Source organism: Salmo salar, chromosome 09, assembly GCF_965601325.2.
Source record: "Salmo salar chromosome 09, fSalSal1, whole genome shotgun sequence".
NCBI lineage: Eukaryota > Metazoa > Chordata > Actinopteri > Salmoniformes > Salmonidae > Salmo > Salmo salar.
The window spans coordinates 85,857,016-85,929,104 of record NC_138299.1 but is presented as its reverse complement, the minus strand read 5'-3'; positions in this window follow the sequence as shown (position 1 = coordinate 85,929,104).

The window sequence follows — 72,089 nt, the reverse complement described above, 5'->3', positions numbered from 1 at the left end:
GAGTTTCTCTCATGAACTCTAACACATTTCTTTCATTTAAAAGGTGACTGGTTGCTTCACCACTGACCGGTATTGGACCATAAATATAATATTTGCCACAGCTTCTACTTGTGGGTGACTCAGTATCTGGAGAAGTCCCAAGAACAACAGTAGACTGAATTTAAGTAACAGTTTATGAGATTTCCAAATACATTTTCAGTAAATTATAAAACATAAAGAGCTGACGAGAAAATGCACTCTCTGACATGAAAAATATGGCGACCCCTCTCCCTTCCATTAACATTACCCTTCAGGAGTATTTAAGTCGAGGCCTGTTGGTAGCCGGCCATGAATCAACACTAAGATTTCTACAAGGTTGGTGGTGAGCTCCCAAGATTGATGCCTGGCCTGGCTGTCTTTGTCAGAACAGAGGAGTGAAAGGAGTAGTTCCACCTCTTAATATACCTGTTGCCATGGAGTTTAATACAGTTTAAGTGAATACAACGCTTCAATTTGCTCCCTACGACCGTTACATTTTTCATGGAGTCTATCAATATAATGCAGGTGCTCCGTTTTAAATGAAACAGCCAAACCTGGTTTAATGCATCAGAGCGTGAGAAGGAACATTGGACATATTAATCAGGAAGATCCACATTATTAAAAAGACTGATAGTTTGAAGATACCAATATTATTACAGGAGAGACGGCTTTCTTATAAAACAAAACTATAATTAGTCCATCAAAAGAGACATTATTAGGAGAATCACCCTTTGAAATGGTCAGATATGCGGCTTTTGTGCTCCATATTTCTCTGACAAGGTAATTGGGAAATAATTTGCAATGGACAATGATTAAGTAAAGCCTTTCAAGAAACCCTCTAACCATAAGAGTCCCCACTCAGGAGTTAGCTAGGGTTTCTAAATGAGAAGAGGTATTGAAGTGTTTAAAATACACTAGATATTAAGACTCATTGGAGCTCTGCCACCTCACTCTCAAAGGTGGAACATCACAACTCCTCAACAGTTTCCTTTTTCAATTCTGTTGTCTAGCAGGAATCAGATCGTCCATTTTAATAACCGACAATGTCATCTATTTTTTGTTCATTCATTGGTTAGTGTGCTTTAAGGTGTAAAGATGACTTGCTTGGCAAATCTTCCACTAGGAAATGTGTGTCTTTATCATGAAAACACAGCACAGCGCTGGTTGTGGCAATTTTGCTTTACTATGCAAATGCTTCTTCGATAAAGGCCATGGCTTTGTATGCCATTCATTTGACATTACAGGCACTTCCAAAATCTATTACTGAGAGACAACGTGCAAGAGTGATCCCTGTATTATTGGGTATGGGTTGGGAACAAAGTAAATCTTTGCGGTGGCTGATTGGTTGCGCTTCTCAGATTGGCTGTCAGATCTTTAAGATCAATCCCCAATTATCTTCAGACCCTGAAGTTATTAATGGTTTCATCTCGCATGGTCAGATTCTCGTGGACAGATGAAACAGCGATAATCTGTCAAGGCCAAGTATAATAATGTGATTATGAGCAGCATTAGTTCCTGGTTTGGGATTTTTGTCGTTGATTATTTGGACGAATCAGGATTGGGGAAAGGCGGTGCTTAAACTGGTGCGGTGATTTTCAAGCCTGTGTGCAGATGTTAAATGGTTTTCACTAGATTCCACAGCTACAACGCCAAAATTGTCTGTATCGTAAAAATGTATGAAAAGAAAAATGTATGTTTTGGCCATGATAAACACAGGTGAAATTAGCGGAATGGGTTTAGCCGAGTTTTCAGTTTTCGAGGGAGGAGTCTTTGCTTCCTTTTGCACAAAGGTAAAAGAAGTCAAACAGGAAATGACAAACTTTTGCAAGATAATTGTACTTCTGGGTAACCGAGATTTAGGTTGTGGTCAAAGCGTCTTTCATATAATGTGAAAACTCAGCAACTACACAACTACAGCCAACCCATTGAGTAGGGTGGCTGGTGGCAGCACTGGAATGGATAGAGATTAGAGTTTGACACAGAGGGGAAGTGACATCATCTGAAGCTATTGACCCTCTCTGAAGTATTTATTGTTTGGGAATTGGTTTTTCTCCCACAGGGGGATGGCTTGACACCTATCAATGATCTCTCTCCACACGTGTAACCTAATGACCAGTGCTTGACTTGGACTGAAATAGGTGGCGATACTCATTTTGAGTGCCGGTACTGTTTATATTTAGGTGCAGGAGCTCCACAATAGTTTTGAACTAATATTCTATAAGAGGAACAGTCAGTAGAAAATGTGAGGTGTGCAGTATACTTTTGATAATGGCCATTAGGGCTCTGGTCAAATGTAGTGCACTACAGATGTAGGATCTTAATTTACGTCAATTTGCTATCGAAGGAAAATAATCCTGCAGCAACAGGAAATGTGAATTATTATTTGGTTTTTGTAGGGGTTGATCAGTTTTCTGTAAGGGACAATCAAGTCTTAAATGTCAAACTGGAAATTACAAACTTCAGAGGTATTTTTAAATCTCAAATACACCAGAAGTTTAATATTTCCTGCATTGCAGGAAAGTTCTCCTGCCAACAGGGTGATTAAATTAAGATCCTACATCTGTATCCTTATCTTATCGGAATTTCTTTTCACACATTTCATAACTTATTTTTCATTTTATTTGCATGTATGTGTGTGTAGAATTCTGTGGGTCTTTTTTTGATGCAGATACTTAGCCAGAATCTTCTGACTGCCAAGTCAGTTCTCTAGGTGATGTTGTGAGAATCCTTCCAACGTTACGCATATCAGACAGACATGATTCTAGATCAGGTTGCCAGGGAACAGAACAATACAATCTGTGAATAAGCTGAGCACAAGACCATTCACTGGACTGTAAATATGCACCAGTGTTGTGTCGTTGCGTTCTCTCTCTCTCTCTCTCTCTCTCTCTAACAGAGGACTTTGAATAAAAACATGTCTGATGCATTTTGGGGCTGGTTGTACTACATCCTCTCTACATCTCTTCATAAGGAGACATTTTGTTTGAAAGCAGGATTTTTGTAAATGTGCAGCACATAATTCATAACCCACAAGCCTACAAGCTGGAATATGCCTCTATACTGTTCATATCCATAGCCAGCTCATGATAACTGTAATGTTTAAGAATAGTTTAACAGTTTTGAACATCAGATCTCCACGGCGTTTGATACAGTGGATCTTGAGATTCTGTTAATCGAACTAAGAGCCATGGGCTTTAACAACGTAACAGTAAAATGGGCTAGCTCTTATCTGCAAGAAAGAAAACATGTGGATGGGACCTTGTCTAAACCCAAAACCCTGAACTGCAGGGTACCTCAAGGGAGCATACTGGGTCCAATTTTCTTTCTGTTAAATATATAGTACTGTGCAAAAGTTTTAGGCAGGTGTGAAAAAATGCTGTAAAGTAAGAACGCTTTCAAAAATAGACATGTTAATTGATTATATTTATCAATTAACAAAATGCAAAGTGAGGGAACAGAAGAAAAATCTAAATCAAATCCATATTTGGTGTGACCACCCTTTGCCTTCAAAACAGCATAAATTCTTGTCGGCACACTTGCACAAAGTCAGGGATTTTGTAGGCATATAGTCAGGTGTATGATTAAACAATTATACCAAACAGGTGCTAATGATCATCAATGCAATATGTAGATTGAAACACAATCATTAACTGAAACAGAAACTGCTGTGTAGGAGGAATAAAACTGGGCGAGGAACAGCTAAACTCAGCTAACAAGGTGAGGTTGCTGAAGACAGTTTACTATCAAAAGTCATACACCACGGCAAGACTGAGCACAGCAACAGGACACACTGCATCAGCAAGGTCTCTCCTAGGTACAAATTTCAAGGCAGACAGGGGTTTCCAGATGTGCTGTCTAAGCTCTTTTGAAGAAGCACAAAGAAACAGGCGATGTTGAGGACCGTAGACGCAGTGGTCGGCCAAGGAAACTTACTACAGCAGATGAAAGACACATCATGCTTACTTCCCTTCACAAACGGAAGATGTCCAGCAGTGCCATCAGCTCAGAGATGTTGGCAGAAAACAGTGGGACACTGGTACACCCATCTACTGTACGGAGAAGTCTGGTCAGAAGTGGCCTTCATGGAAGACTTGCGGACAAAAAGCCATACCTCCTACATGGAAACAAGGCCAAGCAACTCAACTATGCACGAAAACACAGGAACTGGGGTGCAGAAAAATGGCAGCAGGTGCTCTGGACTGATGAGTCAAATATTTGGCTGATGCAGAAGGCAGTTTGTTTGCCGAAGGGCTGGAGAGCGGTACACGAATGAGTGTCTGCCGTCAACGGTGAAGCATGGAGGTTCCTTGCAAGTTTGGGGCTGCATTTCTGAAAATGGAGTTGAAGATTCGGTCAGAATGAATGGTCTCCTCAATGCTGAGTAGTACAGGCAGATACTTATCCATCATGCATTACCATCAGGGAGGCATCTGATTGGCCCCAAATTTATTCTGCAGCATGACAACGACCCCAAACATACAGCGAATGTCATTAAGAACTATCTTCAGCATAAAGAAGAACAAGGAGTCCTGGAAGTGATGGTATGGCCCCCACAGAGCCCTGATCTCAACATCATCATGTCTGTCTGGGATTACATGAAGAGAGAGAAGCACCTGAGGCTGTCTAAATCCACAGAAGAACTGCGATTAGTTCTCCAAGATGTTTGGGCCAATCTATCTGCCGAGTTCCTTCAAACTGTGTGCAAGTGTACCTAGAAGAATTTATGCTGTTTTGAAGGCAAATATTGATTTTATGTTGATTTTTCTTCTGTTCACTCACTTTGCATTTTGTTAATTGATACATCTAATCTAATTAACATGTCTATTTTTGAAAGCATTCTTACTTTACAGCATTTTGTCACACCTGCCTAAAACGTTTGCACAGTGTACTGTAAATGATATGAAATCTGCCTGTACATGTGACCTTTTCCTCTATGCCGAAGATTTTGCACAGTTGGCACCCCACAAAGACAAAAATGTGGTTGAGAAAGCCCTCAGTGCTGAACTTCTGAACGTCAGTAAATGGCTATATGACAATAAGCTGTCACTTCACCTGGGAAAAACAGAGTCCATTTGTTCGGGCCCAAAGTGAAACTGAAGAAATCCGCTGATTTTAAGGTGGTAGTAGGTGACTTAGTAATCACAGAAAAAGACTGTTAATTATCTTGGATGTGTGCTAGATAACATCTGACAGGGAGAGCATGGCATTAAAAGTTATCTCCAAATTGGACCATAAAATTAGGTTTCTGGCAAGAACCTCCAAGTATCTGGATAAGAATGCAGTGGTAGCATTGGCAGGGGATTTAGTTCAGTGCCACTTTGACTATATTTGCTCTTCCTGGTACAATAGTGCCCCCAAGATCATAAAAAATAAACAGCAGACATCTTGGAACAAATTATTCAGGACTATTCTTAAAATTCCTGCACATACTCATCTTGACCATTCCTACTTTGATAGCCTCAGATGGCTCAAAGTGGAGGAGAGAGTCTCTCAGATTACATCGTGTCTTGTTCATAAGCTTGTCCACAGTATGGTCCCCAAGGACCTATGTAACTACTTTAACTTGGTCCGGGATAACCATAACTATTCCACTAGAAGGAGTAAAACTGACACTGTTCCTTTTAGATTTAATAGTGGTATGGGGAAAGAAGCATTTTTGTCCTCAGATGCCATTCTTTGGAATAGTCTTCCAAAGAATTGGAAACTTATACCTTCAATGGGTACTTTCAAGTTCTCACCCCCAAAATGGCTAAATAGTAGCATGTTTCAAAAGTGAGTCGTAAGATTATAGTTCGTGGCTGAGAAGGAAATGCTCGGGATAGCATATGGTCTGCCTTTTTGGTGCCAATTGTGTATCATATTATGATTGTCTTGTATATATTAGGGATTAACTGTTTTAAATATTAAGGGTATGTGAGACAAGGGAGATGTACATGTCCATAGTTGTTTATTAGGAAATGGAACTGTACTATTTGGCTCATTTTATGAAACAAACAACAATTTTGTCTGTCATTGTCTGTTGCCACTACAATTGCCCCTAACCTTGCTGCATCCTCCTTACAAAAGGACCACAATGGAATAAGTGTTTTCCTTGATGATTTTCTTAAATTGTATGTGGAGGCATCACCGGCTGGATCACCGTTATGTAGGATTTAAAAAATAGTCTAATAAATGTAATCATTCAATCAACGAAACCAGTCACATCAGTACAACGGAGAAACAAAAGAAAAACAGAAATAGACGATAGGCCTCTCTGCCTGCTTCTCTGTGTTTGAAAGCTAATATGAGTCAGGTTGAATGAAGTGGAATGCTAGAGGGCCATGGTAAATCCGAAAGCAGTTGTAAATAACCGAGCGCAGGGGAGGGACAGGGGAACAAGTCATTACCATTAAAAATGCAGCCCTGGCAGAGAGCTTACTATACACATGAATGGATGAGTGTGAATACCAATTGTAAGACAGAAAGACAGGGCTCTGGAGTGCGGGGCCACATGTTGGCAATAAACCTGGTGTGTGGCAGAGTGTCAGACGTCAAGCAGAGTGCTGGAGTATGTTCAGTCATACACACATACACACACGTGTGCATTTACAGTGCATTCGGAAAGTATTCGGACCCCTTGACATTTCCCACATTTTTTTACGTTACAGCCTTATATTAAAATTGATTAAATATGTTTTTCCTCATCAATCTACACACAATACCCCATAACGACAAAGCAAAAACAGGTTTTTAGACATTTATGCAGAAAACACAGAAATACCTTATTTACAGACCCTTTGCTATGAGACTCGAAATTTAGCTCAGGTGAATCCTGTTTCCATTGATCATCCTTGAGATGTTTCTACAACTTGATTGGAGTCCACCTGTGGTAAATTCAATTGATTGGACATGATTTGGAAAATCTCACACCTGTCTATATAAGGTCACACAGTTGACAGCGTATTTCAGAGCAAAAACCAAATCAATGAGGTTGAAGGAATTGTCTGTGTCGAGACACAGATCTGGGGAAGGGTACCAAACAATTTATGCAGTATTGAAGGTCCCCAAGAACACAGTGGCCTCCATCATTCTTAAATGGAAGAAGTTTGGAACCACCAAGACACTTCCTAGAGCTTAGCAATGCGGGAGAAGGGCCTTGGTCAGGGAGGTGACCAAGAACCTGATGGTCACTCCGATAGAGCTCCAGAGTTCCTCTGTGGAGATGGGAAAACCTTCCAGAAGGACAACCATCTCTGCAGCACCACCAATCAGGCCTTTATGGTAGAGTGCCCAGACGGAAGCCACTCCTCAGTAAAAGGCACATAACAACCCGCTTGGAGTTTGCCAAAAGGCACCTAAAGACTCTCAGACCATGAGAAACAAGATTCTCTGGTCTGATGAAACCAAGATTGAACTCTTTGGCCTTAATGCCAAGCGTCACATTTGGAGGAAACCTGGCACCATCCCCAAGGTGAAGCATGGTGGTGGCAGCATCATGCTGTGGGGATGTTTTTCATCGGCCGGGACTGGGAGACTAGTCAGGATCAAGGGAAATATGAACGGAGCAAAGTACAGAGAGATCCTTGATGAAAACTTGCTCCAGAGCTCTCAGGACTGGGGCAAAGTTTCACCTTCCAACAGGACAACAACCCTAAGCACACAGCCAAGACAGTGCAGGAGTGTCTTTGGGACAAGTCTTTGAATATCCTTGAGTGGCCCAGCCAGAGCCCGGATTTGAACCCGATGGAACATCTCTGGAGAGACCTGAAAATAGCTGTGCAGCGACGCTCCCCATCCAAGCTGACAGATCTTGAGAGGACCTTCAGAGAAGAATGAGAGAAACTCACCAAATACAGGTGTGCCAAGCTTGTAGCGTCATAACCAAGAAGACTTCAAAAAACACCATGAAACAAACAGTGTAATTTTAGTTTACGTAAACGTGACAAGATGAGAATTCCACATGAGGCAAATGGACTAATCTGTTTTGTCCAATCATAAGCATCCATGGCTTTGCATCATATTCAACGCAATCCTCTCATATGCAGAATTAACGTCTTTCAGTTGCGTGGTCTGATTGAGCCGATTTGCCCGGCTCTCACACACAGCTCCCAGGCGGTCACATCAGTCACTCGTCAATCTTTTGAACTGATGGGAAGCCAGGACACATCAATTGTAACTAACTTAAACTAGAAATAATAGTGTTTACCCTCACTAACTTTCCTCTAGGCTATTTTTGCTTTGATCACATTTTCCCATGTACTCTGTTATCTGTGTTGCCGCTCTCACTGTCTACAAATGCAAGTTCGGTTGTTTTTTCCAGATTGGAAATATTTATGCTATTTGCTGAATATAAGGAGTACTGTAGTATTGCTGGAATTATTGGAAAGTTCGGATTCTCCCCTTTTGAAGGGAATCACTGTAATTTACCCCCATCCTATGATTAGGATGCGAAGAAAATGGCTGTATGCCTAAATTGTTTAACCTATAGCCAAGGCTTTGTTGCCTACAGTTGAAGTCGGAAGTTTACATACACCTTAGCAAAATACATTTAAACTCAGTTTTTCACAATTCCTGACATTTAATCCTGGTAAAAATTACCTGTCTTAGGTCAGTTAGGATCACCACTTTATTTTAAGAATGTGAAATGTCAGAATAATAGTAGTGAGAATAATTTTTTTGCTGCTTTTATTTCTTTCATCACATTCCCAGTGGGTCAGAAATTAACATACACTCAATTAGTATTTGGTAGTATTGCCTTTAAATTGTTTAACTTGGGTCAAACATTTTGGGTAGCCTTCCACAAGCTTCCCACAATAAGTTGGGTGAATTTTGGCCCATTCCTCCTGACAGAGCTGGTGTAACTGAGTCAGGTTTGTAGGCCTCTTTGCTCGCACACGCTTTATCAGTTCTGCCCACATATTTTCTGTAGGACTGAGGTCAGGGCTTTGTGATGGCCACTCCAATACCTTGACTTTGTTGTCCTTAAGCCGTTTTGCCACAACTTTGGAAGTATGCTTCGGGTCATTGTCCATTTGGAAGACCCATTTGTCTCCATGTGCAGTTGCAAACCGTAGTCTGGCTTTTTTATGGAGGTTTTGGAGCAGTGACTTCTTCCTTGCTGAGTGGCCTTTCAGGTTATGTTGATATAGGACTCGTTGTACTGTGGATAGACAGTGCCTTGCGAAAGTATTCGGCCCCCTTGAACTTTTAGAACTTTTGCCACATTTCAGGCTTCAAACATAAAGATATAAAACTGTAATTGTTTGTGAAGAATCAACAACAAGTGGGACACAATTATGAAGTGGAACGAAATGTATTGGATATTTTAAACTTTTTTAACAAATAAAAAACTGAAAAATTGGCCGTGCAAAATTATTCAGCTCCCTTAAGTTAATACTTTGTAGCGCCACCTTTTGCTGCGATTACAGCTGTAAGTCGCTTGGGGTATGTCTCTATCAGTTTTGCACATCGAGAGACTGACATTTTTGCCCATTCCTCCTTGCAAAACAGCTCGAGCTCAGTGAGGTTGGATGGAGAGCGTTTGTGAACAGCAGTTTTCAGTTCTTTCCACAGATTCTCGATTGGATTCAGGTCTGGACTTTGACTTGGCCATTCTAACACCTGGATATGTTTATTTGTGAACCATTCCATTGTAGAGTTTGCTTTATGTTTTGGATCATTGTCTTGTTGGAAGACAAATCTCCGTCCCAGTCTCAGGTCTTTTGCAGACTCCATCAGGTTTTCTTCCAGAATGGTCCTGTATTTGGCTCCATCCATCTTCCCATCAATTTTAACCATCTTCCCTGCCCCTGCTGAAGAAAAGCAGGCCCAAACCATGATGCTGCCACCACCATGTTTGACAGTGGGGATGGTGTGTTCAGGGTGATGAGCTGTGTTGCTTTTACGCCAAACATAACGTTTTGCATTGTTGCCAAAAAGTTTGATTTTGGTTTCATCTGACCAGAGCACCTTCTTCCACATGTTTGGCGTGTCTCCCAGGTGGCTAGTGGCAAACTTTAAATGACACTTTTTATGGATATCTTTAAGAAATGGCTTTCTTCTTGCCACTCTTCCATAAAGGCCAGATTTGTGCAGTATACGACTGATTGTTGTCCTATGGACAGAGTCTCCCACCTCAGCTGTAGATCTCTGCAGTTCATCCAGAGTGATCATGGGCCTCTTGGCTGCATCTCTGATCAGTCTTCTCCTTGTATGAGCTGAAAGTTTAGAGGGATGGCCGGGTCTTCGTAGATTTGCAGTGGTCTGATACTCCTTCCATTTCAATATTATCGCTTGCACAGTGCTCCTTGGGATGTTTTTTTGGGAAATCTTTTTGTATCCAAATCCGGCTTTAAACTTCTCCACAACAGTATCTCGGACCTGCCTGGTGTGTTCCTTGTTCTTCATGATGGTCTCTGCGCTTTAAACGGACCTCTGAGACTATCACAGAGCAGCTGCATTTATACGGAGACTTGATTACACACAGGTGGATTCTATTTATCATCATTAGTCATTTAGGTCAACATTGGATCATTCAGAGATCCTCACTGAACTTCTGGAGAGAGTTTGCTGCACTGAAAGTAAAGGGGCTGAATAATTTTGCACACCCAAGTTTTCAGTTTTTTATTTGTTAAAAAAGTTTGAAATATCCAATAAATTTCGTTCCACTTCATGATTGTGTCCCACTTGTTGTTGATTCTTCACAAAAAATTACAGTTTTATATCTTTATGTTTGAAGCCTGAAATGTGGCAAAAGGTCAAAAAGTTCAAGGGGGCCGAATACTTTCGCAAGGCACTGTAGATACTTTTGTACCTTTTCCCTCCAGCATCTTCACAAGGTCCTTTGCTGTTGTTCTGGGATTGATTTGCACTTTTCGCACCAAAGTACGTTCATCTCTAGGATATAGACCGCATCTCCTTCCTGAGCGGTGTGACGGCTGCGTGGTCCCTTAGTGTTTATACTTGCCTACTATTGTTTGTACAGATGAACGTGGTACCTTCAGGCGTTTGGAAATTGCTCCCAAGGATGAACCAGACTTGTGGAGGTCTACAATTTGTTCTGAGGTCTTGGCTGATTTCTTTTGACTTTCCCATCATGTCAAGCAAAGAGGCACTTGGTTTGAAGGTAGGCCTTGAAATACATCCACAGGTACCACTCCAATTGACTGAAATTATGTAAATTAGCCTATCAGAAGCTTCTAAACCATGACATCATTTTCTGGCATTTTCCAAGCTGTTTAAGTCACAGTCAATTTAGTGTATGTAAACTTCTGACCCACTGGAATTGTGATACAGTGAGTTATAAGTGAAATAATCTGTCTGTAAACAATTGTTGGAAAAATGACTTGTGTCATGCACAAAGTAGATGTCCTAACCGACTTGCCAAAACTATAGTTTGTTAACAAGAAATGTGTGGAGTGGTTGAAAAACGAGTTTTAATGACTCCAACCTAAGTGTATGTACACTTCTGACTTCAACTGTATATAGTAAATCATGGCAGGCATTGGTTACAATCTGCCACAATAGCAATGTGACAGCTATACGAGGGGATTAGTAGGCCTAGTTGGACAAGGCTATCTGAATGTGCACATGATGGAATTTAAAGGCAAAAGTTTATTATTTCATGGGGGAAAAAGTGACTAAAATGACTGTGACTAAAACTTAAACAAGTCATAACTAAAACTAAGAATGATGAAATGACTAAATTGGGACTAAGACTATATGTAAAATAGCTGAAAAGAATTAGCGCTGACACATATACACACGCACAAGTGCAGACACAGACACACACACTTCAGAACAGTCATCCTATCTCCCCCATTAAAACCTAATGAAGACAATATTGTGTGCCACTTATCAGAAAAGCAGGAACAGTTGCTTTCTCCAGCCCTCTCTCTCATTCTTATTCCAGTTGTATCTGTAGCTGAGACCCCAGTACAGAGGAACATTCAGATAACTAAAACAAGAGAGAGTGGTTGGTTACAGAGCCTTATTTCTTCGGGCCTGTTCTTTGAGAATGTATTTTCTCCTTTGGTAAAAACCAAGATCAGAGTGTGTGCATGTCGCTGTGATGTCAGGAGGAGAAGGATACTCATTTTCTTTCATTCCTGGAATCAACAGGGGTCTGACTGACTGCTACCCCTCAGATAGGAGGGTTATTGAAGTAGATGTGGCATGTTGTTTCAATAGTGATCAAGGTGGAACATACCGGGTGTTCTATAAATAGCTCCAACTTTAAATTACTTTAAATGCTTTTTTTGCTGCTAAGTTTTGAATTTCCATAAAATACAATAACCAAAAGGTCACCATATTTCATTCAATCTCATAAACACATCATCTGTGATTGTCATTATAGCAACCATCACCGTCTAGGTTTCTCTCTTTTTATGATTCAGATGCATCCAATTATATCTAAATGGCACATTCAGCTGAAAACTACCTGAGAAAGAAACTAAAATAAATAGGACTGATGTCAAAGCTTGATTACTTTTGTTTGTGGAATTAATGTCAGATGGAAAGTATGTGTTGAATATTTTCCAGGTCCACTCCAGCCGATGTTTGGTAGATTGAGCCCTTGGCGGGTAGGTGAGAGCAGGAGTTACCCCACTATCCCCTACATAAATAGCTTTTCAAAAGGACTTTGAGAAAGGTCACCATTGCTACATGGGGATAAGCTATTATTATATCTACATTGTTCGGTAGACAAGCCTACACGATGAGCATGGGAGAATCTTTTTGTAATTTTATTTTTTGGCTGAGGAACTCCCCTGTGACCCGGCTGTAGAGAACACATACTGAATCGGACTGAAATCAAATGGATGTGATGACAAATCAAGTGAATGTGATGACAAATCCTTTGTGGTGATTGTAAGGATGCAGCGGTATCTGGCCAAGCAGGCAATCCTACAGCTGGCAAAGAAGAAGGGAGCAATGTACTTTGGTTGAATGAAGATAAAGATCTACCCGACATGACTGTCGAAATGACCAGAAATTGAGGTCTGTTCAGCAGGGAACATTCTCATTACTGGCAAGTACGAATGTGATGACGTGTCCTTTTGCTAAGGTGCGGCTGAACTCATTGATTTGGCCTGAGGCTTTTCTGCTACTCATAAAAAAAATAAGATTAGCATCTTGGGGGTTTGGGGGTGTTTAGTCATTTAGCAGACACTCTTATCCAGAGGAACTTACACAATGACAGATTTTTCAACTAGTCGGTTCTGGGATTCGAACCAGCAATGTCTTTGTTATTGGCCCAACGCTCCTAACCACTAGGCAACCTGCCACGTTATGTTCTTTATCTCGTACCCTGTCAGTTATTGTTGTTGTTTATTTCTCTTGAGTCACCATAGCAACAACATTACCCCTTCCTCAAAATAGTCAGCATTAATCTAATAAAGATACATCAAGAAATCTGTCATTCATTTTACAATTTTACATCTAGCTGAGGTGTTTTGTTCAATATTCTTCCATTTTGGAATATTGACAAGTGGGATGGGATGCAAGTTGTCTCAATTCTCATTTCGGCCAAAACAGATAGACTGGAGTGATCACTATCCAACATATCAGCAAGTGATCATTCCATAAATGGCTCAGGGGCCAAGTGTTCTTTCAACATAACATTGGCGACGTGTTGTCTAATGTAAACTGGTCTGAGGCTGGACAGGTCTGTCTCACTGTCTGGAGTTTCTGCTGCTATGATTGGATAGAGCGTAATCAGCGCAGCTGTTTCTCTGTGCATGACAATTCTCCCTAGGCATTACCATCCCGTGTTAGAGGACAAGTGGGCATGATTGAAATCAAAATCCAACCCTAAAATATCCAAGGAATCTAGGAATGTAACAGCTTTTCTAAATCTTGCATGTCTCTGTTTCGGGAGATACTGACTTTATGACCAAAATGATGCTATTTACACTTTGTGGTCAATTGCTACACTAAATCAAATCAAATTGTATTGGTCACATGCACATGGTTAGCAGATGTTTATGCGAGTGTAGCGAAATGCTTTTGCTTCTAGTTCCAACAGTGCAGTAATATCTAACAAGTAATGTAACAATTCCCCAACAACTACCTAATACACACAAATCTAAAGGGATGGAATAAGAATATGTACATATGTGGTGAGTGATGGCCGAGCGGCATAGGCAAGGTGCACTAGATGGTATAAGGTACGGTATATACATACAGTATGAGATGAGTAATGTAAGATATGTTAACAATATTAAAGTGGCATTGTTTAAAGTGACTAGTGATCCATTTATTAAAGTGGCTAATGATATGTGTCTATGTAGGCAGCAGCCAATCTCTGAGTTAGTGATTGCTGTTTAGCAGTCTGATGGCCTTGAGAGAGAAGCTGTTTTTCAGTCTCTCGGTCCCAGCTTTGATGCACCTGTACTGACCTCGCATTCTGGATGGTAACGGGGTGAACAGACAGTGGCTCGGGTGGTTGTTGTCCTTGATGATCTTTTTGGCCTTCCTGTGACATCGGGTGCTGTAGGTGTCTTAGTTTGACCCCGGTGATGCATTGTGCAGACTGCACCACCCTCTGGAGAGCCTTGCGGTTGAGGGCGGTGCAGTTGCCGTACCAGGCAGTGATACAACCCGACAGGATGCTCTCAATTGTGCATCTGTTAAAGTTTGTCAGGGTTTTAGGGGACAAGCCACATTTATTCAGCCTCCTGAGGTTGAAGAGGCGCTATTTCGCCTTCTTCACCACACTGTCTGTGTGGGTGGACCATTTCAGTTTGTCTGTGATGTGTACGCCAAGGAACATAAAACTTTCCACCTTCTCCACTACTGTCCCTTCGATGTGGATGGGGGGCTGGCTCCTTCTGCTATTACCTGAATTTCACAATCATTACCTTTGTTTTGTTGGCGTTGAATGAGAGGTTGTTTTCCTGACACCACACTCCGAATGCCCTCACCTCTGTTGGTAATCAAGCCCACTACTGTTGTGTCATCTGCAAACTTTTTACTTTTTTAAATGAAACTTGATGGGTGAATGGGTGAACAGAGAGTACAGGAGGGGGCTGAGCACGCACCCTTGTGGGGCCCCAGTGTTGAGGGTCAGCAAAGTGGAGATGTTGTTTCCTACCTTCATCATCTAGGGGCGGCCCGTCAGAAAGTCCAGGACCCAATTGCACAGGATGGGGTTGAGACACAGGACCTCCAGCTTAATGATGAGGGTACTATGGTGTTGAATGCTCAGCTGTAGTCAATGAACAGCATTCTTACATTGGTATTCCTCTTTTCCAGATGGGATAGGGCAGTGTAATGGCGATTGCCAATTGAAGTGGGTCTGGGGTGTCAGGTAAAGTGGAGGTGATATGATCCTTGACTAGTCTCTCAAAGCACTTCATGATGACAGAAGTGAGTGCTACATGCTTCAAGATGGCCACCATTGTTCCTCTACCCAAGAAGGCAAAGATAAATTAACTAAATGACTACCGGTAAATGACTACCGATTTCTATCTTTTTTTTTAGCGTTTTTTATACTTTTTCTTTAATTTTTAATTTGATTTTCGTTTTTTTTTTTAAATCTTATTTTTTATTTGTCTTTTATTTTTTGTTATTTTTTTTGTCATTTAGTTAATTTATCTTTGCCTTCTGGGGTAGAGGAACAATGGTGGCCATCTTGAAGCATGTGGGACAGCAGACTGGGATCGGGAGAGATTGAATATGTCCGTAAACACACCAGCCAGCTGGTCTGCGCATGCTCAAAGGACGTGGCTAGGGATGCCATCTGGGCCAGCAGCCTTGCGAGGGTTAACACATTTAAATGTCTTACTCACGTCGGCCATGGAGAAGGAGAGGGGGGACGCAGTCCTTGTTAGCGGGCCGCGACGGTGGCACTGTATTATCCTCAAAGTGGGAAAAGAAGGTGTTTAGTTTGTCTGGAAGCGAGATGTCAGTGTACGTGACGTGGCTGGGTTTCTTTTTGTAGTCTGTGATTTCCTGTAGACCCTGCCACATACGTCTCATGTCTGAGCCATTGAATTGCGACTCCACTTTGTTCCTATACCGACAGTTCGCTTGTTTGTGTCACGTCCTGGCCAGTATAAGGGTTAATTGTCATTGTAGTTTGGTCAGGACGTGGCAGAGGGTATTCGTTTTATGTGGTTCGGGGTGGTGTGTTTGTTGAAGGGGCATTTGATTTAAGTATTCCGGGGTTTTTGGGCACTGTTTGATTTTCATGTATTCTATGTTTAGTCTAGTGTGTCTGTTTCTATGTTTGGTTAATTGGGGTTGGGACTCTCAGTTGAAGGCAGGTGTTGTCTATTTGCCTTTGATTGAGAGTCCCATATATTAGGGGTGTGTGTTGTCATTTGTGGGAGATTGTTCTGTGTTTAGCCTTGTGCCTTGCCAGACTGTTTGTTGATCGTTCGTTCTTTTTTTGTTATTTTTGTACGTTCATTCTGAGTTAATAAACGTCAAGATGAGCATACACATACCTGCTGCATTTTGGTCTCATCACTACGACAACCGTGACAGTTTGATTGCCTTGGGGAGGGAGTAACTACACTGTTTATATTCGGCCATATTCCCAGTCCTCTTTCCATGGTTAAATGCGATGGTTTACACTTTCAGTTTTGCGTGAATTGCGCCATCCATCCACGGTTTCTGCTTAGTATAGGTTTTAAAAGTCACGGTGGGTACAACATCTCCAATGCACTGCCTTATAAACTCACTCACCGAGTCAGCGTATAGATCAATGTTGTTATCTGAGGCTGTCCGGAACATTTCCCATTCCGCGTGATCAGAACAATCTTGAAGCGTGGATTCCGATCGGTCAGACCAGCGTTGAATGGTTCTAGTCACGGGTAAATCCGGTTTGAGTTTCTGCCTATAAGACGGTAGGAGCAAGATGGCGTCGTGGTCGGATTTGCCGAAGGGAGGGCGAGGGAGGGCCTTGTATGCATCGTGGTTGTTAGAGTAGCAGTGATCGAGTGTATTGCCCGCGTGAGTGCTGCAATCAATATGTTGATAGAATTTAGGTAGTCTTGTTCTCAAATTTGCTTTGTCCTGAGGCTACAATAAATGCAGCCTCAGGATATATGTTTTCCAGTTTACATAGTCCAGTGAAGTTCCTTGAGGGCTGTCGTGGTGTCTGCTTGAGAGGGTATATACACAGCTGTGATGATAACTGACGAGAATTCTCTTGGGAGATAATATGGCCGGCATTTGATTGTAAGGAATTCTAGGTCGGGTGAGAAGAAGGACTTGACTTCCTGTATATTATTATGATTACACCATGAATCGTTAATCATGAAGGATACACCACCGCCCTCTTCTTTCCAGAGAGGTGTTAATCTCTGTCGGCGCGACGCATGAAGAAGCCCGGTGGCTGAACCGACCGACAACGTATCCCAAGAGAGCCATGTTTCTGTGAAACAGAGAACGTTAAAATCTCTGATGTCTCTCTGGAAGGCAACCCTTGCTCTAATTTCGTCTACCTTGTTGTCAAGAGACTGGACATTGGTGAGTAGTATCCTCGGGAAGCAGGACCAGGAGGCCGCTCCGTCTGCCTCTTCTGCGGCGACGTTGTTTTGGGTCGGTTTCTGTGATTAGATCCACTGTCCTGGGTGGTAGTCCGAACAAAGGATCAGCTTCGGTAAAGTCGTATTCCTGGTCGTAATGTTGGTAAGTTGACGTCGCTCTTATATCCAATAGTTCCAATATTTCTTCCCGGCTGTATATAATAACACTTAGGATTTTCTGGTCTGACAATGTAAGAAATAACACATAAAAAAAACAAATACTCCATAGTTTCTTAAGCACTCGAAGTGAGGCGACCATCTCTGTCAGCGTCATCTTGCTGTTACCTAGAATCAATGTATCTGACAAATATTGATGCCACGTAGGCCATTTTCAACCCGAGAAGTAGTTTTTTGAGTTCAGCTGCCCTGTAAAATGCAGCCCCAATATGGCTAATTGTAGCTGAGTACTTTAGCACCTGCACCAGTGTTTATGGCTCAATAGCAGCCCCCTGTATTTCACGTTTCAGCCTGTTTGTGCTCGTTGACATGCCATTAGGAGAACTGACGGATAACTATTACATTTCTGTTGAAACAGTAGAGTAAGAAAGATAACTTCTCCCATACTGTTTCAACTCAGCAAGGGAGATCTGCATGCTGCTCATGTCCATTTCTCCAGCATTCAGCCACACATATGGTAAAGTGAATAAAGAGAATTCTAAATATGGTAGCACAGCATACTCCAGAAAATAAAATGAACACGAAAGGAGCTACCCCTCCATTTTTTTGGTTGCGTTTTGACTTCGTTCTGATTTACATACAATCAAAGATATTTCAAGAATGTGTGAGAAAGTGGCAAGTTGAAGAACACATAAAGAGATACACTTGATTTGTAGTCATTATATTTTTATTAAATATCTCAACAGGCAGGCATATTGCAGAAATGCCTTGCATTACCATCAGTCTGGGTGGGACCACAGAAATGAATGAATAGAACAGGCTTGGAAGAGCTAACCCTGGCAATTTGACTGGTAAGCTCATGGGTAAATTCAAAATGGCTGCCAGTCCACCCATTATGCCATCAATGTCTTGAATGGGGACGGACGTTCTATTCATCCAATTTCTTTTGGTGGGACTCTGTATAAGTCAGAGTATATTTGATATTGCCCATATAAATAAACTTGTGTCAATGCCAGGGGCAGAAGCAAGATAAAAAGACTGTGGCCTGGAACTTCCCAGCCTGCTGAGTGGCATCCTCCTAGACACAAAAGCCTTGGGCGAACAAAACCATTTGTTCTTTTTTTGGGTGGGCATTCAGCGCAAAGGCTTTCATTGACATGGCACTTAGAGAGGGAATTGAGTGCTGCTGGGCCAAAAGGAGGAAGAAGACATTTACCACCCTGACTCAATAACATTGACAGAACAGGCCAGTGTATGCTGGCTGCAGTAGGGCTTTTCCAACCCAGAAGTGATCCATAACTAAAGCTCATGTGGCAGTAAGTCTCATACCGCAGGCCAAGTAAGACGAGGTTAGATCCATGAGGGAATTCCTGCTTCAGCCGTCCAGGAGACAGGAGGCAACCTCAAACCTTAGAGGCAATGCCTGCTATCCAAAGAGTAGTGGGTTACAGCCGGGGCACAGAATTCTGTCTCTTAACTGAGCCATCTCTTAACCTTTTAGTCATAGCCATTTTATTCAAATTCTGCAATGGACATTTAAAACAAAATCCTCAGTATAATGCTTACAAAGAACAGTGTTACAACTTAATTGAAGCATGCGGAAAACCTCCACACATTTTAACATACTTTATAGTCTTCTTTACATTCATAGTTCCTCCTCAGTATGGTGATATGAATCTCTGTTTATCCCTGGCCGCGTCAGAGAGAGAGAGGAGCTGAGGGTTGTTGATACTCAGGGGCAGGTCCATGGTTGAGAGGCCAGGGTAGTGGTCAGGAGGGTACTGGTCAGGAGTCTCATGTACAATTTGACCTGTGCCTTCCTGGGAGACATTTCCAAGTCAATAGCAGCTGAGCTACATGAGTCAGAGACCACAACAAGATACCAGGCTTCTCATGCACTCTAAATGGAGCTGGCAGGGCCATGCACAGAACTCATGTGCTCCAACAACAAAAAAGGGCACCTCAAAATGCTTTTCCTGCAACAGCGGTCACAGACTGAGCAATTATTACAAGAAGAGGGAAACACAATTTCAGTCCAAATAAAAGATTAGCCAGCCAGGTGGCCCTGTTCTGAAGATTAGCCAGCTGGGTAGCCCTGTTGTGAAGATATGCCAGCTGGGTAGCCCTGTTCTGAAGATTAGCCAGCCAGGTGGCCCTGTTCTGAAGATTAGCCAGCTGGGTAGCCCTGTTCTGAAGATATGCCAGCTGGGTAGCCCTGTTCTGAAGATTAGCCAGCTGGATAGCCCTGTTCTGAAGATATGCCAGCTGGGTAGCCCTGTTCTGAAGATATGTCAGCTGGGTAGCCCTGTTCTGAAGATTAGCCAGCTGGGTAGCCCTGTTCTGAAGATATGTCAGCTGGGTAGCCCTGTTCTGAAGATTAGCCAGCTGGATAGCCCTGTTCTGAAGATATGCCAGCTGGGTAGCCCTGTTCTGAAGATATGTCAGCTGGGTAGCCCTGTTCTGAAGATTAGCCAGCTGGGTAGCCCTGTTCTGAAGATATGCCAGCTGGGTAGCCCTGTTCTGAAGATATGCCAGCTGGATAGCCCTGTTCTGAAGATTAGCCAGCTGAGTAGCCTGTTCTGAAGATTAGCCAGCTGGGTAGCCCTGTTCTGAAGATATGTCAGCTGGGTAGCCCTGTTCTGAAGATTAGCCTACCATTACTACTGTATATCCAACCAACTCCGTTTGTTGCCACGATCATGTATCCCAGTGGTTTTCAAACTTTTTGACCCGCAACCCCCAAAAAGGAGTGGTAACAAACTTGCACCTGTGCACAAGCTAACATGCGTTCACAATCGCTGCGCAAATGTATCATGTCATTACAGCCATAAATGGTGATGCATTTTCAAAACGCAAGATAGGCAACAGAAATAAACTGTGCTTTTCACCTTAAAGACATTCACGTTAGCAGCCAATATCAACTAGGGATATATCACGTCACACCTCTGGAGTCCAGAGGAAGCAGAATCATATGGCCTAATTGTAGCAGAGGTTGTAGGATTGGATGGAAAGCATGTTCTGTCTACACCGCGCCATCACTTTGGAGGACAGCCTTCCTGCAGAGTGCTCGTTGCCAGCCGGGTAGCATTGTTCTTCCGCTCAAATATCGTAATAAATAAATCCTCTAGAACATGTTACATCTTCATCCCGTAATATTAAAGGCAGTGCGATGTTACAGCTGCAGCTGCTTACCTTTAGACATACTTATATAGTCATTAGCCACCCAAACAGGCCTATCTGAAATATGAAACATATAAATAAAATCTCTAAGTAGCCTGTAGTTCTGGCAAAGATGAGTCAGTAGTACATTGATAAACTATATTTTATATGGATGATAAACATAGACCTACTCTGTTTTTGCCAGGCAAAACTGGAGGAAATTAATTAAAGCTCTTTCTGGTCATCTGGATATGAACACCCGCCTTTGGACGCCAATGCTGATGACTGGTCATTGGTCAACAATCAAGACGCGGTACTTTTTGGTTCTGAAGCATAGATGAGAATTTAATGACGACTTGTGGGCAGCGGGTTCAATTATACCACAACCGAAAAGGGCACTTTGGAGACTGGAAGGGGAAAGGGACGTGCTCTGCACAGGTAGAGCACTATCTGTGCATGTGCCTGGGAGCTGGGAATAGGGACTTTGATATTCCCCTCACTGGACATCAGAAATACTACATAGTCTAGAAACCCCAATCACCAATTAATTTATTAAAAAAAGTAAAAATCTAACACCTCAAAAACAACATCATATGGTTATTAGTCCATCACTATTAAGTGAGTTCTGCACCATAGAACTTGGTACTTTCAGCATGTGCTGTGGAAATGCCCGGGTGGTTGAATTCTGTTGACTTTCCACCAATGTAATCTCTGTACTAAAATATTGCCATTAGATCCAATAGTGATGTTGCTTTGTGATGACTCTGATTTGCGTGAACAGAGTGTGTGGTTGGCAGGAACCACAGCTGCTAAGAAAAGTATTGTACAAAGGTGGATTCCATCTCATCAGTTACCATTGCAACAATGGCTGCTCACATTTAAGGAAATTGTACTTATGGTTCTCTCCACGGCCAGGATCCACAGGGCCAAGGTGTCCACTTGGGACACATGGAAAAAAGCAGCAGTGGACATCTCTGAACTCTTAAACGGGCCTTTACATCCATGAATGTGTATCAATAATTTGTCACTATTTGAGGCTATATGATGTATTGTTCAGTAGATTTACTATGTAATATTCATTTGTTTTTTTGTCACATTTATTTTACATGCTTTCAGATTACCAGTGGCCCTTTAAAAAGATGACTATACATGTATTGTATGAATCTTATGAATTGAATGAATAAAAACATGAAAAATATACACTACATAGTCACCTTGGTTATCTGCGTCAGGTGTGACCAGGCTGGATTAAAAGTGGCTTGCCAAGTGTTTTACGCATGCCTCTTGGAGGAGGGAACGCAACACCCTGCTACACTCAAATCCCCATGGAGTGAAAAAGGTATGTGACTGTAGGTGCGGGTAAGGATGACCGAGGCAGAGAATATTACCATTTACAGGGAATTTATTCGTCCTTCACACGGTAATTTTGGGAAAAGGGGCTGGACGGAACCAAAGCAAAGAAAGTAAAAGTTAAAGAGCCCCTCTCCTACCTTACCTACTTATTCTTAACGCCACCTGGCACGCTAACCAAAATACAGGGGGTGGTCCGCCCAGGTCTTACCTAGTGTGCATAGACAGAGTACATACTACGGGTATATGTATGCCTGCAGGCCTCTTGCCTAAACACTCCCAAGGTGCCTTCCCCCCCGGGAACAAAAACAGAATTACTAACGTAAAGTGAGCAATTTCAATAATCAAAAACACAGTCCTTTTGACATGAACATACCTCTGCAGGACCAGCTACAAAATACTTTACAACAAATTATACAGACCCACACCAAAACACAGGGCATAGAAAAAAGCTCTCTCTTCTCCTGACAAAGGAACACTGGCTTTTATCCAGCTGCAGAAGGAGTTTGTAATTGAAGACAGCTGTATCCCTTGACGAGAGGGCAGGGTCAGAGCGCCAATCTGCAATGGGGACGACCATTCAGCTGCTTTGGACTTCAGGAAGCCGTGTCCTGAAATACACACATACAAACCCAAAACAACACAGAAACTGGGGAACGTAACACCAAGCTTCCGCGAAGATGGAATCTTTCCCGTAATAGTATTGGAAAAACAAACCTCTAAATTTTTATTTCATCATCGGATTTCACTGAACTGGAAGCTACATAATAAAACAACTATCTACGTATGTTGGGATTCTTTGAAATATCCTGGACTCTTGGGACAGCCTGGCATATATAGTTAGTTAGCTAATAGTCATAATGTATTCACCATACACTGCCAGAGTACATCCTCTTGATAGTTTGCTTAGTTGGGTTGGAATTTTCTGGAACATTCTCTTTTTCCTGATGTAGAAAGAAGAGGAAACCATGCATCTATTCTGATTTGGGACTTTACTGTGTCATGTTGCTGTGAACTCATATGGCCCCTGCCCCATTTCACCCAGAGATCAAACCAAGCAGCCATGACTTCTCCTAGGTGGGCACTGATAGCTCTTACTGGAGGATTCGGTACAGAGATGTGGACTCAATCATTTTAGTAAATCTCAGTATTTGGTGGACTCAGAGCTGATTAATGCAAATTGGGATGATTCTTATGACCCTGTCAGTGCTACATCTCAATCATGTTTCCCCTTCGATAGTTGGCACATTGTTTTGGAATCCTGATTTAAAGCAGGGAACTGACTTTCTGAATTAATAATGTTGCAGGGAATAAGGGTTTCTGTGCTGGATGTAACTCTGCATGTCAATGACGCATAAAGCAGGCAAGGTTTTTTTTGCCACTGAGAAGGTATTCTTCATTCTCTGCCAGAGAGAAACCAGGGCTGGTAGACAGCAGCGGGAAGCCCTATTCCCTCCCCTCTCCCTTCGGATAATGGGCTCTAAAAGCTGGTGTGGGCCAGCACTCATTTAGCCCACAAACAGGGACTATATACAGAAGTGGGGAAAGCCTCTGTGACCTTCAAATTGGTACTTCCAAGGAGAAAATAGTCCATCCCTCTCTTCCCTCATGGTCTGGGCTCATGTTGTGAGGATAAAGGTGGAACAGGCAGATGGGATGCAGGCAGGCATGTTTTGTAGGAGTAAAGGGCAGGGAACATGATTCTCATGTGTTGGTAGCAGACAGATGCTAGAGTCTAACAGTATTGTCTGGCCCTGGTCCAATGAATTGATAGTTTACTAGAGTAAAACTAGAGTCAAAGCTCATAGACTCCATTCAGGTCTCTCCTATAAAGCAACTATTAATACACTATTAGTTTGATTTATAATGTGTCAATGGCAAATATGTTGACATGCCAAAACACTGTTCACAAACTGTTTAGTCACCCTTGTTGTGTACTTACACTAGCGACTGCTTTTGCACGGGATGCAACTTTGGTTTTAGAAGTGGGGGAGACAGAATTGTTTTTATTTTATATTATTATTTTCATCCAGTCGGGGGGGGACAAAAATGGGGGGGGGACAAAAATGCAATTTCAGAATGTGGGGGGGACATGTCCCCATCCCCAGTGAATGTTGCGCCTCTGGCTTTTTCTGTTAATATTGTGTGCATTTTGTCTCCAGGAGTGGTTGCATGTGCTAGATATAAAATCAAAACTGACAGCCTGTGGATAGTTACCCCCTACAAATAATCCATAGGGAGCTATCTGTATAAAGTTAATTGAGTGAATATAGGTTGGTAACACACAGCTTAATGGAGAGGTAGACATGTATCGATATAGGAAAACAAATTGAGTTATGATAGGATTTCAGAATTTCTACAAAAATATATTTCTATCAAGACCTCTCTAACTCCGAGTTACGATTGGTTTTGGCAAAATATCCAAACTTAGAATAGAGTCTATATTCAGAAGTGAGAAACTGTGTACCACTATATCAGACCATTATTCTCACTGCAAAAGCCAGACGGGGAACAGCAGAAAACTCACAGAAATAGTCCAGCTAAGTCTAAGGGTAAAATTGTGTGATATTTTCCTAGAAAAGTATTTTGTGAAGTCATGACTTATGAGCAAAATACTAGCAAAAAGTTCTACATAAAATTGAGATCAGCTCTCCATGGGCTATTTTTCCTCACAATTCACTTTTTTATTCCATCATAACTTTCTTGTATCTGACTCCAAAGGGTGCTCTCTCTATCAATCATTATTTTGACAGAGTTGGATGACAAACCTTTGTGGCTACGTGGTAACTTCTCAATCTTGCACTCAATCAATAACTATCAATTTGATGAAGTACAAGGGATTGTCTCCAGAGAGAGCCCTAATAGAAAACTTCGCTGCTGTTGACTACATTCAGAAAACGTAGAATAACAGTTTTTTAATGATTTATCGTGTTAGCATATTGGTAATATTTCATTTTAAGGGGCCCTTATTACAGTGTAATTACATATGTAATAACACTGTAATTACATTGTAACAAGTATTGTAATTAATTGTAATAGGTAGTTACATTGTAATAACAACATGTAACTGGTGGTAATTGCAGTCTGTAATTAGAGAGGTGTGACAATGAGTGCTTGTTACCATGCTTGTTACAAATGTTAAAGTTTCCGATTGCATCCCAAGCATATATCCCAACGCACCATATTTCCACTCGATATCATAAGGTGAATGCACCAATTTGTAAGTTGCTCTGGATAAGAGCGTCTGCTAAATTACTTAAATGTAAAATGTAAATATTTCAGTGCCTGCACATTTCAGCCTGCACAAACCATGTGATAAGTGTTAGCCAATTGAAAACCGACCACCTCATTGACACAACTCTGCAATAAAGGCCTCTGGAGTCTGATGCAAAAATGGCAAAAAAAGTTCACAAACGGTTCACATCAAAAACACTTTAAATTGTTAAATCAACTATTGCTGCATTTGACAATTGGTCAATTACTTTAGCCATCAATTAAACATTTTTAGACACATTAATAAACAGTTATGGTTAAAATTGTGAGGTAGTCACTTGTGGTTGCCAAATTGTAAGCCTATTAAGCTTGGTTGAATAATGGTTTATAAATGCACTTAAAATGTTCATAAGGAAAGGGAAAGGGGGATACCTAGTCAGTTTTACAACTGAATGCATTCAACTGAAATGTGTCTTCCGCATTTAACCCAACCCCTCTGAATCAGACTCTTATTTCATCATGTAATCTTGCAAGGGTTTCACTGTTGAGGAACATTCTCACTTTTGGATGGATTACTTATTTATACCAAAATGAAGGCATTAGGTCAAGATCTACCCAGCTGTGCAACACGCTTGAAATAACAACAACCTTGAACGGGCCCTCATTATTTTGACACTGACTACCTGGGGTGGCAAGTAGCCTAGTGGTTAGAGCACTGCACTAGTAACCAAAAGGTTGCAAGATCGAATCCCCGAGCTGACAAGGTAAAAATATGTTGTTCTGCTCCTGAACAAGGCAGTTAACTTACTGTTCCTAGGCCATCATTGAAAATAAGAATTTGTCCTTAACTGACTTGCCTAGTTAAATAAAGGTAAAATAAATAAAAATGTAACAGTGTGTAAAGAATGGGTCGAGAAGAAGGTCAGTATCCAAAATCCAGATAAGAGATTGCTGCAAAAGAAACAAAGTGTCATAGACAATACAAAAACATCAACACAGGATATAGAAAGTCAGTTTTCCATGCCATTTGTTTTGAATTTTGCATAGGTAGTTAGCTAGCTAGCCTAGTGTTGTCAAGCTATTCAACTGTAGCTAGCAAACGTTACCTTTTCTGGAGTTTTTATTAGTCATTTTTTGTGTCATCACTGCAAGCGGTCATGACTGTCAAAAGCCGCTGTTTACTTCTAAAGATCACTTTAGCACCGCCCTAAAAACCCGATTCAAATTCGACACAAACCTTCAAATAGGTATGTAATGACACATTATATAAACTCTTTATAGTGTTTTATTTACATTTTAGAGGTGATAAGGTGATAAGTTGGACAGATCGAGTGAAAAAAAGCAGTTTCCCCACACAACATCTCTCCTTCTCACTATCACGCAATATGTTTCGCTTCCCCACCCGCTATTTTTAAAAAGACCCGACGGAGCTCATTGCCTTCTTGAATCATGCAGAGATGGGCATCATGAAGGTCTTGTCATTGATTTTGTTGGAAAGGGGAGAAATTGTGCTTTACAATGGTATTGATATTACAGTTGATCTGGAAGTAGTACGTTTTTTGGGGCGCAAAAATAAGGTCAATTGTACGGACCAGCGCGATGTACAAAAGTGAGTTAGTTTACATTAGCTAGTTACCATCTACGGAATAGACTTTTCATGCAATCTGTTGAGTTTTTTTTGTATTAGCTATCACACTAACTAGCTAGCTGGTTTTCTAACCTTGAATAGTTGGCTACCAAAAGCGGACAAATAGCCACGCTATGGTCGCTACTCGCTAGCTAACTATCTAGCTAACGTTAGCTGGGCTCGATGATCTAATCTTCCCTGATTCTAATTTTCAGGGTATCGGTACCCAAAGGGTATTACGTGAGACACACCCAGCATGCTAACGTTAGTTATCTAGCTAGCTACTTGTGTCAACACACTATGAGTAAGTTTCAATGTAGCTAAACACAAGCAAATGTATTAGTTTCAGTAAGCACTATTATTGCTATCTGGATAACACAACAACAAGCTAAGTAGCAGGCCTATAGAAAGCATGATGATAATAGTATAGAGTCATGTAAGTTGTCATAGTTACATTATTCTTCACTTCCACAGATTCCCACAAAGTCTCAGACTCCAGGATGGGAAAATGCTTACAAGAAAGAAACAATTGGAGACATAGACAGACTTGTTCATTTCCATTGTTACAGGTAATGTTAGAGGGAAGAAAAAGACAATCCCGTTGTTCTAAATAAGCTATCTAGGCTACTACTCACCACCATTTGAATAGTTATTTTATGTTTTTGAGTAGGCCTGTTATCTTTGTTTAATCTAATTAATCAAATTATTTATCTAACAATAAAAATCTTTGTAATTTTGTAAGAAATGTAATGTCTTTCTACATTTTGCAATACAATTGAGTAAAGGAGAAGGTCATCTTTTGTTTGTAGGTGTTTTCTCTTGGTAATGAGTAGTAAGTCATTATATTGAAATTGCTCATAGCTAAATCCTGTGTAAGACCTAGTAATTATATTGCACTTAGGCATATTTTATGTGTACTCTGTGGTGTACGGGTGTGTTTATCCTCCCAATTGAGGATGACCCCAGTCAGTGATGTTGAACTACACCACCTCGTTCACAACAATGGATCACTACAACAGAGTCACGAACCCAGTGGCTTGTTATATAAAGCAGGCAGGCACACATCAAGGCTTTCAGTTTCTGTTTTGATTGAACATTAAAATGGGCAAAATGAGTGACCTAAGTGACTTTGAGCATGGTATGATCGTCGATGCCAGGCGCGACGTATCTAAGAATCGGCCGCCCTCCTGGGCTTTTCATGTACGACAGCGTCTAGGGTTTTCCGAGAATGGTGCAACAAAAAAAAATATCCAGTTAGCGGTGGTCCTGTGGGCGAAAACACCTTGTTGATGAGAGAGGTTGAAGGAAAATGGCAAGAATCTTGCAAACAAATGATAATCCCACTAAGCGCAAACAAGATGGGATGGCATATCGCTGCAGAATGCTGTGGTAGCCATGCTAGTTAAGTGGGCCTTAAATTCCAAATAAATCACAGACAGTGTCAACAAGAAAGCACCACCATACCATCACACCTCCTCCTCCATGCTTCACGGTGGGAACCACACATGCGGAGATCATCCGTTCACCTACTCTGCATCTCACAAACAGATGGCGGTTGGAACCAAAAATCTCAAATTTGGACTCATCGGGCCAAAGGACAGATTTCCATCGGTCTAATGTCTAATGCTTGTGTTTCTTGGCCTTGGCCCAAGCAAGTCTCTTCTTCTTATTGGTGTCCTTTAGTAGTGGTTTCTTTGTAGCAATTCCACCACGAAGGCCTGACTCACGCAGTCTCCTCTGAACAGTTGATGTTGAGATGTGTCTGTTACTTGAACTCTGTGAAGCATTTGTTTGGGCTGCAATTTCTGAGGCTGGTCACTCTAATGAACTTATCCTCTGCAGCATAGGTAATGCTGGGTCTTCCTTTCCTATGGCAGTCCTCATGAGAGCCAGTTTCATCATAGCACTTGATGGATTTTGCGAATGCACTTGAAGAAACTTTCAAAGTTCTTTAAATGTTCCGGATTGACTGACCTTCATGTCTTAAAGTAATGATGGACTGTCCTTTCTCTTTGCTTATTTAAGCTGTTCTTGCCATAATATGCACTTGGTCTTTAACCAAATAGGGCTATCTTCTGTATACCACCCTTACCTTGTCACAACACAACTGATTGGCTCAAACGCATTAAGAAGGAAAGCAATTCCACAAATTAACTTTTAACAAGGCACACCTGTTAATTGAAATGGATTCCAGGTGACTACCTCATGAAGCTGGTTGAGAGAATGCCAAGTGTGTGCAAAGCTGTCATCAAGGCAAAGGGTGGCTACTTTAAGGAATCTCAAATATAAAATATATTTTGATTTGTTTAACACTTTTTTGGTTACTACATGATTCAATATGTGTTATTTCGTGGTTTTGATGTCTTCACTATTATTCTACTTTGCAGAAAATAGTAAAAATGAAGAAAAACCCTGGAATGAGGGGGGGTGTCCAAACTTTTGACTGGTACTGTATATCTAATCTGTTTTTGTAAACTCAACCAAGTTAAGTCAGATAGTACGCTTTTTGCAGCAAGTGCTAGCAACAACATTGAGTGGAAATCTTTAGTGTGCATTCACGGGTAGGTAATTAGAGACTATGTAATCTAAGATACCCAGCACATCTGTCCATAAGAGATAACAACATTTTGATAGTTATTACTGAATCGGATGCAGCTGAGAGGAAGCGAAACACTAAATTGGTGAATTTAGTGGAAACTTGCCCATTTGTAACAAGCATGATAACAAGCATTCTTTGTTACCTCTGTAATTACAGACTGCAATTACCACCAGTTACATGTCGCTATTACAGTGTAACTATAAGTTATTACAATTAACTACAGCGCTTGTTAGTGTCATGACACATGTCATTACACTGTAATAAGAACCCCTTAAAATTAAAGGTTACCAGCATATATTCTATGGTTGATGTTGCAGATAATTGTGTCATTATGCATTTCTATTAATGTATTTTTTGCATTTTATTTATGTCAGACACATTCATTTCTCCTTCACAGATGAATCACTATTTAATTCATCACAATTTTTCTTATTTTTAATTCTGCATCGTTGGGAAAGGGCTCGTAATCATTTCACAGTAAAATCTACAGCTGTTGTATTTGGCTCATGTGACAAATAAAATTATATTTGATTGGTTGGTTAAATATAGAAAACATTGCATACCGTACCTGGCTCCATATACAGTACCGAGCTCCATATACAGTACCATACAGTACCTAGCTCCATATACAGTACCATACAGTACCGAGCTCCATATACAGTACCATACAGTACCTAGCTCCATATACAGTACCATACAGTACCTAGCTCCATATACAGCACCATACAGTACCTAGCTCCATATACAGTACCATACAGTACCTAGCTCCATATACAGTACCATACAGTACCTAGCTCCATATTAGCAGTGTCGAACACACATTCCGATGTGGTTGAAAATGAGTGATTATATGTCTAAACGTTTCTGTGTAGCTTGCTTTTGCACAAGCTATACAACTGGTCAGCCAATTTAGGGACAGAGTACCATTGTGGTAGCCTTGGGAACTGAACGATGGGAAAAATCAAAGTCTATTCATTGGCAGTTAAAGCAGAAGTCATTCAGCCCAGTTGCATTGATGCACAAAATGACAAGAGTTGCAAGCTTTTGTGATGTACTGTGCAATAATTACCTAAACAATTCCAGTCCAGGTTGTAATTCAAACACACTCGTCATCTCCAACGTAATCCTGTGACCAATCATCCTCGCTCTATGGCCCGTTTCAGATAATTGACTATTCACATCACAATGCAGCCCATTTCTGACTTCTCCCAGGGCACAGAGGGTTTGATCTGCAATAACCATGCATTTTCACAACGCTTTGATTAGAAGTATAAGCAACAACTTTTGGATGGGCCCCAAACACCCTCTCATCCCCTCTCTTCCCTCTTGCCCGGATGTATTTTTGATCTACTCAAAAGGTTGAGTTTTCAGAGTGAACCCGCCATGTCGTCTATATACCAGACGGTTGGAATATGAGGTTGTAAATCTAAATTATATTATCCCTCAGGGAGGGGTGGTGATTTCATGTTTTATTAAGCCCTTAAGCTAAAATGTAGGCCTACATCTCTTATTGTTGACAGGGTTTGATGTAGGAGGGTTTGAATGATGGGGATTTGCTATTAAGGGTGGTGAAGATCCAACATCTGAACATCGGGAACATGTCAACAGCCCCCTGATGTTTAAAGGTACAGTGCATGCTCTCTTTGTACAGGCATGACTTAGTGATGTTTTGTATATTTAGTATAGTACCAAAGTATAGTAAGGCAATTATTATGCTGTTCCTTGAGTTTGCCTTATTCTGAAATATGATGAGTGATGTAACTGTCAGGTGGGTAGGTGGCTGAGACCATGTGAGAAACTTAGCTCGTCTTACTTCCAGGTATTATGAGATGCTTGAGCAGGCTTCCATTATTTTTAAACAATTGATTAGGTTATTTTTTCCAATTTGTCTGGTTAGTTTTAAATAATTACCCCGGGTCCACTGCTCAGCTAAAACTGCATTACGTTAACTAGGTGATGGATCTAACCAGGAATAATGCCTATATCTATCATGCAGGGAATTAAGTTACATTATCCAATGCCGCAATCCCCTGAAAACCAGTGCATGTTATACGTTTTAATTGACTTGCTATAAAAAAAAAGTTGAATGGATGCTTTTGACTATCTTCTTTCAACTGACAGCAAATTCAACGATAGCACATTTCAATTTACTAAAAAACAACAACTGCGTTTTCATCTTTTGAGCTTCTAGTCATGAAATCTATGCAGCCCTACTCAGTCACTTTTTATAGCTACTGTTTACAGGCCTCCTGGGCCATATACAGCGTTCCTCACTGAGTTCCCTGAATTCCTATCGGACCTTGTAGTCATGGCAGATAATATTCACATTTTTGGTGACTTTAATATTCACATGGAAAAGTCCACAGACCCACTCCAAAAGGCTTTCGGAGCCATCATCAACTCAGTGAGTTTTGTCCAACATGTCTCCAGACCTACTCACTGCCACAGTCATACTCTGGACCTACTTTTGTCCCATGGAATAAATGTTGTGTATCTTAATGTTTTTCCTCATAATCCTGGACTATCGGACCACCATTTTATTATGTTTGCAATCGCAACAAATAATCTGCTCAGACCCCAACCAAGGATCATCAAAAGCCGTGCTATAAATTCTTAGACAACCCAAAGATTCCTAGATGCCCTTCCAGACTCCCTCCACCTACCCAAGGACGTCAGAGTACAAAAATCAGTTAACCACCTAACTGAGGAACTCAAATTAACCAACGAGAAAACACCTGCCTCCAATTGAGGGTTCAACCCCCAATAAACTAAACATAGAAATACAAATAACTAGACTGAACATAGAAATACATAAACATAGAACAATGCCCAAAACCCGGAATACTAAATCAAACACCCTACAACTAACACAACCAGCCCGAACCACATAGAACAAATACCCCCTGCCACGTCCTGACCAAACTACAATAACAAATAACCCCTATTACTGGTCAGGACGTGACACTGTGTTTCAGACATAAGGAAGTGGATGGCTACAAATGTTCTACTTTTAAACTCGGACAAAGCAGAGATGTTTGTTCTAGGTCCCAAGAAACAAAGAGATCTTCTGTTGAATCTGATAATTAATCTTGATGGTTGTACAGTCGTCTCAAATAAAACTGTGAAGGACATCTGCGTTAATCTGGACCCTGATCTCTCTTTTGACGAACACATCAAGACTGTTTCAAGGACAGCTTTTTTACATCTACATAACATTGCAAAAATCAGAAACTTTCTGTCCAAAAATGATGCAGAAAAATTCATCCATGCTTTTGTCACTTCTAGGTTAGACTACTACAAAGCTCTACTTTCCGGCTATAAAGTACTAAATAAACTTCAGTTAGTGCTAAACACGGCTGCTAGAATCTTGACTAGAACCAAAAAATTTGATCATATTACTCCAGTGCGAGCCTCTCTACACTGGCTTCCTGTTAAGGCTAGGGCTGATTACAAGCTTTTACTGCTAACCTACAAAGCATTACATGGACTTGCTCCTACCTATCTTTCCGACTTGGTCCTGCCGTACATACCTACACGTACGCTACGGTCACAAGACGCAGGCCCCCTTACTGTCCATAGAATTTCTAAGCAAACAGCTGGAGGCAGGGCTTTCTCCTACAGAGCTCCATTTTTATGGGATGGTCTGCCTATCCATGTAAGAAACGCAGACTCGGTCTCGACCTTCAAGTCTTTATTGAAGACTCATCTCTTCAGTAGGTCCTATGATTGAGTGTAGTCTGGCCCAGGAGTGAGAAGGTGAACGGAAAGGCACTGGAGCAACGAACCACCCTTGCTGTTTCTGCCTGGCTGGTTCCCCTCTCTCCAGTGGGATTCTCTGCCTCAAACCCTATTACAGGGGCTGAGTCACTGGCTTACTGGTGCTTTTCCATGCCGTCCCTAGGAGGGGTGCGCCACTTGAGTGGGTTGAGTCACTGACGTGATCTTCCTGTCCGGGTTGGTGCCCCCCCTTGGGTTCGTGCCGTGGGGAGATCTTCATGGGCTATACTCGGCCTTGTCACAGGATAGTAAGTTGGTGGTTGAAGATATCCATCTAGTGGTGTGGGGGCTGTGCTTTGGCAATATGGGTGGGGGTTATATCCTGCCTGTTTGGCCCTGTCCGGGGTTGTCGTCGGAAGGGGCCAGTGTCTCCTGACCCCTCCTGTCTCAGCCTCCAGTATTTATGCTGCAATAGTTTGTGTCGGGGGGCTAGGGTCAGTCTGTTAAATCTGGAGTATGCTCTCTCTCGCTCTCTTTTTTTCTTTTTCTCTCTCTCAGAGGACCTGAGCCCTAGGACCATGCCTCAGGACTACCTGGCCTGATGACTCCTTGCTGTCCCCAGTCCACCTGGTTGTGCTGCTGCTCCAGTTTCAACCATTCTGCCTGTGACTATGGAACCCTGACCTGTTCACCGGACGTGCTACCTTGTCCCAGACCTGCTGTTTTCAACTCTCTAGAGACAGCAGGAGCAGTAGAGATACCCTGAATGATCGGCTATGAAAAGCCAACTGACATTTACTCCTGAGGTGCTGACCTGTTGCACCCTCTACAACCACTGTGATTATTATTATTTGACCCTGCTGGTCGTCTATGAACATTTGAACATCTTGGCCATGTTCTGTTATAATCTCCACCCGGCACAGCCAGAAGAGGACTGGCCACCCCTCATAGCCTGGTTCCTCTCTAGGTTTCTTCCTAGGTTCCGGCCTTTCTAGGGAGTTTTTTCCTAGCCACCGTGCTTCTACACCTGCATTGCTTGCTGTTTGGGGTTTTAGGCTGGGTCTCTGTATAGCACTTTGTGACATCAGCTGATGTAAGAAGGGCTTTATAAATACATTTGATTGATTGACTGACAAAATATAAATGAGTTCTTTAGGCATGTGTGTGCATGTGTAAGCGTATGTGTGGGTGTGTATGTGAGCATAGAACCAAGCTCTTTATTGTTCAATACCAGAGACGTTATTCCCTATGGGGGCCTGTTTCTCTCAGGCTTTGGATGAAAGTGCTCACACACAGATCTTTGTAGTCGTGGTCTGTAATTTGAATCTGGTTAACTCTTACAGGGCCTACCAACATCACAGTCTTGACTCATTGCTGACCTTTAATAACAGGGACCAAAGTCCCTCCCCACACCAAAGCAGTCAGTCCAGACCCCATTCTGTCATCATCACTTTAGAATGAGAATCATGTCTCTGACACTTCAAAGCCGTAATACAATAACAAGTGAAACACCTGTCGACTGCTGCGTTCTGCAACTCCATTATGCGGCTCCATTAGCAGTTCCAAATATGGCATGTCTTGATAATAACTATCCTTCATTATTAACTGCCTTATCTCTGGACAAATCTTACAGGCAGATGGCAGGCGAGGCACCAAAGACTGTCATCTTATGTAATAGAGCAGCACGGCCATGTGGTCCATATATTCTTCATTATAAGCTGGAGGTCCTACATATTGCAATCATTGGCTGGCTACATGTTATGTTACCCTCTCAGTGCTTATGATAAGTCTGATACCAATAGGCTGAGTACTTCTATACAGCACACAGGGATTACTGCAAAGCAACTGTATGTTTACCAGTAGTACAGTATGTGGTTGTGAACAGTAGCTGGCACACCACACAGTATAAACCCTAGTGTTGGGTTGATGCTGGAACACCACCCAGTATAAACCCTAGTGTTGGGTTGATGCTGGAACACCACCCAGTATAAACCCTAGTGTTGGGTTGATGCTGGAACACCACACAGTATAAACCTTAGTGTTGGGTTGATGCTGGAACATCACCCAGTATAAACCCTAGTGTTGGGTTGATGCTGGCACACCACACAGTATAAACCTTAGTGTTGGGTTGATGCTGGAACACCACCCAGTATAAACCTTAGTGTTGGGTTGATGCTGGAACACCACCCAGTATAAACCCTAGTGTTGGGTTGATGCTGGTACACCACCCAGTACAAACCCTAGTGTTGGGTTGATGCTGGCACACCACCCAGTCCTACATCTTTATAGACTCTTGTACATACTAATTTATTAATTTGTTTACGATCTGTAGAATTGGTTTAGCATCCGGTGTTTGAGACCCCACAGTTCCTCATGATCTCACAGTGTATGATGTATAACACTGTGAGACCTGAAGGTGATAGTGTATGATGTATAACACTGTGAGACCTGAAGGTGATAGTGTATGATGTCTCACACTGTGAGACCTGAAGGTGATAGTGTATGATGACTAACACTGTGAGACCTGAAGGTGATAGTGTATGATGTATAATACTGTGAGACCTGAAGGTGATAGTGTATTATGACTAACACTGTGAGACCTGAAGGTGATAGTGTATGATGTATAACACTGTGAGACCTGAAGGTGATAGTGTATGATGACTAACACTGTGAGACCTGAAGGTGATAGTGTATGATGTATAACACTGTGAGACCTGAAGGTGATAGTGTATGATGTATAAGACTGTGAGACCTGAAGGTGATAGTGTATTATGACTAACACTGTGAGACCTGAAGGTGATAGTGTATGATGTATAACACTGTGAGACCTGAAGGTGATAGTGTATGATGACTAACACTGTGAGACCTGAAGGTGATAGTGTATGATGTACTAACACTGTGAGACCTGAAGGTGATAGTGTATGATGACTAACACTGTGAGACCTGAAGGTGATAGTGTATGATGTATAACACTGTGAGACCTGAAGGTGATAGTGTATGATGTATAAGACTGTGAGACCTGAAGGTGATAGTGTATGATGACTAACACTGTGAGACCTGAAGGTGATAGTGTATGATGACTAACACTGTGAGACCTGAAGGTGATAGTGTATGATGTATAACACTGTGAGACCTGAAGGTGATAGTGTATGATGTATAACACTGTGAGACCTGAAGGTGATAGTGTATGATGTATAACACTGTGAGACCTGAAGGTGATAGTGTATGATGTATAATACTGTGAGACCTGAAGGTGATAGTGTATGATGACTAACACTGTGAGACCTGAAGGTGATAGTGTATGATGTATAATACTGTGAGACCTGAAGGTGATAGTGTATGATGACTAACACTGTGAGACCTGAAGGTGATAGTGTATGATGTAGTAATATTGTGAGACCTGAAGGTGATAGTGTATGATGACTAACACTGTGAGACCTGAAGGTGATAGTGTATGATGACTAACACTGTGAGACCTGAAGGTGATAGTGTATGATGACTAACACTGTGAGACCTGAAGGTGATAGTGTATGATGACTAACACTGTGAGACCTGAAGGTGATAGTGTATGATGACCTAACACTGTGAGACCTGAAGGTGATAGTGTATGGTCTGTGGTCTGTAGCGATACATCAATATTTTGCCTCAAGCCACATTTAAACCCTAGTTGCACAGTGGCACAATAACAATAATATCACAAATATTTCGAAAAAAATGTCTCTAATTCAAATAAAGTTTCATATGAGAGAAGAAACTGAATTTATTATCTGGGTACTAGCTTATGTTGAAGTTATCTGGGTACTAGTTTATGTTCTAGTTTGGCTTCGACTGAGATTCACAGATCTCCAAGGTGACAGCCACATCCCACAAATACACACACGTACTCCCACATTCATGCATTAGTTCTTTCAAACAATATCAATCAAAATGACATCACCTGGAAAGAGGAGGTCTAAAGCTTGTGACGTGTCAGACACAATAAGCTTAGGGATTAGAGTCAAGCAAAGAGATCCAGATATCTGGGAGACATTATGTATACAGCAGGGTAAGTAACAGAATGATGCTTAGGCTTACATTTCTCACTTTAAATTGTATGTCAAACAAAAACCAATGATAGCAAAGTTAAACAAACCATACAACTCTATGCCCAAGTACTTCTTTTCACAATTTCCACTGGAAAGTACACAGTACAAAAACACATTTACTTGAAGAACAGTGCAGACGCAAATTTTGGTAACAGAAGGACGGTTTGTACTGTTGGTGCTGTCTGAATACCATGACATGAATATAATGGCATCTGTTGTTTTGTATTCTGATTGAACTGTACATGGAGATAAGCATTAACAAGGTTGAAGTCCTCTTACCATGGTCCTATTCTTTTCTTCGCAGAAGGCAGAAGAGGAAAAAAATCTGTAGGGGGACGCCACCAATGACAGTGGATTGCGTATATAGGGCATTTGTGTTGTCATTTAAGTGATCAACCATAGAGTCCATAGAGGGTATTCCCCAGTGTCCTTGGCTACCATGGTAGCCTGGAGAATAAAGGAGAATAGTTGCTCTGTGCTCACTGGCCACAGTAAAGCAGAGGGCGGCTGACAGGTGGTCAGGAACACAGGCCCCAGTGGACAGAGCAGCATTAGGCTTACAGGACAACTCATGCAGACCACAAGCCCCCGGGACCCGGAGAGCCAAGCCGCTACCATAAGCCCCCGGGGCCCAGAGAGCCAAGCAGCTACTGGCAGGGACACAAACAGACAAGTCATTCTGTTGAACATATTCAAAACGCTGAGAAAAAGAGACACAAGAATATCCCTGCACTGCATTGGACATGTATTATGAGGGCTTTGTCTTCTTGAATTCAAGTGGTATACTGTATCTAGAAATATGCGCAACATACTGTATGTTCTCTCAGATATCAATTAGAGCTTCACACAGAGGAATCAATCTATTTCCTAACCACTTCCAATGAGTTATTGCTCTTAATATAAGTCTATAATGTGAAGTTCTACCTCAAGAGACTAGTTTATCATATTTCCATTTCATAATCTCTTCTCTCACAGTGGCAGCAGCCACATGAAAGAAATGCCCGAATGTGGAATTTGAATGTGATACATATTCTAAAGCATTGTGAATGTTCAGGGGAGGAGGTAGTTCTCGTTGAGCGGGAGACAGTTCTCTGTGGAAGTCAGGGAGGGAGCGTCAAGGTCCTGCTTGACGTGAAACAATGAACTGAGCCTACAGTACTTATGAAAGAGTCAGAGAGAGAGGGAAATAGAGACAAAGAGAGAGAGCCAGGGAGAGATACAGAGACAGAGCGAGAGAGAGAGAGAGTGCGGGGGCAGACGAGGGGGCCAAAGAGAGACACTGAAAGCGGGGGCAGAAGAGGAGTATGAGGAGCTTCTTCCCTTTTCTTCCCTTTCCTGCAGTCAAACCACTGAATCGCCCTCTAGTGGCCTCATGGGCGGAATGTTATTCATATTTTTCATAATTAATAAACCTTTTATTTATTTTTGCTGAAAGTCCGGTGTTTCTACGTCAAACGGTTTTGTTATATTTCAGTCTTCTGTGATGTATTTATAGTGTAATATTGGGATGCAACTCTATGTCTGACATGGTACAGGCGTCTTCTTTTTTTAAGCCCATAACCATGTGTGTGAGGTTTATACTTTTGATTCAAAGTAGATTTGTTTGACTACCAAGAAACACTCTGTGTCACCCTGTGTTAGCCCACTACAGTAAATGAATAGTGGAGGAGTGTTTCAGGGAACAAGTCACCAACACCCACCTCCTCAAAACGTTTTCTGAATCTTTCACTACCACCTGTTTCAGCTCTGTTTTAGGTTTTCTGACACAAACAAACAGTCCAAAACATGAGCTACTATCTAGTAAGGGTCATAGTCACTAGCTAGTAATTTCATTCATCACAGCAATTCTGTTGGACTTGGGAATTCTATACATAGAACATATCTGCTTATCCATCCAAGACAAACATATTAGAGTGGAGAGATGTCGACGGAACGGTGAAATTGCATTACAAACTGGCCTGCTGAGAAATGCGACCAGTATGGAATCTGAAGAGGAATTCATTGACATCCTTGCAGTTTGGTCTCCCTTTCAACAAACAACCCACTTCGAAGGCAGATAAGTAAAGTATCTGGGATTAGGTTTGTGATAATTGAATAATCCAATCAATTGCTATGGCACTAAAAAGCACTAGCTGCAATTATCATGTTCTGCCAGCAAGGATTTAAATCATGGGAACACAGATAGAGCATTGATTGCTACTCGCTGTTTATTATCTATACATAGTCACTTTACCCATACCTACATGTACATATGACCTCAATTACCTCAACTAACCCGGTACCCCCTGTATATAGCCTTGTTATTGTTATTACATTGTGTTTTTTTTTTTACTCTAGTTTGTTTAGCAAATATTTTCTTAAAACTGCATGGTTGGGTAAGGGCTTGTAAGTAAGCATTTCACTGTAAGGTTGTTGTATTTTATTTATTTGACTTGCTTTTGCTCATCTCTTTTCCTCTCCCTTTGCTCATCCCCACCCACACACTCTCTCTCCCTCTCTCTTCCTATATCTTTCCTCTTGTAACAGGTTTGTAATCAACAGGGCTTCTACAGTCCACCACCGTCTGTTGTCTCTGTTCAGCTCATGCTCAAACAGCGGGCAGACGAGGCAGATGAAAGGCAGCCATGAGTAAAGAGGCCCACTTTGTCCTGCTGCACAGACTCTCCTCTCTTCACAGCACCAGCCATGCATCACATGCACTGTCTTCACAGACTCTCCTCTCCTCACAGCACCAGCCATGCATCACATGCACTGTCTTCACAGACTCGCCTCTCCTCACAGCATCAGCCATACATCACATTCACTGTATCTGCTTATCTCTGTCTCTTCTGTGGCCAGTGGCAGGGATATGCTCAACTATTCTGTCAGCGCCAGTACAACTCTGGCCTCTTGGCTACTCTTTTAAAATAATAGAAGAGCCACAAGTGGATTATAGTGCAGCTGCAAATGGCACAATGACATTTGATGTTTTCCTTCCTATCCCTGCTCATAACTTAGCATTGAGCTAAGTACGGTAGCGAATTTGGCCGATGCATGTGCCGGGTGAGACACATAACCAATAAGCTGCCAATTGAACATTATACCTAGAGGTCAAAACCTCATGCTGCCGTTGCTGTTGAAACAAGGCCGTGGATGCAATAATACTGTATACTGTTGCCCTACACAGAGGAAGTATTCATTCTAGTGAGTCATGCAAAATGAATAATAGCTATGAGAGCCATTACGCATTGTGAAAAATAGCAATATGAGCTATAACACCAAAAAAGTTATCAAATTATATAACATCTAATCATCTCATTTGGCCTGTTCTGCGTATTAAGCTAATTGTATTATCTCCTGTCCCTTAGATAAGAGACAACAATGAATGTGTGAAGCGAACGGACACTTTGTGAATCCAGGCCATTATGATGTTTACCGTCAACCACTGTTGATGCAAAAAGCTTTCATGAACATTTAACGAACTATTATGCGTGTGGCTCCTCAGGGATCCAGATACTAATTTGGAAGACTAATGTTTTCACTTCATAAAGTGTCCAGTCATGCAAGGTTTGAGAAGGTCTTTAATTTCATTAGGTTTGTCTCGCACCACTGAAATTTACCCCAGTGTTGGACAGCTTACTTTGTATTCATATTTAAAGCTGCCACTTCCTGATAAACGAACTGTGTTGATATTTATCAAATGTATGATATAAGTCTTGAATGTATTGTATTGGCCACTAAAGTGAGTTCTCTGAATGTCTTCTCTGGGTTTAGGCTTTAAGCCTGCCAGTTCCACTGAGCCCCTAAGTTAATGAATTGTTGGTGTCTTTGATGTTAACTTTGCAGCTAAGGGGTGTGGGATAGGATGGGGTGAGCATTGATTTTGCTTACTCTATGTAATACAGAGCACCTGCATAGGAGCATGGATTACTACAACCATAGGGGCTGAGGGGGATTCATTAAGCATACCCTAGTCATTTATACCTGGAACCATAGAATTACATACAGTAATATAATAGGCCATTTAGCCAACGGTTTTATCCAAAACGACTTAGTCATGCCCATATACAAATTATGCATGGGTGGTCCCGAGAATCAAACCCACAACTCTGGCGTTGCAAGCGCCATGCTCTATCAACTGGGGTACAGAGAAATATATAGAAGATATAGGCCTAGTAAATTAATAGGATCTATGTGCCTGGAATAACATTAATAAATTCCTAAATTAGTCACTATTTGATAAAAAATATAGCTTTTATAAACTGCTACTGAAGAGACATATGGAATGAAATCAGAAATACCCATGAAGTACTCTTTGATTACAATTCATCTACCAAATGTATCTACCAAATGACTAGAGGAAGCTGTAAGAGCCTCCTATCTTTTATCTTCCCCTCTCTTCCTTCTTTCTCCCCCATATTTTCTTCTATTAGTGGCACATGGCACGTTGCTACGGGAGCAAATGTTTCTTTGAAACATCACAGTCAGTTCTTCACAGGAGTCTGTAGCTGGGATGAGACACAGGACCCATAGGAGACTTCCTCCACAATCAGTTAAGGGTTTAGACAGAGTTTAACTGTAGCATCAACACCCACACGGAAAGGAACTGCCTCCTTCTGAGTGGATTCTCCATCCAAATCACGGCTCATAGTAAAGAGCACCGGCTCTCCCGCAGCTCACCTTCGTACACTTTCCAGCATTAGCATATTCAGGACTTACACTACAGTAAATCTGCATTTTAACGGTAGAAGAGGGTTGGGAGCCCTTTAAAATGTGCTGAATGTGTGGGAATGTGGGGCAGAAAGACTGGAGAGACTGGAGCATACCAAAGACTCTGGAAGAGACAGAGATTTGATATAAAGGAACATGCAAAATAGGAATTGATTATCGTTTAATTGTCTAGAGTTTTAAATGGCAGGGATTTAAATAGGAGTAGTACTGAATGCCAATTTCCAGATAAAATTAAGGAAAAGATAAGCTCAACATGCAGTTAATATCCTTTCTGCCCAGCAATGTATAGCAAACTCTCACGGGGGTATTCTATAAGCCCTATAATGCTATGCTTGATAGTGGAGGTATGAAGCTGGAATTACCATGTGTTCTCATTCTGTTTCAGTTGAGTCGATGATCGTAAGATATATATACCGGTTCTCATCCTATTCTCTTTTCTTCTCTCGTTCAATGACTCCTCTCTGTTCCTGCCCTGTTTCTTTTCTGTGTCAAATGGTTAAAAATAACTTTTTCTCTGAAAGTAGATGGACCATGTCTGAGCCCCCAGTCCACTGACGCCAACCTGCCCTTGGATGATCCACAACACACAATCACACTACCTCTTCTGGTACCGTTACAAGAGCAGTGGCGGTTCTAGACCATTTCAACTGGGGGGGCCAAGCTGGGGCCAGCTGTACTGTTAGAGGGGCCAGTTACATTAGACGTTATTGTTGTCATATCGTTTTCTTCACTGCATTGCAGGCATTAGCAGGCAAAAGACCATGTTCATAATCATTTGTGTTCCGCGTTGCCACTGTCTAATAACGGATGTAAAAAAAAAGAACGATAGCAAAAATTAGTTATGTAAAAATGATTTCATACTCCACATTTAGGGGGGCCACAAGGGGGTCCAAAATTGTTGTCACGGGTCACTGGCCCCTCCTGCCAGCCCCCCCCCCCCCCCCCCCCCCCTCACCCCCCCAGAACCACCCCTGTACAAGAGTTACACATACTGTATATTGTACGCTAATCAAACATAGAAAGTACATACAGGTGTAGGATCTTAATTTGAGCCAGTTTGCTACAGCAGGAAAATAGTCCTGCAGCAACAGGAAATGTGAATTATCATGTGGATTATAATTAATGGACATTTTTTGTAGGGGTTAATACATTTTTGTTAGGGAAAATCAAGTCTGACATTTGAAGTGGAAATTACAAACTTTAGAAGCCTTTTTAATCCTGGGATACACTATAAGTTCTTAGCAACAAAAGAGTGATCAAATTAAGATCCCACATCTGTACTTAAAGTTGCAGAAACTAAAATAGGTGATATGAAACAAGAAATATGAACTTTCTCTGCCCTCATGAATACTTTACAGGCAATGATTTTGTAAGAATTCCTTTTCACCTCATAAAACATAACCACAGTTTCCACAGCAAATCCTGGGCATACTAGTGGAGAAGTCTCCATTAAATTAAATATTGAAGACAATCCCTTCGTAACTGGCTCCTGTGCTGTGCTGTATGTGGAAGGTACTGAAGCTGAATGAACAGTGAGCGAAACTTCACTGGGTGGCTCTTTATGTGGGCAGTTCATCCACAAAAGGACACTGCTTATGGATTTATTATACAACAATAACAAACGACAGTCTACCAGTGTTGCTGACTTTGTATCAGTTATATGTCTAAATGTAGACAAACACAGTGGAATATTACAATGTTTTATGGTGAGCACTTCCATGGCAACATGTTAAATGTATTCCTGATCGCTATGTACCACTATATCAGGTCTGGCACAGCACCTGCCCTTTCTTTCACACATTCATATGTTGATTGACAGTTGACTGAATGTAATCATTTAAGCCCTTATCTCGTTCTGTGAAACAGGGGTCGAAAGGACAGACAATGTGGTTATTATCTGTGGCCATTCATGTTTGAGCCAAATGCATGAACTAACTGGGTTGTAGGTGGGTGAAATCCTCCAGACTCACTGCTCTTGTCTCATGTAGTTGTCATTCCACCCATCACCTTCTGACTTCAACCTTGCAGCCCATTTCTACTGCACAGTTTGCTCTCCATTCATATCCTGGTCACTGACAGTGGACTTTGCCATCATATTTTGGTTATCTCATTGCTTATTAGACATTGAAATGAGTGGGTAATACATATATATATATATATATACAGTAGACAGGCATATACATGCGGATGTCTTCAGAATCTATTTCAGGGTTGGATAGTTACTCACAGTGGTAAAATATCCCAGTTGTGCTGAAGCAGTAAAATTGTAAAAATGTAAAACTGAAGACAGCCTCAGGAAACATTGATCAAGGCTGATCCATTGCAGAGCCGATGGCTTGTTATTCTACAATTCAGGCTGTTCCTGTGTAATACAGCCAACATAGTGCAAGTTTCACTCTTTAATAGCCAGTCCTGTTTTTCATCTAGCGGCTCTCATGGCGAGAGAGACTGAATGTAACTGTCTCCTCTAAGAGAATGCTTTAGGATTGGTGAAATGTTTTTCTTTCCTCAGTCCCCTGTGAAGGGACACTGGATCTTTCCTGGTGTCAACACTGTCTTTGAATCAGTTACAGTATGTTGCTTCCTTGGAGAGAATGTTTTTTCTTCCTCCCTTCCTGCTGGTATGAAAGGGATTAGATTGGAAATGTGTGTCAATAAAGCAATACCTTTCCATCCTTTCTATAGGTAACTGCCAAAATAAAGGAAACATGTGAGTAAATGAGGGATACAAAGTATATTGGAAGCAGGTGCTTCCACACAGGAAGTTTCAGACACTTGTAGAATCTTTGCCAAGGTGCACTGAAGCTGTTCTGGCTCGTGGTGGCCCAATGCCCCATTGAAACACTTTATGTTGGTGATTCCTTTATTTTGGCAGTTACATGCAGCAGCAGCAGGCTGGAATAGCTGGATAGGGGAAACGTCTCGAGTCGCACAAAAGGGAATATAACGTTGTGGAAAAAGTTGGAATGACACAATTTCATGTGTACAACAGCTAAAAACCTGCATCACTTCACTGAGAGCTTTGCAATTTCTAAAAGTACGTATTTGGGTGTTTTTGGAGCCTTTGTTCATGTTTTTACAGGGCCCTAATACTGCACAACGAGGATGAGGAAGTGATTAGCTGTTTGGGATAAGTTTCTCAAAAACAAGTGAAATCACAAAAAAGGTGTCTGGACCATTCTATAACATGCCACTTACATCAAATATAGAGATTTGGTTGTAAAAAACTAAACTTCTCCTTTAAGTTTGCTATCAATCAAAATCAAGGTGGTAGAGTGAAAATCGAGAACTATGGCAGATTTCTTAATCAAGAGAACATCTGTCTATCTGTTACTGTCAGTCTGGAAAGGGGAGAGTGTTTAAGGCAGGCTGGTTTGCAGGGGAAATTGCCCTTGCCTCGATAAAGGATGTGCTGGGAGTGGGGGACTGGCGTGTGTTAGGGAAGGGGGCACTGCGGCTTCTTTCTGTTGGACAGAGTCATTATGAAGATTGGCATTGGGCCTTTAACCAAACTCACACAGAGTGGGCTCCACTTACACCTCTCTCTCTCCCTCCCTCTTTTTCACTTTCACCTCTCTCTCTTTCTCTCTCTTTCTCTCGCTCTCGCTGTCTCTCTCTCTCTATTTCTTACACCTCTCTCTTTCGCTCTCACTTTCTTTCTCGCTTTCACCTTTCTCTCTTTCCTCTTTCTTACATCTCTCTTTCTTTCTCCCTTTCTCTTTTACACGTTCTCTCTCTTTCTTTACCCACTCATTCTCTCTTTCTCTCTCTCTCTCTCTACCCTTTCTCTCTTTCTCTCTTACACCTCATTTGTCTCAGAAACTTCCAACCACTCAAGTGAATAAAATACTACTTGCCATGCTTGTATTCCATGAGACAGCTTTTTCAAATATTTGAACATTTCTCATGTAGCCCCATATGTATCAAATTAAAATGCAGTGTTCATTCTCTTCCCCTAACTTGGCTATATACCAGAGATTTCTCTAGAACATTCTCTTCTTTACAGTACAGGCTCATTTAGAGCATGATCAGCATGACGTTTTGGATAACTTGTTAATGTTCACTTCTTAATCATAATGCAAAACAATTGAATATGCTTATCTTTGGTGTGATATCATGCTGGAACATCTCCAGTGACTCATATCAGAATGCATGCGTGACACCACAAAAGGCCATTTTTTACAAAGCCTGCAATCATGTCCCCAATTTTAAGGGGTAGATCAACTTTAATATTGCAGATAGATTGTAGCTTCTATCTATGTAACTATCTGTATCATTTCCAATTCCCATATATTTTGGGGTACAGTACCAGTCAACATTTTGGACACACGTACTTATTCAAGGGTTTATCTTAATTTTTTTAAACTATTTTCTACATTGTCGAATAATAGTGAAGACATCAAAACTATGAAGTAACACATATGGAATCATGTAGTAACCAAAAAAATGTTAACCTCTCTAGGGTAGGGGGCAGTATTTGCACGGCCGGATAAAAAACGTACCCGATTTAATCTGGTTATTACTACTGCCCAGAAACTAGAATATGCATATAATTGTTTGATTTGGATAGAAAACACCCTAAAGTTTCTAAAACTGTTTGAATGGTGTCTGTGAGTATAACAGAACTCATATGGCAGGCAAAAACCTGAGAAGATTCCTTACAGGAAGTGCCCTCTCTGACCATTTCTTGGCCTTCTACTCTCTTTATTGAAAACTGAGGATCTCTGCTGTAACGTGACACTTCCTACGGCTCCCATAGGCTCTCAGAAGGCGGCAAAACGTTGAATGATGACTTTGGAGCCCCTGGCTGAAAAACAGTAGCGCATTTGGATAGTGGTCGATCAGAGAACAATGAGACTGGGGGCGTGTGCACGAGCCGACACCATGTTTTTATTTTTTCGTCTTTGAATGAAAACAGGGTTTCCCGGTCGGAATATTATCGCTTTTTTACGAGAAAAATCGCATAAAAATTGATTTTAAACAGCGGTTGACATGCTTCGAAGTACGGTAATGGAATATTTAGATTTTTTTGTCACGAAACGCGTCGTGCGCGTCACCCTTCGTCACCCTTCGGATAGTGTCTTGAACGCACAAACAAAACAGAGGATATTTGAACATAACTATGGATTATTTTGAACCAAACCAACATTTGTTATTGAAGTAGAAGTCCTGGGAGTTTATTCTGATGAAGAACAGCAAAGGTAATCCAATTTTTCTTATAGTAAATCTGAGTTTGGTGAGGGCCAAACTTGGTGGGTGTCAAAATAGCTAGCCGGTGATGGCGAGCTATCTACTCAGAATATTGCAAAATGTGCTTTTGCCGAAAAGCTATTTTAAAATCGGACATAGCGATTGCATAAAGGAGTTCTGTATCTATAATTCTTAAAATAATTGTTATGTTTTTTGTGAACGTTTATAGTGAGTAATTTAGTAAATTCACCGGAAGTTTGCGGTAGGTATGCTAGTTCTGAACGTCACATGCTAATGTAAAAAGCTGGTTTTTGATATAAATATGAACTTGATTGAACAAAACATGCATGGATTGTATAACATAATGTCCTAGGAGTGTCATCTGATGAAGATCATCAAAGGTTAGTGCTGCATTTAGCTGTGGTTTTGGTTTATGTGACATTATATGCTAGCTTGAAAAATGGGTGTCTGATTATTTCTGGCTGGGTACTCTGCTGACATAATCTAATGTTTTGCTTTCGTTGTAAAGCCTTTTTGGAATCGGACAGTGTGGTTAGATTAACGAGAGTCTTGTCTTTAAAATGGTGTAAAATAGTCATATGTTTGAGAAATTGAAGTAATAGCATTTCTAAGGTATTTGAATATCGCGCCACGGTATTCCACTGGCTGTTGAGTAGGTGGGACGATTCGTCCCACATACCCTAGAGAGGTTAAACAAATCAAAATATATGTTTGATTTTCGATTCTTCAAAGTAGCCACCCTTTGCCTTGATGACAGCTTTGCACACTCTTGGCATTCTCTCAACCAGCCTCACCTGGAATGCTTTTCCAACAGACTTGAAGGAGGTCCCACATATGCTGAGCACTTGGCTGTTTTTTCTTCAATCTGCGGTCCAACTTATCCCACACCTATCAGGTATGAAGGTAAGACCCAGATGCAGACCATGTCAAATAAACAATAGTTTAATATTCCAACAGGGGCAGACAATAGACAGGTCAAGGCAGGCAGGGGTCAGTAAACCAGAGGTGGGGCAACGGTACCGGGTGGCAGGCAGGCTCAGGGTTAGAGTAAGGCAGAGGTCGGTAATCCAGAGGTGGGCAAAGGTACAGGAGAAAGGTGTGCTGGAGTCAGAGCAGATCCCCACCAGCTGCAACCTGTTCCATAATCAAGACCTCTACAAATACTCAGCCCTGCCACTTCCACACTGCAAAGGGGCAGGGGCAGGAAGAGTGGTCAGGCAGCCGGGCTCGGAGTCACGACAGGCAAGGGTCAAAACCAGGAGGGCGAGACAAAGAGACTGGAAAAAGCAGGAGCTGAGATACAAAACGCTGGTTGACTTGAATAAACAAGATGAACTGGCAACAGACAAACAGAGAACACAGGTATAAATACACAGGGGATAATGGGGAAGATGGGCAACACCTGGAGGGGGGTGGAGACAATCACAAAGACAGGTGAAACAGATCAGGTAGTGACAACACTATCTTAATTGGAGGCCAGGTCATCTGATGCAGCACTCCATCACTCTCCTTCTTGGTTAAATAGCCTTACACAGCCTGTAGGTGTGTTGGGTCATTGTCCTGTTGAAAAACAAATGATAGTCCCACTAAGCACAAACCAGATTCACGCAGTCTCCTCTGAACAGTTGATGTTGAGATGTGTCTGTTACTTGAACTCCATGAAGCATTTCTTTGGGCTGCAATTTCTGAGGCTGGCAACTCTAATGAGCATCCTCTGCAGCAGTAACTCTGGGACTTCCTTTCCTTTGGCGGTCCTCGTGAGAGCCAGTTTCATCGTAGCGCTTGATGGTTTTTGCAACTGCACTTGAAGAAACTTTAAAAGTTCTTGAATTTTTTTCCGGATTGACTTCATGTCTTAAAATAATGAAGGACTTTTCTTTCTCTTTGCTTTTTTGAGCTGTTCTTGCCAAAATATGGACTTTCTCTTTTACTAAATAAGGCTATCTTCTGTATTCCACCCATACCTTGTTAAAACACAACTGATTGGCTCAAACACATTAAGAAGGAAAGAAATTCAACAAATTAACTTTTAACAAGTCACACCTGTTAACCTCTTACATCTAGACGTTCCGCTAGCGGAACACCTGCTCCAATATCCAATGATAGGCGTGGCGCGAATTACAAATTCCTCAAAAATACAAAAACTTCAATTTTTCAAACATATGACTATTTCACAGCATTTTAAAGATAAGACTCTCCTTTATCTAACCACACTGTCCGATTTCAAAAAGGCTTTACAACGAAAGCAAAACATTAGATTATGTCAGCAGAGTACCAAGCCAGAAATAATCAGACACCCATTTTTCAAGCTAGCATATAATGTCACAAAAACCCAGAAGACAGCTAAATGCAGCACTAACCTTTGATGATCTTCATCAGATGACACCCCTAGGACATTATGTTATACAATACGTGCATGTTTTGTTCAATCAAGTTCATATTTATATCAAAAACCCGCTTTTTACATTAGCATGTGACGTTCAGAACTAGCATACCCCCCGCAAACTTCCGGCGAATTCACTAAGAATTTACTAAATTACTCACGATAAACGTTCACAAAAAGCATAACAATTATTTTAAGAATTATAGATACAGAACTCCTCTATGCACTCGATATGTCTGATTTTAAAATAGGTTTTTGGTGAAAGCACATTTTGCAATATTCTAAGTACATAGCCCAGGCATCACGGGCTAGCTATTTAGACACCCGGCAAGTTTAGCACTCACCAATATCAGGTTTACTATTATAAAAGTTTGATTACCTTTTGTTGTCTTCGTCAGAATGCACTCCCAGGACTGCTACTTCAATAACAAATGTTGGTTTGGTCCAAAATAATCCATCGTTATATCCGAATAGCGGCGTTTTGTTCGTGTGTCCCAGACACTATCTGAAATGGTAAATCAGGGTCGCGCGCATGGCGCAATTCGTGACAAAGAAAATCTAAATATTCCATTACCATACTTCGAAGCATGTCAACCGCTGTTTAAAATCCATTTTTATGCCATTTTTCTTGTAAAAAAGCGATAATATTCCGACCGGGAATCTCCTTTTAGCTAAACAGAGGAAAGTAAACAAAGCTTTCGGTCGACGCGGGCACGAGCCTGAGTCTCACAGTACTGTAACCAGCCACTACCCAAACGCGCTACTTTTTTTCAGCCAGAGCCTGCAAAGCCACGATTCAGCTTTTTACCGCCTTCTGAGACCCTATGGCAGCCGTAGGAAGTGTCACGGGACAGCTAAGATCCTCACTCTTCAATAAACAGAGACAAGAAGAACGACACCTTGTCAGACAGGCCACTTCCTGCCTGAAACCTTGTCAGGTTTTTGCCTGCCAAATGAGTTCTGTTATACTCACAGACACCATTCAAACAGTTTTAGAAACTTTAGGGTGTTTTCCATCCATATGTAATAAGTATATGCATATTCTAGTTACTGGGTAGGAGTGGTAACCAGATTAAATCGGGTACGTTTTTTATCCAGCCGTGAAAATACTGCCCCCTAGCCATAACAGGTTAATTGAAATGCATTCCAGGTTACTACCTCATGAAGCTGGTTGAGAGAATGCCAAGAGTGTGCAAAGCTGTCATCAAGGAAAAGGGTGGCTACTTTTGAAAAATATAAAATATATTTTGATTTGTTTAACCTCTATGGGACCGGCGGGACGAATTCGTCCCACCTACGTAACAGCCACTGCCAGCCTGTGGCGCGATTTTCAAAATCTTCAAAATCCTATTACTTCAATTTCTCAAACATATGACTATTTTACAGCCATTTAAAGATAAGACTCTCGTTAATCTAACCACACTGTCCGATTTCAAAAAGGCTTTACAACGAAAACAAAACATTAGATTATGTCAGCAGAGTACCAAGCCAGAAATAATCAGACACCCATTTTTCAAGCCAGCATATAATGTCACCAAAACCCAGAAGACAGCTAAATGCAGCACTCACCTTTGATGATCTTCATCAGATGACAACCCTAGGACATTATGTTATACAATACATGCATGTTTTGTTCAATCAAGTTCATATTTATATCAAAAACCAGCTTTTTACATTAGCATGTGACGTTCAGAACTAGCATACCCCCCGCAAACTTACGGGGAATTCGCTAACATTTTACTAAATTACTCACGATAAACGTTCACAAAAAGCATAACAATTATTTTAAGAATTATAGATACAGACCTCCTCTATGCACTCGATATGTCCGATTTTAAAATAGCTTTTTGGTGAAAGCACATTTTGCAATATTCTAAGTACATAGCCCAGGCATCACGGGCTCGCTATTTAGACACCCGGCAAGTTTAGCACTCACCATAATCATATTTACTATTATAAAAATGTCATTACCTTTTGTTGTCTTCGTCAGAATGCACACCCAGGACGTCTACTTCAATAACAAATGTTGGTTTGGTCCAAAATAATCCATCGTTATATCCGAATAGCGGCGTTTTGTTCGTGCGTTCCAGACACTATCCGAAATAGTAAAGAAGTGTCGCGCGCTTGGCGCAATTCCTGACAATAAAATTCAAAGTATTCCATTGCCGTACGTCGAAGCATGTCAACCGCTGTTTAAAATCAATTTTTACGTCATTTTTCTCGTAGAAAAGCGATAATATTCCGACAGGGAATCTCCTTTTCGGCAAACAGAGGAAAAAATCCCAAAGGCGGGGGCGGTCGGGGTCACGCGCATAAGCTAGTGTCTCTTGATGGGCCACTTGAGAAAGGCGATAATGTGTTTCAGCCTGGGGCTGGAATGACGACATTCTCTTTTTTCCCGGGCTCTGAGAGCCTATGGACGACGTGGGAAGTGTCACGTTAGAGCAGAGATCCTTAGTAAATGATAGAGATGGCAAAGAAGTTCCAGAAATGGTCAGACAGGCCACTTCCTGTAAAGGAATCTCTCAGGTTTTGACCTGCCATTTGAGTTCTGTTATACTCACAGACACCATTCAAACAATTTTAGAAAATTTAGGGTGTTTTCTATCCATATGTAATAAGTATATGCATATTCTAGTTACTGAGTAGGAGTGGTAACCAGATTAAATCGGGTATGTTTTTTATCCAGCCGTGTCAATGCTGCCCCCTAGCCCTAACAGGTTAACACTTTTTTGGTTACTACATGATTCCATACGTGTTATTTCATAGTTTTGATGTCTTCACAATTATTCTACAATATAGAAAATAAGAAAAATAAAGAAAAACCTTGAATGAGTAGGTGTGTCCAAACTTTTGTCTGGTACTGTATATTTGTATAATCTTTATTATTTCCCCCTAACTCTACCATCCCTCCCCTAATGGAAGTAAACTAATGGACAACAATACTTAGACTTCTACTTCCAGCTTATACATCCTATGTGAATATACGCACATTGAGTAACATGTCAAATTTCTTATTTACTTGTATAAGATGTATTAACAATTTAAGAATGACATTCAAAGCAAAACAATGTTTAGATAACTGACATAGTTAAATCTATTCATTAAAAACCATGATAACCACCCTTACAAGGAATATGGCTTCCAGATGAAAACATGGTGAAAAGTCTTGTGAGATTTCCCAAAATATATAAACCTCTTAAGACAAAGAAAAATATACTTTAAATTGGAATCTCTGCCCAAAGGCCCGTTGCAATTGATTTGTTCTGTGACTCAACACAGGACTTTTTGGTATTCCACACCTTAGGTTTGTCGAGCTCTTTGAAAAATACAACAAATAAAAGGACATGTTCATTTAATTTAAGATGTAAGGTTTGTTTGATTCATTGGGGGTAGGGGCTGACACATGTTGGCACATATTGCCGTACATTACATTTTATTTAATTTCTCTGTGATGTGGCTTCTCTTCTCTCCATCGTGCTGTGTGCTTTGTGCTGCTCAGCAAATCATTTCAAAGGTTCAGCTCCATTGAATACAGAAGCTTCCACATCTTGGTGGCTGCAATAGGGATAGTGTCATACATGATTCATACTGAAATTGTCTCGCTCAGATTTTAGAGCAGCTAGCACTTTACTATGCCTCTGCACGTCCTACTGTCCGCATTGTCACCCGCCCCACCTTCTCAAGTTTTGACAGGAACTGAAGAGAAGAGAATCTGAACATCTGACTTATCAGTTTAGAAGGGAGCACACAGAAAACACTATGCTATGCCCATCTGTTAGTACTATACTAAATGCATGAGTCGCTGTCTGATCTGAAAACACTATACTAAATACAATAATGCTGTCTGGACAGAAAACATAAGGTTGAATACAGAGCTGCTGCTTGATCAGGTGCTCCCAATGTCTGATTACTAAAGCTCTACAATTTACATTTTAGTAATTTAGCAGACCACTCTTATCCAAAGCGACTTACAGGAGCAATTAGGGTTAAGTGCCTTGCTCAAGGGCACATCGGATGATTTTTCAACTAGTCTCATCAGGGATTCGAACCAGCAACATTTCGTGAGGCCCTTGTTTCTGTCACATCTGCTCCTGCCACGCCCTCTAGTGCTCATCCGGTGTCTCCTTGGCCTGCCACCACTCCTCCAGTGCTCTCTCCCTCTCCCTCTCTCTGTGTGTGTGTGTGTGTGTGTGATTGTGTGGGCGGAGAAAGGTGTGCTGGAGTCAGAGCAGATCCCCACCAGCTGCAACCTGTTCCATAATCAAGACCTCTGCAAATACTCAGTCCTGCCACTTCCACACTGCCAGATCGTAATCTCTGCCCAATCAGTCCATGTTTCTAGCTGTTTGTGCCTGTTGCCTGACGCTGTTTTCCTCTCTGCTACAGTTCTGCCCGCTCTGACTCTGGTCCCTGTCTCCAGTCCGACATCTCGTCAGTCCTACTACTCTGTTCTGGATTCCCCACTCTACGCTCCCTTGGATTCCCCTCCGGACCTACTTACCCCGTCCCCACACCTCTCGCTCCAGCCTCAGCCTCTGCACCTGGTTTCCAGCAACCCGCGCGAGCTTCCCCTGGCCTGCACTCAATCTGCCCCCCCCCCCCCCCCGTGTTTCAATAAATACCTTGGTTACCTCCTTGTCTAAGTCTGCTCTTGGGATCACCTGTTCCGCTCTGCGTGACAGTTTCCTTATCATGCTTTGTTCACAGTGAAGTCATGTAAGAGCCTGATGATCCAAACGCAGGGTCATCACTAGCTTCCATAGCCACAAAGTCATAAACCAAACCCAATGCCTAACCTTAAATTAAGACCAAAAAGCAATTTTGACTTTCTGGCTGTGGAAGCTAGTGGAAACCGAACTGCAGCCTGTCAAATGGCTTCCTTAACTGAAGAATGGTATCAATTATTGAACTGAGAGAAAATAAGTGTAAAGCAAATTAAACTAAATTCAGCAAAAAAGGAAACGTTCCCTCACTGTCAACTGCTTTTATTTTCAGCAAACTTAACATGTGCAAATATTCGTATGAACATAACAAGATTCAACAACTGAGACATAAACTGAACAAGTTCCTCAGACATGTGACTAACAGAAATTAAATAATATGTCCCTGAACAAAGGGGGGGGGGGGGGGGGGGGGGTCAAAGTCAAAAGTAACAGTCAGTATCTGGTGTGGCCACCAGCTTTATTAGTACTGCAGTGCCTCTCCTCATCATGGAATGCACCAGATTTGCCTGTTCTTGCTGTGAGATGTTAACCCACTCTTCCACCAAGGCACCTGCAAGTTCCTGGACATTTCTGGGGGGAATGGCCCTAGCCCTCACCCTCCGATCCAACAGGTCCCAGACGTGCTCAATGGGATTGAGATCCGGGCTCTTCGCTGGCCATGGCAGAACACTGACATTCCTGTCTTGTAGGAAATCATGCACAGAATGAGCAGTATGGCTGGTGGCATTGTCATGCTGGAGGGTTATGTCAGGATGAGCCTGCAGGAAGGGTACCACATGAGGGAGGAGGATGTCTTCCCTGTAATGCACAGCGTTGAGATTACCTGCAATGACAACAAGCTCAGTCCGATGATGCTGTGACACACCACCCCAGACCATGACGGACCCTCCACCTCCAAATCGATCCCGCTCCAGAGTACAGGCCTCGGTGTAACGCTCATTCCTTCGGCGATAAACGCGAATCCGACCATCACCACTGGTGAGACAAAACCGCGACTCATCAGTGAAGAGCACTTTTTGCCAGTCCTGTCTGGTCCAGCGACGGTGGGTTTGTGCCCATAGGCGACATTGTTGCCGGTGATGTCTGGTGGGGACCTGCCTTACAACAGCCCTACAAGCCCGCAGTCCAGCCTCTCTCAGCCTATTGCGGACAGTCTAAGCATTGATGGAGGGATTGTGCGTTCCTGGTGTAACTTGAGCAGTTGCTGTTGCCATCCTGTACCTGTCCCGCGGGTGTGATGTTCGGATGTACCGATCCTGTGCAGGTGTTGCTACAAGTGGTCTGCCATTGCGAGGACGATCAGCTGTCCGTCCTGTCTCCCTGTAGCGCTGTCTCAGGCGTCTCATAGTACGGACATTGCAATTTATTGCCCTGGCCACATCTGCAGTCCTCATCCCTCCTTGCAGCATGCCTAAGGCACGTTCACGCAGATGAGCAGGGACCCTGGGCATCTTTCTTTTGGTGTTTTTCAGAGTCAGTAGAAAGGCCTTTTTAGTGTCCTAAGTTTTCATAACTGTGACCTTAATTGCCTACCTACTTAATTGTAAGCTGTTTGTGTCTTAACGACCATTCCACAAGTGCATGTTCATTAATTGTTTTTGGTTCATTGAACAAGCATGGGAAACAGTGTTTAAACCCTTGACAATGAAGATCTGTGAAGTTATTTGGATTTTTACAAATTATCTTTGAAAGACAGGGTCCTGAAAAAGGGAGGTTTCATTTTTTTGCTGAGTTTAGAAGGCATAATAGACTTGAGAACGGAGACAAGAATACACAATAGAGTGTGTTAACTCAGGTATTGAGAATTAGTTTTAGGTAACTGCATGTTAATTCCACAATAGAGGAACAGGAGTGAAATACATCTGAATTCTGACGTTTCTGACAACGCCTCTCTCACCTCTCTTCCCCTTTGATGGATTCATCTGAGGCAACACATGGTTTACCTTGCTACCAGGACAGAATAAATCTACAAGCTAATGAGCCAGCAAAGCCTTGCCTAGTGGAGAATACATTTCCTAACTTATTTAAAACACTAGCCTGATAATGAACAACAACAAAAAAAAGCAGGAATAGTTCAACAAGAAAATATGATTCTACAACGCTACCTTTCCAAGTCCGTCCTTCCTGAGATTATGAGTTAAGGGAAGCTTTTTGCTTTGTGCTGTTTTTTTTGTTGTTCTTTTGAATCCTTGAGTTCTACGCAGTGGGGCCTTAGAAGTTTGATATCGAGATAATAAAAAAAGCTTCAATGAAGCTGAAGTCCACACACTGAATGAGTTTGATATGACATATTCTTTACAAAATCCGTCCATAGCAGAAACTGACAAACGCTGAAAAAGAATAACATACATTTCTGTGGAGTAGCCCGGCTTTATTAGGCCAACAGCTATGTAATAAAAAGCATGTAATGAAGACAAAAAACACACATGGTCACTGCACATCAGCAGCAGCTCCATCGCAAAATAAGAAACACTGTCATTGGTTAGCCGCCATAACAAGCTCACTGGGGACTATCAGTGTAACCTGTTTCCCCATAAACTGCTAGACAATTAGTGATGCCTTTCCAACTCAATCAAACACATTGCTCCTGGAGGGACCCGGTTTTAGCCGTGTTTAATAAAACCCTGTCACTGAAAGCATGTGTCCCATTGTGCAGCACGGGCACATCTGCTGCAGTGGAATCCGCAGTGCCACACACAACCCGGGCAGGGCAGGAGGCAGGACACACCTTTTCCCCTCAGGGAGGATGCACAAAAGGGGGCACAATGAGTGCCTGGCACAGGGTGGTGTACCCTGCCAGGTCTGGGCGTAATGGCTGTGTTAGGCTGGTGTAGTCCTCCTATCAACACAAAAAAATGGCTCCAGGCAGCTGCTGTCATCTCAGCATGCTGTCTGCCTTAATTAAAACGGGATCTATTCAGAGATGCAATAATGTTCACCGTCTCTCACAATGGAGATCATTAGGAGGTGTTTACATCAAACCTCGCTTTTTGGGGTACAGCCTCCACTGATGATGCATGGCAGCGAACTTCAGAGAATGGCTTTAATTTTCCTCTTGTTTTTCAGGGATTTTGTCTGTGGCTCTTTTCATCTGCAGCATATGTTCAACCCCGCTTCCCTCTAGTGCTTTAGCGCTGTTGTGATTCAGAAGACAAAGTCAAACAGCACCAGAACAAAACAGTAAAGTAAAAATGAATGCGGTTGGAGACGGAATCTATAGGCTTTAGGCATGTGGCTGAACTTTCAAGGGGTGCAAACATTTGAGAACGTCTTTTGTGCTTTTGTAAGAGAGAAAAAGTCTGTGTAGTGTGAGAATGCACAGTGCAACCCCCACAAACACTACAGGAATAGTGCTGATCGTTAGTTTCATTGTTGAGAGAAACTTACATTTATTCAGAGTACATTTGAATAGAAATGAAATATTTAGAAACTCATCAGAACAAGCCTTGAAGTGCTTTTCTATAAGTTATTTGCTAGTTGGGGTGCATCGACTTTCAGACTATTCTGCTATGATGACCTCACACATAATGAATATGCAAATGTAAATGAATATAGTCATTAAATATGAATTTGACTGGGACATTTTTAGAGACAGAGCAACATGCTATTCATTGGATACATAGGATCCAGAGAGTAAAATGGATCTGATAAGCAATAATGTTTTTGGACCCTTCCAGATTAATGTCTTTATTGTGCCACCACAGTAGCTCTCAACCCCGCCACTGTCCAGTGATGGAGCACATCAGAGGGGGATATTTAGAGGAGGGAGTACATTGGAGCACTCCCTGTCTGACAGTTCAGTCCATACCTCAGCAACTAAGAGAGAAATGATGGCACGTTGCACTTCACTGTACCGTGTGCCATTTTGTCAAAGTGGTTGAAGAAGACACAAGACGGTGAGTTTTCTGCAAACGAAGCACCGGCCTGCCAACCTGCCAGTGACAGAGCTGCACCGCTCACCAAACTTCACACAAACAGTTAGACGCCACAGCAAACTTTTCCAATTCCCTAATTCAGCTCCTAGTGTCCTTCTCTTTTCTCATATGTTGGCTTCAAATTTTTCAATATTTGCTGACATTTGAACACAATCTTGTTTTGTCCCTTTAAACAGCTCTAACATCTTCAGAGGACAGAGATGATACAGTACACAACAGAAGTCCAAAGATTATTCTCTGCCATTACTATGGAAATTACAGGATTAGGATTCTCCCTCAGCTTTACTCTGGACTCTAGATAGGGGGCAGTATTTTCACGTTCGGATGAAAAACGTTCCCAAATTAAACTGCCTCCTACTTAGACTCAGAAGGTAGGATATGCATATTATTAGTAGATTTGGATAGAAAACACTCTGACGTTTCTAAAACTGTTTGAATGATGTCTGTGAGTATAACAGAACTCATTTGGCAGGCAAAAACCTGCAGGATTGATTGTAAACATCGTTTCACATGTTTCTACAAACAGTAATGGAACTTTTGAGCTTTTCGTCTATTTATTTGCGCTCCCGCATCGTGCCTTTGGAATAGTGTTCTGGACGCTCCAACAAAACAGAGGTATTTGGACATAAATGATGGACTTTATCGAACAAATGAACATTTCTTGTGGAAGTGGGAGTCCTGCGAGTGCATTCCGCCGAAGATCAGCAAAGGTAAGGAAAGATTTATAACACTAATTTAGAGTTTTATTGATGCCATGACTTGGCGGGTAGTTGTATAGCTTGCTTTGATGGTTGAGTTATGTACTCAGAATATTGATTAATGTGCTTTCGCCGAAAAGCTATTTTAAAATCTGACACAGCGGTTGCATTAAGGAGTAGTATATCTATAATTCTTTAAATAATTGTTATATATTTTGTCAACGTTTATGATGAGTATTTCTGTAAATTAATGTGCACATTCACTGGAAGTTTTGGGAGGCAAACATTTTCTGAACATCACGCGCCAATGTAAAATGCTGTTTTTGGATATAAATATGAACTTGATCGAACAAAACATACATGTATTGTCTAACATTGAGTCCTGGGAGTGTCATCTGATGAAGATCGTCAAAGGTTAGTGCTTAATTTTAGCTGTATTTCTGTTTTTTGTGACGCCTCTCCTTGCTAGGAAAATGGCTGTGTGGCTTTTCTTGTTTAGGTGGTGTGCTAACATAATCTAATGTTTTGCTTTCGCTGTAAAGCCTTTTTGAAATTGGACAATGTGGTTGCATTGAGGAGAAGTGTATCTTTAAAATGGTGTAAAGTAGTCGTATGTTTGACAAATTTGAATTATTCGATGTTTGTTTTTTTGAATTTGGCGCTGTGCTATTTCACTGGCTGTTGTCAAATCGATCCCGCTAATGGGATTCACGTGTTAAGGGGTCACTAACAGGCTAAGAGAGAAATGATGGCACGTTGCACTTCCCTGTACCATGTGCCATTTTGTCAAAGTGGTTGAAGAAGACACAAGACGGTGAGTTTTCTGCAAACGAAGCATCGGCCTGCCAACCTGCCAGTGACAGAGCTGCACCGCTCACCAAACTTCACACAAACAGTTAGACGCCACAGCAAACTTTTCCAATTCCCTAATTCAGCTCCTAGTGTCCTTCTCTTTTCTCATATGTTGGCTTCAAATTTTTCAATATTTGCTGACATTTGAACACAATCTTGTTTTGTCCCTTTAAACAGCTCTAACATCTTCAGAGGACAGAGATGATACGGTACACAACAGAAGTCCAAGGATTATTCTCTGCCATTACTATGGAAATTACAGGATTAGGATTCTCCCTCAGCTTTTCTCTGGACTCTAGAGAACCATGTGTGTGTACTTTCGTACTTTCAGGTTAAGGAACAACAGTTGGAAGGCAGAGACGTCTGTTTGTCTCAGAATTTCCCCTTTATTGGTATGACTGAGGCTGTCTGTTTTTTCTCTCTCTCCTTTGCCTCCCAAAGCTTGGCTGGAGATCACTGGCCCCCTCCCCCTTTTATTTACTCAGTGAAGTTTCTCAGCGCTTTACCGTTTACTTTCAAAACTTTACCATTAAGATTTTATCAGAAGTTCGCAAAGATAGTATCCCTGAGTGCAGTCGGGGTGTATTTCCATGAACTAAAAAGCAGGAAAGGTAGTGTAGGCTACCCACAAGGTGAAGAACTGTCCCCTCTTATTATTAACTCTCCTGCTGTGTTCCGGTCGAATTGGACCAATTTACAGGTTTCGCTCTGAAAAATTAGAGTTCATTTAATCTGATTGTCATAAGGTTCCATGACTTTGTCCACACAGGGCATCTGAACACACTAAATACATTTTGATAATTTTCATAACATTTTTTTTACTTTTCTCACAGCTCTGGTATATAAAGCTTTTTTGAGGCCTTGCTCACAATTCATTATGTGGCAACACAATGACCAAATTATATACTGTATGTGAGGCTCTTGATCATATCTTTGATCAAGACACTGGTGAGGAGGAGAGAGTCCTTGTTAAACTTTGACACAAAGTAGTCTGTGATAAATAGCACAATATGTTTCATCTGAGTATTTGTTATAGTCAAAATGATCCATACATTATCCTTTTTTTACTCAAAATCGAGTTGTATGAGCTCTGGTCAATGAGTCCTACAGACCATAAATAGCAAATAGAAGTTCAAAACTTGCAATGTTCACAAGAACTTAAGTTAATAAAAAGATCTAACACAACATTAGGTGATAATATATGTATTATTATGGATTTATAATCAGCTATAATGGGGCGGTCATTTTGGACCGGGAACACAGAATTAATTAACATGAAACGAACACAACAGGAGGGTTAACTTAATCAACCTGAGAGAGAGAGAGAGAGAGAGAGAGAGAGAGAGAGAGAGAGAGAGAGAGAGAGAGAGAGAGAGCAGCAAACTGGGATGCAGAGGCAAGGAGGAACTGGGCGGAGGTAAAGGGATAGGGAGAGAGAGAGAAATGTTATCCTGAGTGGCCAAAGACCCGACCGCCTTTTCCATCACAATGCACAACAGTAAAATTCCAACCCAAGCACTTTCTCTAAACAAAGGTCATGTTTCACTGCATTTTACAGCATGTGTTCCCCTCTGCAGTCCCTCCATACTGCAGCATTAATCAAGCCTTGGTCTCCCAGCTCCAGCCCAGTGCTCACTGCAAAATTGACTGATTTACTCACTCTACTAACCCACAGAGAAGAAGGGCGGACGCCAACGTGGCTCCGTGTCCATTCGCTGGTTCTGCCCCATGAGAGCTTTTATTATTTCAATTATTTATGAGTGACACATAAATGTATCTCGCGCATTGATGCATCTGCCTTCCATTTGGTATCTAATAAGGTATGGTTGGAAGATTTATGCATCCTCATTGGCTGTTAGATTGGTATGGTTGTGCTGCAAGCTGTTTTATGGAATTCTGCATCATCATTGGCTGTTAGATTGGTATGATGGTGCTCCTCATTGGCTGTTAGATTGATATGGTGGTGCTGCAAGTTGTTTTATATATTTCTGCATCCTCATTGGTTGTTAGATTGGTATAGTGGTGTGCAAGCTGTTTTATAGATTGTTGCATCCTCATTGGCTGTTAGATTGGTATGGTGATGCTCCTCATTGGCTGTTAAATTGGTATGGCGGTGCTGCAAGCTGTTTTATAGATTTTCCGTAAGTTTCTCCAATGGGCATTTCATGATGGGGATTGCATTGCTGATGTACTGAATGCAAATCAAAGTTGGTTTGACACAGCATTCTGTCTGTAGGCCTCATAAAACAGAATATACTTGCTTCAGCAAAGTATTTCACCATATGCAGTCGGTTTTAAGACCAACTTGACACCTCTAAGTCTCAAGGCTCTGTGAACCTGTCATTACAGCATTTTAATTGGTTCATGTGGCAGAACCACTTTCTATCACGTCACTGTTACTGTACAGTATGCCGACATGTACAATATGTGAAAAACAATGTTACTGTAGGTCTAAGAGTTTCAGAGTTTTTCTTTGCCTCTGAAAACATCACAACACCAAGCTAGAAATAAATTGGAAAACAAAACATGGACAATGTCCTTCAGTTGGCAAGAATACAGCAGACAACAAGTGATAGGACTTCAAGCATCCTTCCCTGCTTCTAAAGTCATCTATTGAGACACCCAGCAGAATACCACCTTTCACACAGTTAATAATGGCTATTAAAAACTTGCCTGCAGAGTTTCCTGAGCTCTAGCCAAGGAACAGAGCTTCCTTCTGGGACAACCAGCCTCACTTTTACTTCCTCTTTCAGTGGCTCGTCCTTCCGAGTCGCTGCTTCATTTATATTAGCTGTCTTCCCTCTGGGTACTCAGTCTAATTCAGCAGAATGTTCCACCTGCTAGTCTGTCAAGATTTGACACATTTTATAAACATCCACTAAAAGGTCTGTCACAGCCGTCCGACCAGAACCATTTCAAGCTTTTTCACCTTAAATGGAAAAGGCTTTTATTTCTGTCTGCAGGCTGAGGAGAATCTGTTAGCACCTCCAAGTATCCTGGTTCCAGGGAAACTGTCTGGCCATCTCAACTCTCACCGGGATGTTTTGATTGTGTTCTAATGGATTTAGCCTCAGATGGATCATAGTGGTATTTTTGTATTTTATTAGGATCCCCATTAGCTGTTGCGATAGCAGCTCCTACTCTTCCTTGGGTCCACACAAAACATGAAACATGACAGTACAGAACATTAATAGACAAGAATAGTTAAAGCACGAACGACATACAGTTGAAGTCGGAAGTTTACATACACTTAGGTTGGAGTCATTAAAACTCATTTTTCAACCACTCTACAAATTTCTTGTTAAGTTGGCAAGTTGGTTAGGACATCTACTTTGTGCATGACACAAGCTGAAATAAATCATTCTCTCTACTATTATTCTGGCATTTCACATTCTTAAATTAAAGTGGTGATCCTAACTGACCTAAGACATGGAATTATGACTAGGATTAAATGTCAGGAATTGAGAAAAAATGAGTTTAAATGTATTTGGCTAAGGTGTATGTAAACTTCCGACTTCAACTGTACATGAAAACATATCACACAAAGCCTACATACATACACACACACAAAAGAGTGTTATAGTGCTAAAGAATATCTAGTTATAGTGTTAAAGAATATCTAGTTACACTGTTAAAGAATATCTAGTTATACTGTTAAAGAATATCTAGTTATACTGTTAAAGAATATCTAGTTATAGTGTTAAAGAATATCTAGTTATAGTGTTAAAGAATATCTAGTTATAGTGTTAAAGAATATCTAGTTATACTGTTAAAGAATATCTAATTATAGTGTTAAGAATATCTAGTTATAGTGTTAAAGAATATCTAGTTATACTGTTAAAGAATATCTAGTTATACTGTTAAAGAATATCTAGTTATAGTGTTAAAGAATATCTAGTTATAGTGTTAAAGAATATCTAGTTATACTGTTAAAGAATATCTAGTTATAGTGTTAAAGAATATCTAGTTATAGTGTTAAATAATATCTAGTTATAGTGTTAAAGAATATCTAGTTATAGTGTTAAGAATATCTAGTTACACTGTTGAAGAATATCTAGTTATAGTGTTAAAGAATATCCAGTCATAGTGTTAAAGAATATCTAGTTATAGTGTTAAGAATATCTAGTTACACTGTTGAAGAATATCTAGTTATAGTGTTAAAGAATATCTAGTTATAGTGTTAAAGAATATCTAGTCATAGTGTTAAAGAATATTTCGTTATAGTGTTAAAGAATATCTAAATTGCCAGCAAATCAAGTTGTATTGCTATACTTGGTCATTTGAGGACAGAAACGAGAGATTAAACGAAAAAAAATTATGAACCATCAAATGTAGTATTGTTAGATTACTATGTTAGTCACCACAGAGAGAAGCCCCTCAGGACTCATGACTGAAGACATGTTTGAAGCCAGCCGGTGGTGTGGTGGATGGCAGGAGAGGGAGATGGAGCCATCATAGACTGACCTGACCAGCAGGTGCGGACTATTGTCTGGAGCCACTGAACCCCTGAGCGTTTCCTGGGTTATGTCTCAAATGGCATCCTATTCCCTATTTAGTGCGCTACTTTTGACCATGGTGTCACGCCCTGACCTGAGAGAGCCGTTTTTCTCTGTTTGGTTAGGTCAGGGTGTGATATGGGGTGGGCATTCTATGTATTTTATTTCTATGTTTTGGCCAGGTATGGTTTCCAATCAGAGGCAGCTGTCTATCGTTGTCTCTGATTGGGAACCATACTGAGGCAGCCTTTTTCCACCTGTCTTTTGTGGGTAGTTATTTTCTGTTTTGTTATTCAGTGACCTGACAGAACTGTTGGCTTTCGTTTTGTTTCTTTGTTCTAGTGTTTCATTGTTTAATAAATGTATAATGAACACTTACCACGCTGCGCTTTGGTCCCCTCTTTACGACAGATGTAACACATGGTCCAAAGTAATACACTATATAGAGTAAGGAATAGGGTGCCATCTGGAATGCAACACTAGTGCCTGCGCCACTCCACACGGCAGTCAGCTAGCTCTTATTTCTATTATCTCCCTAGCATCACCAGCCACCAGCCAGGCATTCAGGTGAGGGAGAGCGAGCACACCTCAAGACCCTCATACAATATTAATCAGCAATTAGAAGTTGAGGCTGACCCCGGGCCAGCCCTCTGTGATGAGAAGCAGTGCTGAAGAGAGCGGCCTCTGTGTGCTAGCCCCGTATCGCGACAGGGACCTTTAAGACCCCCATTTATCACAGAGCACAGGGAGTCAATGTTCGAAGATAAAACAGCGAGCGCCTCACCTCTTGTGCTTCGGCAGTTTTTTTCCTCTTCATCCCCAGCATTTGTCTTCCTCCTCCTTGTTCATAAACCTGCACAATTAATTACAGTCTTTTCCTGTGATTGGTGGATATCCTCCCCATGCTAAAGGTATGGCACCTCTCACTGTTCCTCCCCATGCTAAAGGTATGGCACCCCTGACTGTTCCTCCCCATGCTAAAGAATTCAAATATGCTCCAATATTGTAGCGGTTTTTGGACTTGTTCATGACCATGTTCAGTGGGTGCCATAAAGTTGTTTACAGCAACAGCCTATTCAATCAAGACCTTTCTGCATGACAGGGGAATCACATAATGACTTGGGGAGGCAACAACCTCACAACTCAAAGTGAAAAAAAGCTCATATAAGCAGATTTTTGGGGGTTGAACACACATTTGCCGAACACACAAATGCGGTTGTGGACGGAATTGCTCCGTTTATGACCGCAAAGCCATCCAGCGGGTGATGGTGACAGCCCAGTGGATCACTAGGACCGTGCCTCCACCCATCCAGGACATCTACTTGAAACAGTGCCTGAGGAAGGCCTGCAGCATCATCAAGGACCCCACACGGCACAGCCATGAGCTGTTCACTCTCTTACCGTCAGGCAGATGGTATCGGTGCATGGGGTTTGATATCAACAGGTTCAGAGAGAGTTAAAATGTTTGTATTATTATTTTCTTTTACCCACCCTTTTTCTCCCCAATTTCGATCTTGTCTCATCGCTGCAACTTTCCAATGGGCTCGGGAGAGGCGAAGGTCGGGTCATGTGTCTTCCGAAACATGACCCGCCTAACTGCGCTCCTTAACACCCACCAGCTTTACTCGGAAGCCAGCCACACCAATGTGTCGGAGGAAACACCTTGCAACTGGCGACCGGGGTCAGCCTGCAGGACCATGCCTGCCACAAGGAATCGCTAGGATGCGATGAGTCAAGTAAAGCTTGGCTGTAGTGGAACAATTTGAGAGCTTCAAGTTTCTTGGTGTCCGCATCACCAACAAACTATCATGGTCCAAACACACCAAGACAGTCGTGAAGAGGGCACGACAAAGCCTATTCCCCCTCAAGAGACTGAAAAGATTTGGCATGGGTCCACCGATTCTCAAAAAGGTTCTACAGCTGCACCATCGAGAGCAACCTGACTGGTTGCATCACTGCCTGGTATGGCAACTGCTCTGCCTACAGAGGGTAGTGCGTACAGCCCAGTACATCACTGGGACCAAGCTTCCTGCCATCCAGAACCTCTATATCAGGCAGGGTGTCAGAGGAAGCCCTAAAAATTGTCAAAGATTCCAGCCACCCTAGTCATAGACTATTCTCTCTGCTACTGCACGGAAAGTCGAGGTCCAAAAGGCTTCTTAACAGCTTCGACCACCAAGACTCCTGAACAGCTAATCTAAGGGCTACCCAGAACCATCTTTTACGTTGCTGCTACTCGCTGTTTATAATCTATGCATAGTCACTCTACCTGTGTACATATTACCTCAATTACCTCAACAAACCGGTGCCGCCGCACATTGACTCTGTACCGGTATACAGTTGAAGTCGGAAGTTTACATACACTTAGGTTGGAGTCATTAAAACTCGTTTTTATTGACAAACTATTGTTTTGCCAAGTGTGTTATGACATCTACTTTGTGCATGACACAAGTAATTTTTCCAACAATTGTGAACAGACAGATTATTTCACTTATAATTCACTGTATCACAATTCCAGTGGGTCAGAAGTTGACTGTGCCTTTAAACAGCTTGGCAAATTCCAGAAAATTATGTCATGGCTTTAGAAGCTTCTGATAGGCTAATTGACATCATTTGAGTCAATTGGAGGTGTACCTGTGGATGTATTTCAAGGCCTACCTTCGAACTCAGTGCCTCTTTGCTTGACATCATGGGAAAATCAAAAGAAATTAGCCAAGACCTCCACAAGTCTGGTTCAACCTTGGGAGCAATTTCCAAATGCCTGAAGGTACCACGTTCATCTGTACAAACAATAATACGCAAGTAAAAACACCATGGGACCACGTAGCCATCATACGGCTCAGGAAGGAGACGCGTTCTGTCTCCTAGAGATGAACGTACTTTGGTGTGAAAAGTGAAAATCAATCCCAAAACAACAGCAAAGGACCTTGTGAAGATGCTGGAGGAAACAGGTACAAAAGTGTCTATATCCACAGTAAAACGAGTCCTATATCGACAACAACCTGAAAGGCCGCTCAGCAAGGAAGAAGCCACTGCTCCAAAATCGTCATAAAAAAAGCCAGACTATGGTTTGCAATTGCACATGGGGACAAAGATTGTACTTTTTGGAGAAATGTCCTCTGGTCTGATGAAACAAAAATAGAACTGTTTGGCCATAATGACCACCGTTATGTTTGGAGGAAAAAGGGGGACGCTTGCAAGCTGAAGAACACCATCCCAACTGTGAAGCATGGGCGTGGCAGCATCATGTTGTGGGTGTGCTTTGCTGCAGGAGGGATTGGTGCACTTCACAAAATAGATGGCATCATGGATATATTGAAGCAACATCTCAAGACATCAGTCAGGAAGTTGAAGCTTCATCGCAAATGGGTCTTCCAAATGGACAATGACCCCAAGCATACTTCCAAAGTTGTGGCAAAATGGCTTAAGGACAACAAAGTCAAGGTATTGGAGTGGCCATCACAAAGCCCTGACCTCAATCCTATAGAACATTTGTGGGCAGAACTGAAAAAGCGTGTGCGAGCAAGGAGGCCTACAAACCTGACTCAGTTACACCAGCTCTGTCAGAAGGAATGTGCCAAAATTCACCCAACTTATTGTGGGAAGCTTGTGGAAGGCTACCCGGAATGTTTGACCAAAGTTAAGCAATTTAAAGGCAATGCTACCAAATACTAATTGAGTGTATGTAAAATTTTGAACCACTGGGAATGTGATTAAAGAAATAAAAGCTGAAGTAAATAATTATCTTTACTATTATTCTGACATTTCACATTCTTCAAATAAAGTGGTGATCCTAACTGACATACGACATGGAATTTTTACTAGGATTAAATGTCAGGAATTGTGAAAAACTGAGTTTAAATGTATTTGGCTAAGGTGTATGTAAACTTCCGAATTCAATTGTATATTAACTTCTTAAAGCATTGTTGGTTAAGGGCTTGTAAGTAAGCATGTCACTGTAAGGTCTACACCCCCCGGCCAAACCCTCCTGTAACCCAGACAACGCTGGGCCAATTGTGCGCCGTCCTATGGGACTCCCGGCCAAGGCTGGTTGTGGCACAGCCTGGGAATGAACCCGGGTCTGGATTAACACCTCTAGCACTGCGACACAGTGCCTTAGACCACTTCGCCTTGTGAGGCCCTCTGGGACAGTTTCTATCTACAAGACATCAGACTGCTGAACACTTGAACTGGACTGACCACCTGCTCTGATTCTCCGCACCTTAGCACACATCACAACTGCTGCTACCAGACTCGTATTATACTGCTCAATTTATACACTTACCCCCCATCCCCACTTCTCCAAAACAAGTGTAAATATTGGACTATAAATTGTGCTTTCCTGTACTCTACTTATGCTAAAATGTTTATTCTATTCTACTGAACCATTTACTTTATTTTTATATTCTTATCTTTTATTTTGTATTTTTATTGTTGTTGCATTGTTGAGAAGGAACCTGCAAGTAAGCATTTTGTTGGACGATGATGTATGCCATGCGTATCCCATGAATATGACTAATAAAACCTGAACTTGAACAAGAAAGAGGCATCAAGCACAGTAATTTCCCTTTTCTGTTCAGTTTATGTCAAGTCCTAATGCTGATGTCTGGGATAAGGCATGGGAATATCGACTTCTCATACAACCTGTAAGAGCATTATCTGAATTTGGAGACAAATCTCCACTCTCTCCTTACAAAGTTAAACTGTTTTCCCCCCTTATTGTATAATTGGGTTCTAATGAATCCATTATCATACAGTATGACTGGCCAAAAATGTTTCTTTGAAAGTTGTTCAAGGGAAGCATGGCTATAAAGTAGTCCAAGGGAAGCATGGCTATATCCATGAAAAGTCTATGGAATTACATGGAATATTGCCATCGTGGACCGTATTGGCGTAAGGGGTTTGTATAGTGGGTCTGTTCAGTAGCCATTGTTGTCCTGTCACTTCTCTTAAATATCACACTGTTTGGTGATGGGAAGTGTGACTTCAAGCAGTTCTGGAAACTAAATCTGAAATAGACTTCTGTCATGTTCCTTTACATAATGCCTTCTTCTCAGTATGCCGGATGTGTAAATCACTTCTTATTTTCCACTGTGAAAAATGTAACATAATTGTGCCTATCTAGATTAGGGACCACATGCTCTTTGTTGACTGGGACACGGAGTGGCGTGCCGGGGCTGGAGTAGCGGGCCAGAGTGGGGTAGCGGGCTGGGTGCGGTGGGGTGGCGAAAGAGGGCTTTCTGGGTGCCGACAAACATGCAATTTCAAATATGTCATCATAGCCTTATAGCTTGGGAGTGACTCTCTTGGATTATTCATAAAAAGCCTTCTGCTGCCAGAAAGAATACTGCTTCACAGATTACTGCCACAGCCCCAGTGGACCCATCCAAGTGACTTATTTCACTACACATTTCTAACGTGAACACTCCAATAACGCAGCTAAAGTTCCCCTTATTGGAAATGATATTGGTTTACTCTCCCCCTACCTACCACCTCTCGTACTGTAGGTGGCTGCACAACAGTGGATCAGAATTCTCTGGTAGATGACCCTACTCTCAGCCCCCACCTAACACTCACCACATGGCCCTTTAGAGAGTCAATAAGGAATCATTTATTGCACAAGGAGGTTTAACACAGGAAACAGCCCAGGGTCTGCTCTTACAGCCCTCATTACTTAACACACACACACAATATTGCCATGGCAACAATACTTCCCCCCCAAAAAAATGTTTGTGACAAAAGCCTCAAATGTAATTATCTTTCCAAAATGAATTAAAATTTGTAGGGATTAAATACAGAATGTTATCTGCTTATGTTCACTATAAATAAAATCACTTTTCTTTGTGTGTGCTGCTAATTCCACTCATGATAATAACGTTGTTGTTATGTTGATAATAAATACTGTAAAACTTCAATTAAACTCAGAGTCTCAAAGAGCCACCTGTCCCTTTTAAAAGCCGGGCATCAGCAGACATTTCAGCAAATAAATGCCTATTTCAAATAAATGCCGGTTCTAAATTAATTGGTTATGAGTGAACTTCAGTGAGTACCATAAAGATTGCGCAAAAGAAGATAAAGAAGAGCAACGTCATTACCATGGACGAGACAGCAGTGTGGTTTGACATGGTCGGCTCAACTACGGGGATACAAGGCACAACGAGGCGCAACGAGTTATAGAATGGTGCTGAAGCGCAAAATCATGGGTGTTTGGTAGGCAGCCTAGTCTTTGCAAGTCTGATCTGCAATGGATTTGTTACTGGTCATACAGTCACAATCAGTGTGGTAGTATTTTCAACATTCTATTGAGCAAAAGCTGTGTAGGTTAAGAAAATAGAGGCCTGGACTCAAATAGAAGCCCGTCTCTAATAATCACCAGTTGTGTTCACTGATGGAAGCAAAGAAATGCTGGGCAATTCATTTAAGTTTTTACGTGTAAGGACATTTTACAGAAGCCAGTCGCTCAAAATTAAGTGAAGTATGTCTCCCACCCCAGATGAAATGGAATTTCATGACTTTACCAAATTAACTGAATACTGGAGGGAAACCATCTTGTTGCTGTCTTTCATTTCGTTGATTGAGCACCTGAAACAAAAGATGATTTATCAACTGGATATTACGTTTCCATAATACGATGATAATCTTTCCCTCACTGACAAATATAGAACATGTGGTTGTCTTCATTAGGAAGTGATAGGAACTGATTTTGGACCCTGTGTGTTTTGTGACGGTAGGCCTCGTATCATCGGTAGACCTCATGTCATTATTTAACCCATACAGTACAACAGCAGCACCTATAAAGATGGAGGGGACCTCACTTAGACGACTCCCAAGCTTAGATCCACACTACATTAATTCTAAGACACCAAGAGACAAATATCTCTTCAGCAAATGGCACAATAACTTCAACGCTTATTAGCGAGTGTACCTTAAAGAATGTTTGGCTTCACAATTATTCCAAGATATCCAATTAAAAAGGGAAAAAGCCCCTTTTGTTAATTAGACTGATGTAATGTGTCACTGCCCTAACTAACACAGGCTTTACACACAGCCTTGGACGACAAGGACCTTTTTAAGTTCTGGGTAATATGATAACTCATTAAAATCCCCCTAGTGCATCATAGCCCCTGCCCTCCTCTGCTCACCACCCCACCCTACCTCACTCCATAATCATGAGCCTTGAGGGTCCCACATCGTGGGCCTTGGCACTAAGCAGACGTCCATAGAGGTATGGAGCAGCCTAGGAGCCTGCCACTGGTACCAGCTTGTCATTAACTGCCAATAAGCCCTTAGCTGAAGGCCATGGTCAACCTTTAGCCACCCGATGAAGTCCCAATGGCAATTAAGGAAAATTATGAGGATATTTAAGTATGTAGGATATACATAATTGTCTCTTCCTTAAGCTTATCAATGGATTTAACTTTTAGCTGCCATAACTTTTTGGCCTGCATTGGCATGATGTTATCATGGCAAGGCTCTTTGAGTTGTAGTAATAGTACCATACATTGATTATTGAGGGTGCAGTTGCATCTGACAATGCTGAGTGTTGAATTTAACCCCCTAGAGTCGATTGATGCACCGGTGCGTCAATCTTATTAGCATAATCATAAAATCCCCATACAAATCTGTCAGTTTAAGCTAGAGATACTGTATCTGTCTCAATCCACCGCATCCACCAATGT